Source organism: Triticum dicoccoides, chromosome 3A (genome assembly GCF_002162155.2).
Source record: "Triticum dicoccoides isolate Atlit2015 ecotype Zavitan chromosome 3A, WEW_v2.0, whole genome shotgun sequence".
NCBI lineage: Eukaryota > Viridiplantae > Streptophyta > Magnoliopsida > Poales > Poaceae > Triticum > Triticum dicoccoides.
The window spans coordinates 632,904,508-632,976,596 of NC_041384.1; positions in this window are offsets into that span (position 1 = coordinate 632,904,508).

Below are 72,089 nucleotides of genomic sequence, written 5' to 3' on the forward strand. Positions count from 1 at the left end.
TAATGGATTTTTTAAAGAAGAGTTGTATATGATGCAACCAGAAGGTTTTGTCGACCCTAAAGGTACTAACAAAGTGAGCAAGCTCCAGCGATACATCTATGGACTGGTGCAAGCATCTCGGAGTTGGAATATATGCTTTGATAAGGTGATCAAAGCATATGGTTTTATACAGACTTGCGGTGAAGCTTGTATTTATAAGAAAGTGAATGGGAGCACTGCAGCATTTCTGATAAGTATATGTGAATGACATATTGTTGATCGGAAATAATGTAGAATTTTCTAGAAAGCATAAAGGAGTGTTTGAAAAGAGTTTTTCAAAGAAAGACCTCGATGAAGTTGCTTACACATTGAGCACCAAGATCTATAGAGATAGATCAAGACGCTTGATAAGTTTTTTCAATGAATACATACCTTGACAAGATTTTGAAGTAGTTCAAAATGGAACAGTCAAAGAAGGAGTTCTTGCCTGTGTTGCAAGGTGTGAAGTTGAGTAAAGACTCAAAACCCGACCACAACAGAAAATAGAAAGAGAATGAAAAGTCATTCCCTATGCCTTAGTCATAGGTTCTACAAAGTATGCTATGCTGTGTACCAGACCTATTGTGTACCTCAACACAAGTTTGGCAAAAAGGGTACAATAGTGATCCAGGAGTGGATCACTGGACAACGGTCAAAAATATCCTTAGTGGAATAAGGAAATGTTTCTCGGTTATGGAGGTGACAAAGGGTTCGTCATAAAGAGTTACATCGATGCAAACTTTGACACCGATCTGGATGACTCTAAGTCTCGATCTAGATACATATTGAAAGTGGGAGCAATTAGCAAGAGTAGCTCAATGCAAAGCATTGTAGACATAGAAAAATTGCAAAATACATGCGGCTCTGAATGTGGCAGACCCATTGACTAATTTTCTCTCACAAGCAAAACATGACCACTCTTTGGGTGTTAATCACATGGCGATATGAACTAGATTATTGACTCTAGTAAACCCTTTGGGTGTTAGTCAAATGTAGATTTGAATTAATCACATAAAGATGTGAACTATTGGTGTTAAATCACATGACGATGTGAACTAGATTATTGACTCTAGTGCAAGTGGAAGACTGAAGGAAATATGCCCTAGAGGCAATAATAAAGTTCTTATTTATATTTACCCATATCATGATAAATGTTTATTATTCATGCTAGAATTGTATTAGCCAGAAACTTAGTACATGTCTGAATACATAGACAAACAGAGTGTCACTAGTTTGCCTCTACTTGACTAGCTCGTTGAATCAATGATGGTTATATTTCCTAACCATAGACATGAGTTGTCATTTGATTCACGGGATCACATCATTAGAGAATGATGTGATTGACTTAACCCATCCGTTAGCTTAGCACGATGGTCATTTAGTTTGTTGCTATTGCTTTCTTCATGACTTATACATGTTCCTATGACTATGAGATTATGCAACTCCCGAGTGCCGGAGGAACACTTTGTGTGCTACCAAATGTCACAATGTAATTGGGTGATTATAAAGGTGCTCTACAGGTGTCTCTGATGGTGCTTGTTGAGTTAGCATAGATCGAGATTAGGATTTGTCACTCCGATTGTCGGAGAGGTATCTCTGGGCCCTCTCGGTAATGCACATCACTATAAGCCTTGCAAGCATTGTGACTAATAAGTTAGTTGCGGGATGATGTATTACGGAATGAGTAAAGAGACTTGCTGGTAATGAAATCGAACTAGGTATGAGGATACCGACGATCGAATCTCGGGTAAGTAACATATTGATGACAAAGGGAACAACGTATGTTGTTATGCGATTTGACCGATAAATATCTTCGTAGAATATGTAGGAACCAATATGAGCATCCAGGTTCCGCTATTGGTTATTGACCAGAGACGAGTCTTGGTCATGTCTACATAGTTCTCGAACCCGTAGGGTCCGCACGCTTAAAGTTCGGTGATGATCGGTATTATGAGTTTATGTGTTTTGATGTACCGAAGGTAGTTCAAAGTCCCAGATGTGATCACGGACATGACGAGGAGTCTCGAAATGGTCGAGACATACAGATTGATATATTGGACGGCTATGTTCGGACACCAAAAGTGTTCCGGATGGTTTCGGAGAAAACCGAAATGCCGGAGGGGTTACCGGAACCCCCCGGGGAAGTATTGGGCCTTAGTGGGCCTGAGGGGAGAGAGAGGGCAGCAGCCCAGGAGGTGGTGCGCCCCCTCCCATGAGGAGTCCGAATTGGACTAGGGGAGGGGCGCGCCCCTCTTTCCCTCTCCCTCTCCCTCTCTTTCCTTCCCCCTTTCCCCTTCCTAGTAGGACTAGGAAACGATGAATCCTACTCCTACTAGGAGGAGGATTCCTCCTCTCCTTGGGGCGCACAAAGGCCGGCCGGCCTCTCCCCTTACTCCTTTATATACAGGGGCGGGGGGCACCTAAAGACACATAAGTTGATTGTTCCAAGCCATGTGCGGTGCCCCCTCCACCATAATCCACCTCGATCATATCGTAGCAATGCTTAGGCAAAGCCCTACGTCGGTAGCAACATCATCACCATCATCACGCCGTCGTGCTGATAGAACTCTCCCATAAATCTCTACTGGATCGGAGTTCGTGGGACGTCATCGGGCTGAACGTGTGCTGAACTCAGAAGTGCCGTACGTTCGGTACTTGGATCGTTCGGATCGTGAAGACGTACGACTACATCAACCGCATACTCATAACGCTTCTGCTTACGGTCTATGAGGGTACATGGACGATACTCTCCCCTATCGTTGCTATGCATCACCATGATCTTGCGTGTGCGTAGTAATTTTTTTGAAATTACTACGTTCCCCAACACTCACTGATACGTCTCCAACGTATCTACTTTTTCTCACGTTTTTCCTCTTGTTTTGGACTCTAATTTGCATGATTTGAATGAAACTAACCCCGAACTGACACTATTTTCAGCAGAACTACCATGGTGTTGTTTTTGTGCAGAAATAAAACTTCTCAGAATGGAATGAAACTTTTTGAGGAATTTTTATATAATATATAAGAATTTCTGGAGCCAAGACCTACCGTAGAGGGGGCCCTGGGTGGGCATAACCCATCAAGGCGCGCCCCCCTTTACTAGCGCGCCCAGGTGGGTTGTACCCACCTGGTGGCCCCGCAGACGAACCCCTTGATACTATAAAGTCACATATTTCCAGGAAAAAATCAGGGAGAAATAATTATCGTGATCCACGAGACGGAGCCGCCGCCAAGCCCTGTTCTTCCTCAGGAGGGAAGATCTGGAGTCTGTTTGGGGCTCCGGAGAGGGGGGGGGGGTCTTCATTCTACGACATCACCAACCCTTCTCCATCAGCAATTCCATGATGCACCCCACCAGGAGTGAGTAATTCCTTCGTAGGCTCGCTGGTCGGTGAGGAGTTGGATGAGATTCATCATGTAATCAAGTTAGTTTTGTTAGGGCCTGATCCCTAGTATCCACTATGTTCTTTGATTGATGTTGCTATGACTTTGCCATGCTTAATGCTTGTCACTTTGGGCCCGGGTGCCATGATTTCAGATCTGAACCGTTTATGTTCTCATCATTATATCCATGTTCTAGATCCGATCTTGCAAGTTATACTCACCTACTACGGTTATGATCCGACAACCCTAAAGTGACAACAACCGGGCCCACTCTCGGTGATGATCGTAGTTTGAGGAGTTCATGTATTCACTATGTGTTAATGCTTTGTTTTGGTTCTCTATTAAAAGGAGGCCTTAATATCCCTTTGTAACATCCCAAAATTCTAAATTTTGGAATGTTATATAAATAGATAGATTTGATTGATTGTCTGAAAGTGAGTGAATTCGAAACTTTTTGAAAGTTAAATGAGAGGGAATGAAATGACTTTCCAGAACTTTCATTTTTGCTTTGATGATCTCCATGAATTCAAATTCTTTTCATCACAAAACCCTGGAGAGAAGATGACATGACTTCTTCCATTTATTTAAATGAAAAGGGTTTATGGAAATATTTGAATATCATTTGAAATAATTTTCCAATTCAGAAACTTCAAGCAACTCAATGATTTTCATGAGAGAAGATAAAATGACTTCTTCAAAACATATGAAATATGAGTTGGGAGTTTCAAAGAATTAAATTCAAAGTCCTTTTGAAATTATTTTCAATTTGGAGTTATTTGGGTTTTATTCAAATTATTTTTCTCCAAAAATAAAATACATGGAAAATAGGGTAACATGATTCCCTACATCAGAAAATTGGAGATAAATAAATTTGAAATCATTTTGGTATTATTAAAAATGATTTTTACTGGATTTTACTAGAGCAGTAGCACTGTTTGAATTATTTGAATTTTTGTGTATTTTATTTAGTGCTAGGAAAATGTCCACGTTGTAGGAAATCTTTTTCTGAAAATTTCGATATATTATATGCCTATATAATATATTTTTTAATTTTTGTTTTTATTTGTCTGAGAAAATGTTTTACAAAAAAAACTCTCTCGCGTCGCCGACTAGGGCTGGCCCAGCAACCGAGCTAGGCCGCGGCCCAACGGCCCACCCCCGCTCGTCCCCGAGCTCCGCTCGGTCTCCCGAGCCAGCACGGGAACACCGCCGCCGCCGTACGCCGCCCGGACTCTCCCCGCCGCCTCTCCTGCCCCCTCCTCCACGCCACCTCCTCCCCTCCCCTATAAAACCCGAGGCCTCGGGCCCCGTTCCTTTCCTCCTCGCTTCTTGCAGCCGCGCCTCGCGCCGCATCTCGCGCCGCCGCTGCACTTCGCCGCTGCCGCAACCGCCGCCTTGCCCGCCGCCGCTGCCGCGCCTCACCTCTGCCCGAAGCCCTCCACCAGCGCCGCCGCCTTGCCCGTACCGCCACCGCCCGCTGCTGCCTGCTGCCGCACCACTGCTCGCTGCCAATGGAGAACGCCGCTGCCGCCTGATCTGCCGTCGCCGCCGACGAACATCCGAGAACCGCGAATAAAACCGTTGGTAACCGCCGACCCGCCGGTTCATCTCGGTTTATTTTTTTAGTCCGGTTTTCATTTAAAACTGAACGGTTTTCTTTTAGATGGATCTATTTAGAGAACGTTCGCTGGTTAGGTTTAGAAAACGAACGTTCGCTTTTTAGTCTTTTCCTTTTTCTGTTAGTTTTAGACAGGGACTTCTTTGTAGATGTTTTATTTACAGTTTAGCCCCTGATCTCAAAACAATCACTACTTTTTACTCGTTCGTCCAAATTCAACGAAACCAGCACCCACTTCTTTGTTATGATCCCCTCTATCCAGTAATCCAACTCAAACATGTTTTTGGAAGTTTAAAATTTGAATTAGACCAGATTTGAATTCAAACTTCATTTGATCGTAACTTGAGTTTTGTAGCTCCGATTTAGTTGATTCTTTTTGCAAACCGAAGCTCTTGACCTAAACTTTCTGATAAGGCCAAATACACATAATTTTGGTACTGTTAGAAATTGTTTTATGTTGCAAGAGTTATTTGTTGGTTTTGATGTTTTTTGAACTGTCTTCTTCATTCTTCCCGATCTTTTGAGTGATTGCTTATGTGTGGTTACTATTGCTTGCCTACGATAGATTGAACGGAGTGTGACGAGTAGAACTATCAAGAGTTATGAGTGCGAATCATCTTCATCAACATTGTAGGCAAGTTCACACTTTGATCATATCCCTTTCATACCCAATTTTTATGCATTGGTTTCACCCTCAAACATTGCATGGTTAGGAATTGATAACATGTGGGTTGGGCGAAGTAGTTGATGAGGTAGAACCTATTGCCCTGTTACATTCAAACACTTGGGAGTTACTTCTACGCGTTGCTTATATTGCTATGCTATGCTTGTAGACGTGGTTTGGGTGAATGAAATCCATGATAGATGTGAGATTGTTAATCAATGGTTCAACTTAAGGTGGAAACTTAAATACACATCTAGGTGGATTGAGGCACCTGGAGTACCCAGTGTTGCCTGTATTTTTGGAAATCTCGCAGTACCCGTGTGATCATCCTATGGATCGCCACCCAGGCTCAAAGGGAACTGAGATGATTCATGCTAGAAACTTCTGTGTGCAGCCACAAGCTATTATGGGCTCTAGCATAGTTGAGTAAGTTACGTGAAGCTCTTGAAGAGGTGGATCAGCAGGTAGTGGGTTGTAGGTTTGGTATGGTCTTCCTGGAGTAGAGAGTTAATGTTTCTGAAAGACTGTGTCTCAGTCATCCATTTCTCAAACACCATGTAGTGCGAGAAATTCAACGGAGGCGATCGAGTCTTGTGGGGAAAAGTGTGCAAACCTCTGCAGAGTGTACAAACTAATCATGGTTAGCCGTGTCCCTGGTTATGGACAACTTGAGAATCTAGTACTTGGAGTATCTTAAGTATCTCATCACGTTACTTAAATAATTTGTTGGGTTATTGATGTTAATTTGGGATTGAGTTGGAGGAACCTTCTCAATATTTTCAACCAACTTTGTAGTTAAATAAATTATATTCCTTCGTAGTAGGGAAAAATTGGCTTTTCGCAAAAACATTATAACCATAGAGCTTTTCCACCAGCCATATATGCATGTAGTGATAGCTATTATTCATCATTATCCTTTGGTGTGAATTTGCCAGTACATTCAATGTACTGACCCTTTGTGGCTGCAACGTCTCATGTTGCAGGAAATCTTACGACAAGTAAGTGATACGTTAGGGTTACGATTTCTACACTCAACTTTGCCGTTGGTGTTGATGGGAATCCACAACCTTGTTGTTACTTCCTCTATTTGGATTGAGGTAATAGTATTTACGTTACTTTTTACATGTGATTTACCTCTGTTATAAATCCTCGAGTACTGTGTGTGTTAGCATACCGATCTAGGGATGACACTTAAGAACAGAGACTTGACCGTCTGAGGTTGGGTCGCTACATTCTTAGTTTCCAATATGGACCCCGCTACCACAGGAGGGGAGGACAAAAGATGTCATGCAAGTTCTTTTAATAAAGCATGTATGACTATTTACGGAATACATGCCTACATTATATTGATGAACTGGAGCTAGTGTCGTATCGCCCTAGGTTATAACTGTCTCATGATGAATATCATCCAACAAGTCACCAATCCAATGCCTATGAATTTATCCCTTATTGATCTTGCTGCGTTACTATTGCTATCATCACTGTTACCCTTGCTACAAATTACTGCTATCCCTATTATGGTTACTATTGCTATTGTCACCATTATCAAAACTATCAAACTACTTTGCTACGGATCACTTTGCTACAGATAATTAATCTCTAGGTGTGGTTGAATTGACAACTCAGCTGCTAATACCTTCAAATATTCTTTGGCTCCCCTTGTGTTGAATCTATAAATTTGGGTTGAATACTCTACCCTCGAAAACTGTTGCGATCCCCTATACTTGTGGGTTATCAAGACCTTTTGCTGGCGCCGTTGCTGGGGAGCATAGCTATATTTGTTAAGTCACTCGGGATTATTATCATATTATCACTATGAAGAATCTGAAGGATCCTAAGACTAAGATATTTCTCTCGAGGACGAGGGAGGTAAGGAACCGCCATCCAGTTCTGCTTTAGATTCACCTTCTATTATGAGTAAACTAGCAACAACACCACATGCTATTAATTCTGATATGTCGCAAGTTATTGATGATGCTACTTCTGCTATGGATAATGCTTATGATGATGCTAGTACCTTGCTTCATAATGATGATGTGCCACTTGGTGAATTGCTTGATAAACAAATTGCTAGAGTTATACAACATGATGTTGTTGAATATGATGATGAGCTTGAAACTGAATCTCCTAAAACACCTGCTAGAACTATCCCTCATAGATATGAATTGCCTAAGGTACCGGAAGGTTATGTTATGAGTGAAGAAACAACTAGAGATATTCTTGCTTGCAATGATAGAGATGATCTAGAGAAATTACTACACAAGTATAAAGAAAAATCTTCAAATGCTAGAATGAAATGTGATCCTAAGTTTGCTACTTCACCTATCTTTATTGATGATAAGGATTATGAATTCTCTGTCGACCCTGAGTTAATTACTCTGGTTGAATCTAATCCTTTCCATGGTTATGAAACTGAAACTGTTGTGGCACATCTTACTAAGTTGAATGATATAGCCACCCTTTTTACTCATGATGAGAAAACTCGCTATTACACTATTCTCAAATTATTTCCTTTCTCATCAAAGGGTGATGCTAAAGCTTGGTACAATACTCTTGCTCCTGGTTGTGTGCGCAGTCCCCAGGATATGATTTATTACTTCTCTGAAAAATATTTTCCTGCTCATATGAAACAAGCTGCCTTACAGGAAATATTTAACTTTGCTCAAACAAAAGAAGAGAGTCTCCCACAAGCTTGGGGGGGGGGGCTTTGCCAGTTACTTAATGCTTTGCCTGATCATCCTCTTAAGAAAAATGAAATACTTGATATCTTCTATAAAGGACTAACCGATGCTTCTAGGGACTTCCTAGATAGTTGTGCTGGTTGTGTTTTCAGGGAATGAACTGTTGGACAAGCTGAAGAATTATTGAATAACATATTGAAAAATTATGATGATTGGACTACTCCTGAACTACCGCCTAAACCCACTCCAAAGAAGAGGGGTATATTATATCTCAGTCCCGAAGATATGCAAGAGGCAAAGAAATCTATGAAGGAAAAAGTTATTAAAGCTGAGGATGTTAAAAATTTACCTCCTATTGAAGAAATACATGGGCTTAATACACCACCACCACTACCTAAGATGGTAGAGGTAAATTCTCTTATGAAGTTTAATGATAATGATAATCCTCACAATATGCATCCTAGTCAATGCCTTTATGAGTTTGAAAATTATATTAGAAAACAAGATCACTTCAATGCAAATGTTATGAAATAATTGAAATATAATTCAGATATGATTTCTCGCTTGAGTGACTTGTTATTTATAATCTCAAATGATGTTAGAGGTGTTGGAAAACATGCTTCTATGGTTCAAACTCAATTAGAACAAGTTGCTAAATCTCAAAGATAATTTATTGATGAAATGAATCATAATATGCATGACTTTGCTGTTAGAGTTGCAACTAGAGGAGGTAAAATGACTCAGGAACCACTTTATCTTGAGGGACACCCAAAAAGAATTGAACAAGATTCACAAAGAGCTAACACTAGTGCACCTAGTCCTTCTAGAAAGAAAAAGAAAAATGATAGGACTTTGTACACTTCTAGTGAACCTGAAATAGAAAAACCTCCTGATAATGAAAATGAAATTTCTATCTCTGATACTGAAACTCAGTCTGGTAATGAACACTCACCTACTGATAATGAAAAAGAAAATGATGAGGTTCATGAATACTCTCATCCAAATAATAATAAAGAACCAGATAATGATGTTGAGATAGAACCACCTGTTGATCTTGATAACCCACAACCTAAGAATAAAAGGTACGACAATAGAGACTTTGTTGCTAGAAAACACGGTAAAGAAAGAGAACAGTGGGTTCAAAAACCTATGCCTTTTCCACCCAAGTCAACTAAAAAGAATGATGATGAAGAATTTAAACGCTTTGCTGAAATGATGAGGCTAGTCTTTTTGCGTACTCGCTTGACTGATATCTTGAAAATGCCTCCTTATGCAAAATATATGAAAGACATCATCACAAATAAGAAAAAATACCAGAAATGGAAATCTCCACTATGCTTGCTAATTATACTTTTAAAGAGGGAGTACCTAAAAAACTTGGAGATCCGGGAATACCAACTATACGTCGGGGAAACGACACCTATGGGATCATAGGAATCGCTACTACGGTTGACAGGGAGCGGGGCTGTGGAAAGAGTGGGTTTAGAAGATCAACATGGGGGGGGGGTATTTTACCCAGGTTCGGGCTGCAAACGATGCGTAATACCCTAGTCCCGCTTTGGTGTATATTTGGTGTTCTTGAGATCTTGAACTAGCTGCGGTGCATGCCTAGTCCAAAGAGTCTGAATCCTTCCTCAGTACACCTCAGGCCTCCTTTTATATTTCAAAGAGGCTGCCACAGCAGCACACAGGAGGTGGAGAGTATGTATAGTGTACACATTTATCTCCTGACATCCTAGGGCAAACACATTTAATGCGCCGCCTATGTGTCATCTTGTTTTATCGAGGACGGTAAAGAGGCATGTCTCGTCCATAACCGCCTCGCCTTGCTTCGATGCGCGTCCCAGGTGACGAGGCATGCAGCACCACGCTGTCTTGCTGACTGCTGAGCTGGTGCGGTGGCAGAGTCTTCACGAACATCTGCATGCCACCATACACGTGCTTGCCTGGTTGGCCTTGAAGCTGCAAGCTGCCACGTAGGTGCGTGCCTAGTTGGCAGGTTGGCTGCTGCATCGGAACGGCCATGGGGTAGCGAAACCTTGGTAAGTGCGGGCCTGGTTGTGGCCCCCCAAATGTCCCCGGCAAGGATCTTGCCAGGGTCTTGTGGGCATCCCCGGCAAGGGTCTTGCCGGGGGGCCTTTGTCTTTCGGTTCTCATCTAGTCTTGCAGGCCTTCAGTCTCCACAAAGATCCGCATGCCACCATGCAGGTGCTCCCGAGCCTCGGTATTGACGCTTGTCGATGGCGTCATAACTCTCAGGCTCGAGCGTGGGAGTCTTGCTGGTGTTGGGCAGGTTCCCCCGGCAAGGCTCTTGCCGGGGCCATGTAGGCCGCCCCGGCAAGGCTCTTTCCAGGGGAAGCCCATCTTGTCCCCTTGCTATTTATGCTTCTGGCTTGGGTGCTGCCTCAACAGCTTTGTATCTTTGCTTCCTCTGCCCCGTCGAGCCCGGCGGCAAGTGTGGCTATGACTGCCCATGCACAAGTAAAGGGGTACAGAAGGGCCCCTACTTTTGTACACCGACAGGAGCCCCCGGGCCCGGGCCATACATAATCGCGGAGCGTTGTTGGGCCTGGCCCAGAACGGTGTGCGGGCATGCGTGGCAAAGTATTTACCGCGGTAACTCCTTCGCCAGTTGTGCTTCCCCACGACCCTCATTGAGTGTGTGACGTGGGGGTCGTGCGTGGGGTGGTTGTAGCGCGCTTGCGTCACCTCGCGGTGAATAGTAAAGAAGCAGCCCGCATCTTCCCCATAAAAAAGAGGAAACTGTAGGGCCGTGGCTCATTTACTAAGTGGACTCGGGTTGTGGCCATCATGGCGCCCGCGCCCCACGATCATGGGGCGCGAAATGGCTGTTCCACTTGCCATCCGAATCCTGGCTCGCCCGCCACGTGTCCCCCATGCCTCGAGGAGGGCACGCAATGGACACGGAGGGTATGGGCTTTAATGCCGAGGCGGGGGGCCAAGCGTCGCTGATTGGAGCAGCGGGTCGGTCCTGATTCCTCGCACCCTGGTGGCTGGATTGGTTGATTGGGGCGGCCGCCCTCACCGCCCAAGGTGAAAGCCATGCTGGAGTCAGAGGCGCCAGACGGGGCTGTGGCCAGCGAGGCGGTCGAGGCAGAGGTGGGACCGGAAGGGGGACACCTGCATCGTCACCATCTCCTCCACCATCTCCTCCCTCTATGTCGAGCGGCCATATCGGGACATAGTATGGAGTTCATCCTGCAGTTGCGTGATCCACCACGCAGCCGCCTTCGCCTTCCCGAGGCGTTTGCGAGGGTGCTGGAGATCGACCAACCACAAAGGCTGAGGCTCCACATGAAGGGGTGTTGCAACGGCGACATGTGGGTGAACATAAGGTTCCCCGCCCCTCATGTCATGCTTCTTCGTCGCGGTTGGAAAACCTTCGCACACGCCCATTGCTTGATGAAATGGCGCGTCCTCTACTTCAAGTTAGTGGAGAGCGACCTGCTCTCCGTCAAGGTCTTTGGGCGCTTGGGACACAGGTTAGGATGCTGCGTGGAGAGCTCGACCCACGATGAGAGCTCCTCCCCGAGCGACGGCGACAAGGAGGGGACCGGTGGGGAGGACGATGAGGACGGGTATGACTAGATGTCAGACGCCCCGTCCCTAGGGGACGCCGGAAGCAGCACCATCTGCACCTGGCCTTCTCCCCGGTAGAGTGGTCTGCCGGGTAGGGGTAGTTCTTGGCGGCGACTCCTTGGGCCAGCTCCTTGAACTTCTCGGGGCCATTGCTTCTGGCGGCTGGTGCCAGAGGGCCGGAGCAGACGAAGAAGGCGGGTGGCGGACCGTCAAGTCGTAGTATGATGGCATTGATGCCTTCGTCGCGTATTGGCGGCTCACAGCCTCATCTTCCAGCTTCTTCCTCGGCACCATCATCACCAGCCTTCTTCTGGGCAGCCGCCGAGACGTTCTCTTGGTGTCGTCTGCTTCTCGTACCTCGCCTAGGCACTCCTTTTGCCCTCCTGCTGTCATGATCCGCTTCCTGAGAGGGACAAGAAAGGGATTACAGGCATCTTATCTTCTTTTTTTAGATCTTAAGCCCGCGGGCACTTGTCGAATTTAGACTTTGTAACCCCTTGCTCACTCTGTATGAATTGTACTTGTTTGATCAACGTATTAATGAAAAGGGTGTTTGCTGGGTTCTTTTGTGCGTGAGCGAGGCCCACACCGAGGAGCGAGTCCTTGTTTTTTAAGCAAACAACATCGCCCGACAACAAACCTTGCCGTCCTCCCGCTTTATAGCCCGACCACACTCACGCCCTTGGCGGAGATGGGGGCAAAGCGGGATTAGGCCCCTCGCTCATCCCCTTTCTACCGCGAGTAAAACCAAGTTCCAACCCAAAGGAGAGTCTTTGGGAATAGGAAGGAGGGAGCATGGTGGCCTAGGAGTGAACGAAGTCCCGTACATTTAAGCTTCATACGTAAGTGCACGGCGGGGAGAAAAGACTTATCTGAATATGCAGCCCCTGGCAACCTTGGCTTGTCGGGGTCGGGGTGTCGGTCCATCTTATTTTTTCCAAATGGTTCTGCAGAAACGCCTGTGTGGCCTGCGAGCCAAAAGAGGACTAGAAGAGACAGAAAGACATGCACTCGGCCTCTATTCTAGGGGTTAGCTGCCGCCAAGCACTATCAACCCTAACAGAGAGAGAGAGACTCAAGCTAGCATGCATGCTAAATTCTAGGGCGCCAGCGCATCATTTATTTATCTGTTGCTCAGGATCTGTGCCTGGCTTTGTATAAAGGATTACATGCCTTGCCGGCAAGGCTTGTACAAAAAGTGGTCTGCTGGGAGGCCCGGCGACCGCGCCTTATGGGTAAAACTTGCGAAGATATTCGATATTCCTGGAGTTGCTCACTGGAATTCCATCTTCGGTCTCCAGGCGGACTGCGCCAGGCCTGGTGACTTGTATCACCCGATAAGGGCCTTTCCACTTCGACGTCAACTTGTTGGAATTCTTGGCGGATTGAACTTGCTGAAGAACAAGGTCGCCTTCCTCAAGTCTTCGGGCATGAACCTTGCGGCTATGGTAGTGGCGCAAGGCTTGCTCGTAGCGAGCAGCTCGCACATCAACCTGAAGATGATCTTCCTCAAGGAGCGTCACATCATCTTGGCGCAACAGCTCCTGCTCAAGCTCGTCATAAGCGAGCACTCGAGGTGACCCGTATATGAGTTTCGTTGGGAGAACTTCTTTTGCCCCGTATACCAGGGCAAAGGGTGTCTGGCTGGTGGCTCGATTTGGCGTTGTTCTAATCGACCAGAGAACCGCCGGCAACTCGTCAATCCAGCTCCTTCCGCACTTGTGGAGCGTGTCAAAAGTCCTGGTCTTGAGGCCTCGCAACACTTCTGCATTTGCCCTCTTGGCTTAGCCGTTACTCCTGGGATGAGCAACAGAAGCAAAACAAACCTTACCGCTGAGGTCTTGGATGTATTGCATGAAGGTATGGCTCGTGAACTACGTGCCATTATCGGTGATGACCCTATTGGGCACACCAAAATGGCAGACTAGCCCCTTGAAGAACTTGACGGCTGACTATGCTTTCACCTTTCTTATCGGCTCCACTTCTGGCCACTTTGTGAACTTGTCGATCGTGACGTACAAGTACTCAAAGCCCCCGACAGCACGGGGAAAGGGGCCCAGTATGTCGAGCCCCCAGACCGAAAATGGCCTGGAAAGAGGGATCGTCTGAAGAGCTTGAGCTGGTTGATGAAGCTTCTTCGAATGGAACTGGCACGCTTCACACTTGGTTACTACTGCAGTTGCATCCTGGAGAGCGGTGGGCCAGAAGAAACCTTGCCAAAACGCTTTACCAGCAAGGTCTCTTGATCCTATGTGGGAGCCACACATGCCTCCATGTATCTCTGCCAACAGCTCCAGTCCATCCTCCCAAGGAATGCACTTCAATTTCACGCCGTTCAGTCTCCTTCTGTATAGGGCATCATCCACAAACTGGTACATGCTGGACCGATGGGTGATGACCCACAAGTATAGGGGATCTATCGTAGTCCTTTCGATAAGTAAGAGTGTCGAACCCAACGAGGAGCAGAAGGAAATGATAAGCAGTTTTCAGTAAGGTATTCTATGCAAACATTGAAATTATGGTAACAGTTAGTTTTGTGATAAGATAATTTGTAACGGTAACAAGCAATAAAAGTAAACAAGGTGCAGCAAGATGGCCCAATCCTTTTTGTAGCAAAGCACAAGCCTAGACAAACTCTTATATAAAGGAAAGCGCTCCCGAGGACACATGGGAATTATCGTCAAGCTAGTTTTCATCACGCTCATATGATTCGTGTTCAGTACTTTGATAATTTGATATGTTGGTGGACCAGTTCTTGGGTACTTCCCTTCCTTGGACAAGCATCCCACTAATGGTTAACCCCTCTTGCAAGCATCCACAACTACAAAACAAGTATTAAGGTAAACCTAAACCATAGCATGAAACATATGGATCCAAAGCAGCCCCTTACGAAGCAACGCATAAACTAGGGTTTAAGCTTCTGTCACTATAGCAACCCATCATCTACTTATTACTTCCCAATGCCTTCCCCTAGGCCCAAACAATGGTGAAGTTTCATGTAGTCGACGTTCACATGACACCACTAGAGGAAAGACAGCATACATCTCATCAAAATATCAAACGAATACCAAATTCACATGACTACTTATAGCAAGACTTCTCCCATGTCCTCGGGAACAAACATAACTACTCAGAAATCATATTCATGTGCATAATCAGAGGGGTATTAATATGCCTAAAGGATCTGAACATATGATCTTCCACAAAGTAAACCAACTAGCATCAACTACAAGGAGTAATCAACACTACTAGCAACCCACGGGTACCAATCTGAGGTTTTGAGACAAAGATTGGATACAAGAGATGAACTAGGGTTTGAGATGAGATGGTGCTGGTGAAGATGTTGATGGAGATTGACCCCCTCCCGATAGAGGATCGATGGTGATGACGATAGTGATGATTTCCCCCTCCCGGGGGGATGCTTCTCCGGCAGAACAACTCTCCGGAGCCCTAGATTGGTTCCGCCAAGGTTCCGCCTCGTGGCGGCGGTGTTTCATCCCGAGAGCTTGCTTCTGATTTTTTTCCAGGGTGAAAGACTTCATATAGGCAAAGATGGGCACCAGAGGCCTGTCAGGGGGCCCACGAGGCAGGGGGTGCGCCCCCCACCCTCGTGGATGGTGAGTGGCCCCCCTGAGGGAGTCCTGGATTAGGGGGTCTCTGGACAACCGGACTATATCCTTTGGCCGGACTGTTAGACTATGAAGATACAAGATTGAAGACTTTGTCTCGTGTCCGGATGGGACTATACTTGGCGTGGAAGGCAAGCTAGGCAATACGGATATGTATATCTCCTCCTTTGTAACCGACCTTGTGTAACCCTAGCCCCCTCTGGTGTCTATATAAACCGGAGGGTTTTAGTCCGTAGGATAACATACAATCATACCATAGGCTAGCTTCTAGGGTTTAGCCTCTCCGATCTCGTGGTAGATCAACTCTTGTAACACTTATATTACCAAGAATAAATCAAGTAGGACGTAGGGTTTTACCTCCATCAAGAGGGCCCGAACCTGGGTAAAACATCGTGTCCCCTGCCTCCTGTTACCATCCGCCTTAGATGCACTGTTCGGGACCCCCTACCCGAGATCCACCGGTTTTGACACCGACATTGGTGCTTTAATTGAGAGTTCCTCTGTGTCGTTGCCGTTAGGCTTGATGGCTCCTACGATCATCGATAGCGATGCAGTCCAGGGTGAGACTTTTCTCCCTGGACAGATCTTTGTGTTCGGCCGCTTCGCACTACGAGACAACTCGCTTGGCCATCTGGAGCAGATCGAAAGTTATGCCCCTGGCCACCAGGTCAGGTTTGGAAGCTTAAACTACACGACCGATATCCGCGGAGACTTGATCTTCGACGGATTCGAGCCCCTGCCTTGTGCGCCACGCGGTCACGATGAGTACGATTTAGCTCTACCATCGGACCGTATTTAGGAGATCGCACCGGCAGCCGCTCCGACCCTCAATTCGGAGCCAGTTTCGCCATCCGTGGACGGTTGGATAGACCCCGTCACGGAGGTTGTACCCTCTCCGGCGATCGAGCCGAATATCGACCTTACCTGTCACGAGAGCCATGTTACCAAACTACCGGATCCTTCTCCGGCCACAGACTCCGAACCGCCTGCGCCCGTTCCTATCGAATCCGATTGGGCGCCGATCATGGAGTTTACCTTTGCGGATCTTTTCAGCACTCGCCCTTCGGCGACATATTGAACTCATTAAGGTCTCTTTCCTTGTCAGAAGGATCCTGGCCGAACTACGTCCGGCAGGATGGGGATGCGGATGGCGAAGAAATTCACCGCCCACCCACCACCCACTTAGTAGCCACTGTCGATGACTTAACTGACATGCTCGACTTTGACTCCGAAGACATCGATGGTATGGACGACGATGCGGGAGTCGAAGAGGAACCACTGCCCACAGGGCACTGGACAGCCAGCTCATCATACGATATATACATGGTGGACACACCCAAAGAAGGCAATGGCGATGAGGCAATGGAGGATCACCCCTCCAAGAAGCAACCCAAGCGCCGGCGTCAGCAGCGCTGCTCTAAGTCCCGCCAAGGAAAAAGTGGTGATACCGGCACCGGAGATAATAGCACTCCGGACAGTGCAGAAGACAACAACAATCCCCTCCAGCAAGATTTAGAGTAGGAGGATGGAGGAGCCAGCCCTCCTGAGAGAGCGGCAGATGGAGAGGCGGAGGATGATAATTACATGCCCCTCTCTGAAGACGAGGCAAGCCTCGGCGATGACGAATTCGCCATGCCAGAGGATCCCGTCGAACAAGAGCGCTTCAAGCGCAGGCTTATAGCCACGACAAATAGCCTTAAGAAAAAGCAGCAGCTTCAAGCTGATCAAGATCTGCTAGCTGACAGATGGACTGAAGTCCTGGCGGCCGAAGAGTATAAACTCGAATGCCCCTCCAAGAGTTACCCAAAATGCAGGTTGCTACCCCGACTGGAGGAGGAAGCAGCAAAACCTACATCCCCGGCATATGAAGCGGCTGATCGGCCACCTTGTGGCCGCGAGAGAGAGACATTCCAGCCAAAAGCTCAGCCCGCACCCCGACGTCATTCAAATAAAAAGGCATGGGGAAATATGCCAGACCTGCGAGACCTATTGGAGGACAAAACAAAACATGCAAGATCGACCTACGAATCACGAGGGCGTGCCACTATGCGAGACGATAATCGTCACGCCGGATACAGTAAAAGTAAGTTCAGCCGGGCCGAACACAGCAGGCAAGACTCATTCAAGCTGCGTCGCGATATAGCCCAGTACAGAGGCGCCGCACATCCCTTATGCTTTACAGACCAAGTAATGGATCATCAAATCCCAGAGGGTTTCAAACCCGTAAATATATAATCATAAGATGGCACAACAGATCCTGCTGTATGGATCGAGGATTTCCTCCTGCAGATCCACATGGCCCGCGGTGATGACCTACACGCCATCAAATACCTCCCACTCAAACTCAAAGGAACAACTCGGCATTGTCTCAACAGCTTGCCAGCAGAGTCCATTAGCTGTTGGGAAGATCTGGAAGCCGCATTCCTCGACAACTTTCAGGGCACTTACGTGCGACCACCAGATGCCGATGACTTGAGCCACATAATTCAGCAGCCATAGGAATCGGCTAGGCAATTCTAGACATAGTTCCTAACAAAGAAAAATCAAATCGTCGACTGTCCGGATGCAAAGGCCCTAGCAGCTTTCAAGCACAACATCCGCGACGAGTGACTAGCCCGGCACCTTGGTCAGGAAAAGCCGAAATCTATGGCAGCCCTCACGACACTCATGACCCGCTTTTGCGCGGGAGAAGATAGCTGGCTGGCTCGCAGTAATAACATATCAAAGAACCATGGTACTTCGGATACCAAGGACGGCAATGGCAGGTCATGTCGCAACAAGCATAAGTGCCGCATTAACAGCGACAATACCGAGGATACAGCAGTCAATGCTAGATTCAAAGGCTCTAAGCCCGGTCAGCAGAAAAAGCCATTCAAAAGAAGCACTCCGGGCCCGTCCAGTTTGGACCGTATACTCGATCGCTCGTGTCAAATACATGGCACCCCCGACAAGCCAGCCAACCACACCAACAGGGACTGTTGGGTGTTCAAGCAGGCCGGCAAATTAAATGCCGAAAACAAAGATAAGGGGTCACATAGAGATGACGAGGAGGAGCCCCGGCAGCCAAGCACCGAAGGACATAAGAGGTTCCCCCAACAAGTGCGGACGGTGAACATGATATACGCAACCCACATCCCCAAGAGGGAGCGGAAGCATGCGCTCAGGGACGTATATTCGTTGGAGCCAGTCAGCCCCAAGTTCAACCCATGGTCCTCCTGTTCGATCACCTTCGATCGCAGGGACCACCCCACTAGTATCCGTCATGGCGGATTCTCCGCACTAGTCCTAGACCCAATCATTGACAGATTTCACCTCACCCGAGTCCTAATGGATGGGGGCAGCAACCTGAACCTGCTCTATCAGGACATAGTGCGCAAAATGGGTATAGACCCCTCAAGGATTAAACCCACTAAAACAACCTTTAAAGGCGTCATACCAGGTGTAGAGGCCCATTGCACAGGCTCAGTCACACTAGAAGTGGTCTTCGGATCTCCGGATAACTTCCGAAGCGAAGAGTTAATCTTCGACATAGTCCCGTTCTGTAGTGGCTACCATGCACTGCTCGGGCGAACCGCATTTGCAAGATTCAATGCGGTACCGCATTATGCATATCTCAAGCTCAAGATGCCAGGACCTCGGGGGGTCATCACAGTCAATGGAAACACAGATCGCTCTCTCCGCACGAAGGAGCACACTGCGGCCCTCGCAGCAGAAGCGCAAAGCAGCCTCTTAAGGCAATCCACTAGTTCGACGATTAAGGACCCGGACAACTTCAAGCGCGCCTGGAGTAATCGGCAACTGTACTGCCAGGCACGTCCCGAGCTCGCATAGCAATGCGGCCCCCACCCTGGCCCCAGCCAAACGGTGAAATCTATGCCACGCATACATAATTACGCATTAAAAATACCATGGGCACATGCGGGGAGGGGGCACGACGGCGGCACACCCCAAGTCGCGGCTTAAACCGCACTAGGGGCTTCCCGCTTTGTTATTTTTCTCTTTCAGGACTTTAATCTCTGGAAACCCTGTCCGGCAGCGTGATTGCCGAACACATGAGGCAGCAACCAAGGAGGCAGAAAGCTACGTCACACCACGGAACTCCCAGGTGGATTACGATAACGAGTGAAATATTTGCTTTAATACTATTCCTCAGCTTGCCCTTGGAATGGACATGTCAAACAGTCCTACTTTTTGCTTCTCGCACTACTTGTATCATTCTTCTTTAACGCACCTTTTTGAATAAAAAATGCATAGCATTAAGACTATTATTGCATTCTTCCTTTTTATATATATGTTCAGTCATGACATCCATCACCCGTACACTCTGGTACGGCCAATACGCTAGGGGCTTAAGCATGCCCCATAATACGGCGTGAGAAGTCCGAACACTTTCGATAGTGCGGCACCCCGAACTTATAGCATTATATGCATCAGCAAATCACGTCTTGGGTCAATAGTTGGGTTTGCCCGGCTCCCATGTTTTGGTACCTTACATTCCGCTATATCGGCTAAGGTAGCACTGGGAGAACTACTGCGATTGGGCCTCGGTTCTGCTGGGCTAAGCACCTCAGTAGAGAAAGCTAAAACTGACTGTCATGATAAGGCGAGAGACTGGTCGATGTTCAAGAGGTTTTGAGTCCCTAAAAGCTTAGGCCGCTTAGAGCGAGGAGTCGGCCCTATCCGGCTTAAGGCGTGTATCGCGTCCCAAATTCGGCCTTCCGAATACTAGGGGCTTCGCCAAAATTTAAAATTATAGAATTCTATGGCTAAGTGAGAGTGATAACGCATTATAGTCCGATTGCCTTGTTCGTTGTGCTGAGCACCTCCCTTGAAGACCCAACAATGGGAACAAGAGTGCTCAGGTTTATCCCGAACACCCCAGCACTCATGGCATGGGGGGCGGAAGCCGACGCCTAGCCATCTCTCAGATTTGATAAACAGCTGAACAGAAGGTATATTTTAAATTCAAACAAGCGTTGCATAGCGCATATGAACAAGTTTTCATAAATACAGGATTACACGAGCGAGTTTACTCGAATATAATATCTTTCGTACACTCGTCCGCTACGAGACGAGCACCCTTCAGGACACCCTCATAGTACATCTCGGGGTGGCGATGCTCCTTGCCCTCCGGCGGCCCTTCCTTAATCAGCTTCACGGCATCTAGCTTGGCCCATTGGACCTTCACACGGGCGAAAGCCCGGCGTGCACCTTCGATGCAGACGGACCATTTGATGACTTCCAGCCGTGGGCAGGCATCCACAAGCCGCCTCACCAGGCTGAAGTAGCTGTTGGGAAGGGCGTCGCAGGCCACATCCGGACTATAAAGCCCTTCATGGCCTGTTCGGCCGCCTGGTGCAACTCGACCAGTTGCTTCAGCTGGTCGCTCAGAGGCATCGGGTGTTCGGTCCCAGTATACTGAGACCAGAACAACTTCTCCATTGAGCTTCCCTCCTCGGCCTGGTAAAACTATGCGGCATCCGACACGCTGCGGGGCAAATCTGCGAATGCTCCTGGAGAGCTCCGGATTCGGGTAAGTAACAGGTAATTTACTTTCACATGCTTGCTTTGCATATAGAATGCCTTACCCGCCGCTATCTTCTTCATCGCATCAATATTCTGGAGGGCCTTTTGGGCTTCGGCCTTGGCATTCTTTGCGCTCTCGAGGGCCGCGGCAAGCTCAGACTCTCGCATCTTCAAGTCAAGCTCCAACGCCTCGTGCTTCGTCACGAGAGCGTGGAGCTCTTGCTGCACCTCGCCCACCCGTGCCTCATGCCTTTCCCACTCGGTGTGCTCCTTGGCCGCTTTGTTTTCGGCCTCGGATAGCGCTTGCTTCAGGGTCGCCACCTCGGTCGTGGCCCCTAGCAAATTTACGATGATCCTATCATTTTGCAATTGCATTCTTTTTATACATATCCATAGACTAGGTACTACTTACCTTTGTTCTCCTCGAGCTGCCTCTTGGCAAGGCCGAGCTCGTCTTTGGACCCTTTAAGGTCCTGCTTCAGTGAGACGACCTCCGCAGCTAGTGCGGCAGAGGCCAGCAGCGAAGCCTGCATACGCATATTGACATACTTATATTAGACTCCTGCGATATTGTTTGATCCTCCGTTCGGCTTTTCTTTGTGAACATCGAACAGAGCATCATGGGCTACTGTCTATGCGGTAATATTTTTCCCCATATTTCAAAACCTTACCTCAAACCCTGTTAGAAGGCTGGCACAGGCTTCAGTCAGTCCTCTCTTGGCAGACTGAACCTTCTGGACCACCGCACTCATAATAGTGTGGTGCTCTTCGTCGATGGAAGCGCTGCGAAGCGCTCCCAGCAGACTGTCTGGTGCCTCTGGATGGATAGAGGTCACTGGCACAGGCGTCTTGCCCCTTTTGGAAGGAGGCCGCCTGCCTGAGTCCGGAACCACTGGAGGTTCCGGCTCGGTGTTCGGCTGAGGGCCGAACTCCGAGCCCTCGGGAGCCTTGCTCCCTCTGCTCCCGGAATCTGGAAGGTCGCCTTGAGGTGCCTCCGAGACTGTCTCCCCTCGATCCGGTGCCTCTTGAGACAATACCTCGGCATTGTCTATAGGGCAAGGGGAGGTGGCGGTCGGAAGTGGATCACTATCCATATCCGACGAGCCTAGGGAGCCATCCGAAGATACGTCGATACAGGCTCATGGCGGTCTGCATAATCATAATTTGGCGTTAGGAGAAGCAGTGTGACAAAGGTATGCTATGAGTTATTCCGACATCCAAATACTTACGACTTCGCCAGGGGCTTGGACCTGAGCAGCCACTCGTCTTCGCCTTCGGCGGCGGTGGTGGAGTAGTCCGGAAGGAGAGTCCTTCCCTTCTTGGACACTTCGTCCCCCCCCCCCCGGTTGGGGCGGCCTTCCCTTTCTTGTTTCCCCCGACTGGAGGGGGAGCATCTTCATCTTCCTCCTCGTCTTCAGGGGAGGAGTGCGTTGTGGAGTTATCGGACGATGAGTCCGATAACACCTGGCGTCGGGAACTCTTTCGGGTTCCCTTGGCCTTCTTGGTCTTCTCCGGCACCTTGTAAGGAGCCGGAGTCAGCATCTCCGTCAGGAGAGCATCCGCATTGTCTTCGGGCAGAGGGGCCGGATAGTTAATCTGCCCCGACGTCTCCACCCAGTCCTGTCAAAGGCATGGAGCTTAGACCCCGCACATGGTTAATCTAGGGGAAATAAATATCCTACCGAATGTATAGAACTCATCGAATGCGCTCGGAGGTTCGCGCTTAGCCCGCGGTCCTCGGTGAGAGAGGGAGGGACCTCGGCGCCCTTGAACAGCACCTTCCAGACGTCCTTGTGCGTCGTGTCGAAGAGCTCGCTCAGAGTCTGGTGCTGGGCCGGGTCAAACTCCCACAAGTTGAAGTCCCGTTGTTGGCACAGGAGGATCCGGCGGATGAGCATGACCTGGACTATGTTGACAAGCTTGAGCTTCTCGCCTGCCATATTCCGGATACATTTCTGGAGTCCGTCCAACTCTACCGATGAACCCCAGGACAGGCCCTTCTCTTTCTAGGAGGTGAGCCGCGTGGGGATTCCGGATCGAAACTTGGGGGCAGCCACCCATTTGGCGTCGCGCAGCTCGGTGATGTAGAACCACGCTGGTTGCCACCCCTTTATGGTCTCCACGAAGGAGCCTTCAAGCCATATAACGTTGGGCATCTTGCCCACCATGGCTCTGCCGCATTCTGCTTGTTGGCCGCCCACCACCTTCGGCTTGATATTGAGGTCTTTAACCACAGGCCGAAGTGGGGCTGGATGCGGAGGAAAGCCTCACACACTACGATGAACGCCGAAATGTTGAGGACGGAGTTCGGGGCCAGATCATGGAAGTCCAGCCCGTAGTAGAACATGAGACCACGGACGAATGGATGAAGGGGAAACCCCAGTCCGCGGAGGAAGTGGTGGAGGAAGACTACCCTCTCGTGAGGTTCAGGGGTAGGAACAATCTGCCCCGCAACAGGCAGCCGAGCGCGATATTCACGGCCAAGTATCCGGCTCCGCGCAGCTTCTTGATGTGTCCCTTCGTAACGGAGGAAGCCATCCATTTGCCTCCCGCTCCGGACATGATTGGAGAAGGTTGAGAGGAAGGATGTGGGCTTGGGCGTTGGAGCTCGAGTGTGCGAGAGGGATGAGCAAGGAGGAAGAAGGAGTGGGTAGAAAAAGGTTAAGCCTTGTCCCTTTATAAGGGCGGCTGAAACTATGCGCCCCCACTAGCCTGGTAAAACTCGCTTATCCCCCAAGCGTCGTAATCGATGGCGCGGTTGGGTTACCCACGCCCGTATTTATGAGAATCCCGTAATAAGGGGGACACGATCTCTGCTTTGACAAGACGTGTCAAAAAACTGCCTCGCGTTATGTGCGGGGCTAGTTAAAGGAAACGGTTTGAATAATCACTGGGCCATGGCATAATGTCATGTTACCAACACGTGTCAGCATATTAGATTTGTGGAAATATTATTCTCTCTATGGTGGTATGTGGAACTTATTTTACAGGGTCGGACACTATCCTTGTATTCAAATTCTTCCGTGGTGTATTCGAAGGAGGAACCCGCCTTGCAATGCCGAAGACAATACTGCGTGTCGGACTCGTCGTCATTGAAGCCTGGTTTAGGGGCTACTGAGGGAGTCCTGGATTAGGGGGTCTCCGGACAGCCGGACTATATCCTTTGTCCGGACTGTTAGACTATGAAGATACAAGATTGAAGACTTCATCTCGTGTCCGGATGGGACTCTACTTGGCATGGAAGGCAAGCTAGGCAATACGGATATGTATATCTCCTCCTTTGTAACCGACCTTGTGTAACCCTAGCCCCCTCTGGTGTCTATATGAACCGGAGAGTTTTAGTCCGTAGGACAACATACAATCATACCATAGGCTAGCTTCTAGGGTTTAGCCTCTCCGATCTCGTGGTAGATCAACTCTTGTAACACTTATATCATCAAGAATAAATCAAGCAGGACGTAGGGTTTTACCTCCATCAAGAGGGCTCGAACCTGGGTAAAACATCGTGTCCCCTGCCTCTTGTTACCATCTGCCTTAGACGCACAGTTCGGGACCCACTACCCGAGATCCGCCGGTTTTGACACTGACACCCCCTCTGGTACTTTCTTCGTCCAATATTTTTTATATATTCTAAAACTGACTTATGTGGAGTTTCCGGACTTTTGGAGTTGTGCAGAATAGGTCTCTAAATATTTGCTCCTTTTCTAGCCTAGAATTCCAGCTGCTGACATTCTCCCTCTTCATGTAAACCTTGTAAAATAGGAGAGAATATACATAAGTATTGTGACATAATGTGTAATAATAGCCCATAATGCAATAAATATTTATATAAAAGCATGATGCAAAATGGACGTATCAATTCCCCCAAGCTTAGACCTCGCTTGTACTTAAGCGAAAGCCAATATCGAAAAATATGTCGACATGCTTAGAGACAGAGGTGTCGATAAAATAAAATACGGACATGAGGGCATCATGATCATTCTTAGAACAGCAACATATGATTTCTTATGCTAAAGTAACAATTCATTCACAATTTCAAGTATGAATCAGAAACTTCATTGAAAACTAACAAACTATAATCTCAGTCATTGAAGCAATTGCAATTTATCATAACATCGGAAAGAGTCAATATAAGAGATTCAGCAAGTACACATACTCAACTATCATTTAGTCTTTCACAACTGCTAACACTCACGCAATACTTATGGGTATGAAGTTTTAATCGAACATAGAGAAAGATAGGGGCTTATAGTTTTGCCTCCCAACCTTTTACCTGAAGGGTTATGTCAACAATAATAGTTCATGAAAACTCACATCCAATTAGCTATATATATCAGGATCTTTCCAACACACAATGCTTGCCAAAGGATAAAATGTAAAAATAAAAGGTGAAGATCACCATGACTCTTGTATAAAGTATAAGACAAGAATGAAAGATAGGCCCTTCGCAGAGGGAAGCAGAGGTTGTCATGTGCTTTTATGGTTGGATGCACGAAATCTTAATGCAAAAGAACGTCACTTTATATTGCCACTTGTGATATGGACCTTTATTATGCATTATGTCGCTTTTATTTCTTCCACATCACAAGATCGTATAAAGCTTATTTTCTCCACACTAATAAATCATACATATTTAGAGAGCAATTTCTATTGCTTGCAACAATGACGACTTACTTGAAGGATCTTACTCAATCCATAGGTAGATATGGTGTACTCTCATGGCAAAACTAGGTTTAAGGATATTTGGAAGCACAAGTAGTATCTCTACTTGGTGAAAAGAATTTGGCTAGCATGAGGGGGAAAGGCAAGATCAACATGTTGGATGATCCATGACAATATAATTTATTTCGGATGTAAGAAAACATAACCCATTGTGTTGTCTTCCTTGTCCAACATCAACTTTTTAGCATGTCATATTTTAATGAGTGCTCACAATCATAAAATATGTCCAAGATAGTATATTTATATGTGGAAGTTCCTATTAATTGCAATGATGACCAAAACTATGTTTGTCAAATCTCAACAACTTTTATTCATCATACTATTTATATGTGAAGTCATTACTCCCCATAAGATCCATATGATCTCCTTATTTCTTTTCTGTTCTTTCTCTTATTCCCTCAAGATCATAGCAAGATAGCAACGCCCTTGACTCAACACTAATCTTTATTATATATAGCTCACGGACTCGATTACATAGAAGGAATATCATAAAGCAAAACTCAAAACTAGATCATACTAAAACTTTACTCTACTAGATCAAGATATTATCAAAAGGATCAAACTAAGAAAAATGGTAAAGATAAAAGTGTGATGGTGATACGATACCGGGGCACCTCCCCCAAGCTTGGAAGTTGCCAAGGGGAGTGCCCATACCCATGTGTTTATGACTCTTTCTTCGGAGGTGGTGATGATGGAGTTGTTGATGATGTAGGCTTGACGTCCATCTTCCAAGGCATGGGCTCACCATCATAGAAGGATGACCGATTCTCCAGGATCCTCGAATCTGCAGCCAAACTCATCCTCTTGAATCTATATTCATACTCATAGTTTTGGTTTTGCAGGTCATAGATCTGGGCTTGGAGGTGCTCGATTTTCTCGTGAAGCTTGAAGATGGTCTCCCCAATGTCCTTGGCATCCAACTTGTGATTGTTGGCGAACTCCGCGATCATCATGTGGTTGGCGTCGAGTCCGCATTCCACCATCCCCTGGCACTTGAAAACTTGTTGCTCCATTGCTTCGAGTCTTGTCTTCACGCTTCCGGTCCTCCTTGGTCCCTCAAGATCGCGGATGTGTAGCACCCCCTCACGTAACTCAATGGTTTGAGGGTGTTGCAGCACCTCCGCGAGGTAGGGGTTGATGACCCTCTTGAAAAACTTGTCCTTGGGGGCGCTTGAAGACGTCATGGTGATCTAGATCTGTCAGAAAAATAGCTCGAAACAAAGACAGTAGATATTTGCGTGTTACGGTGGTCAAAACCTTCGGGAGATTATATAATGAATTTTTACCGACTAAAAGAAGTATCATGCAAGAAAACAGAGTCCGGAGGGCACACGAGGTGCTCACAAGGCAGGGGGCGCGCCCTCCACCCTCGTGGATGCCTCGTGTCCTTTCCAGACTGCTTCTTATTTTCTTATTTTCTTAAATATTCCAAAACGGAGAAAAATTGCTATTATAACTGTTTTGGAGTCGGTTTACTTACCGTACCACATACCTCTTCCTTTTTGGAGGTTGAAACATTCTGGAAGGTGTCCCTTATATACTCCTTCAGGGTTACAGTTTCAATAACATTAGTTTCAACATTTATAGGATTACCTAAGATATAATGTTTGATTCTTTGACCGTTCACCACCCTCGGATTTGTGCCTTCGAAGTTGTTGATTTTTATGGCACCGGAGCGATAGACCTCCTCGATAACGTAAGGACCTTCCCATTTAGAGAGGAGTTTTCCTGCAAAAAATCTTAAATGAGAGTTGTATAACAATACATAATCACCTACATTAAACTCACGTTTTTGTATCCTTTTGTCATCCCATCTTTTAACTTTTTCTTTAAACAGTTTGGCATTCTCATAAGCCTGGGTTCTCCACTCATCAAGTGAGCTAATGTCAAATAGTCTCTTCTCACCAACAAGTTTGAAGTCATAGTTGAGCTCTTTAATGGCCCAATATGCCTTATGTTCTAGTTCGAGAGGTAAGTGACATGCTTTTCCATAAACCATTTTATATGGAGACATACCCATAGGATTTTTATATGTAGTTCTATAGGCCCATGATGCATCATCAAGTTTCTTGGACCAATTCTTTCTAGATCTATTAACAGTCTTTTGCAAAATTAATTTAAGCTCTCTGTTACTTAGTTCTACTTGACCACTAGACTGTGGGTGATATGAAGATGCAATTCTATGATTAACATCATACTTAGCAAACATTTTATGAAAAGCACCATGAATAAAATGTGAACCACGTCGGTCATTAAGTATCTAGGGACTCCAAACCTCGGAAAACTAACTTCTTTAAGAATCTTAATAGAGGTGTTATGATCAGCACTACTAGTTGGAATAGCTTCTACCCACTTAGTAACGTAATCAACAACAACTAAAATATGTGTATACCTATTAGAGGAAGGAAACAGTCCAATATAATCAAAGCCCCAAACATCAAATGGTTCAATAACAAGTGAATAATTCATAAGCATTTCTTGACATCTTCTAATATTACCAATTCTTTGACATTCATCACAAGACAAGACAAACTTACGGGCATCCTTGAAGAGAGTAGGCCAATAAAAACCGGATTGCAATACCTTATGTGCAGTTCTATCTCCAGCATGGTGTCCTCCATAAGCCTCGGAGTGACACTTGCGTAGGATCTGTTCCTGTTCATGCTAAGGTACACAACGTCTAATAACACCATCTACTCCTTCTTTATAAAGTGTGGGTCATCCCAGTAGTAATGTCTTAAATCATAGAAAAACTTTTTCTTTTGTTGGTACGTGAAACTAGGTGGTATAAATTTAGCAACAATGTAATTAGCATAATCAGCATACCATGGAGCAGTATGAGAAGCATTTATGATAGCTAATTGTTCATCAGGAAAGCTATCATCAATAGGTAGCGGGTCATCAAGAACATTCTCTAACCTAGACAAGTTGTCCGCAACGGGGTTCTCAACTCCTTTTCTATCAACAATATGCAAATCAAATTCTTGTAGTAGGAGAACCCATCTAATAAGTCTAGGTTTAGCATCTTTCTTTTCCAGAAGATATTTAATAGCAGCATGATCAGTGTGAACAGTTACTTTAGAATCAACAAAATAAGGTCTGAACTTATCACAAGCAAATACAACTGCTAAAAATTGTTTTTTACTAGTAGCATAATTTCTCTAGGCACTGTCTAGAGTTTTACTAGCATATTGGATAAGATTTAGTTTCTTATCAACTCTTTGTCCTAGAACAACACCTACAGAACAATCACTAGCATCGCACATAATTTCAAAAGGTAAATTCCAATCAGGAGGCTGAACAATAGGTGCAGAAATGAAAGCTTTCTTAAGTATTTCAAATGCTTCTACACAATCATCATCAAAGACAAAAGGAACATCTTTTTGTAAAAGATTAGTCAGATGCCTAGAAATTTTTGAGAAGTCTTTAATGAACCTCCTATAAAAACCGGCATGACCAAGGAAAATTCTTATACCTTTAATGTCCTATGGGCACGACATCTTTTCAATAGCATCAACTTTAGCTTTATCAACTTCAACACCTCTTTTAGAAATTTTATGCCCCAAGGCAATGCCTTCATTAACCATAAAGTTTTACATGCATGCCTTTATCAAATTCAAGACAAGATTAGTTTCTTGACATCTCTGCAAAACTCGACCAAGGTTGCTTAAGCAATCATCAAAAGAAGTTCCATATACAGAAAAATCATCCATGAAAACCTCAACAATCTTTTCACAAAAGTCAGAGAATATAGCAGTCATGCATCTTTGAAAGGTAGCAGGTGCATTACATAAACCAAAAGGCATACGTCTATAAGCAAAGGTACCAAAAGGGCAAGTAAATGTGGTCTTTTTTTGATCCTCTTTTGACACGGGTATTTGAGAGAAACCAGAATAACCGTCTAGAAAGCAAAAATGTGTATTTTTCAATAATCTTTCTAGCATTTGATCAATAAAAGGTAAAGGGTAATGATACTTTTTAGTAGCTTTATTTAGTTTGCGGAAATCAATTACCATTCTATAACCTGCAACAATTCTTTGTGGGAACAATTCATCTTTATCATTAGGAACAATAGTAATACCTCCCTTCTTAGGGACACAATGGACAGGACTTACCCACTGACTATCAGCAACGGGATAAATTATACCTGCCTCCAGAAGCTTTAGTATTTCTTTTCTGACCACTTCTTTCATTCTAGGATTTAACCGTCGTTGGTGATCAACAACTGGTTTAGCGTCATTCTCCAATTTTATTTTGTGTTGGCATAGAGTGGGACTAATGCCCTTAAGATCATCAAGAGTATATCCAATAGCAGCATAGTGCTTCTTCAGAGTTTTCAATAATTTCTCTTCTTCTTGCTCTGAAAGGTTAGCACTAATAATAATATGATATATCTTCTTTTCATCAAGATAAGCATATTTAAGAGTATCAGGCAATGGTTTAAGCTCAAACACAGGATCACCCTTGGGTGGAGGAGGATCCCCTAGAATTTCAACAGGCAAGTTATGTTTCAAAATAGGTCCCTGTTTAAAGAATACTTCATCTATTTCCCTTCTTTCATTCATAAACATATCATTTTCATGGTCTAGCAAATATTGTTCTAAAGGATCACTAGGAGGTACTGCAATAGAAGCAAGACCAATAATTTCATCTTTACTAGGCAATTCTTTATCATGGGGTTGTCTACGAAATTTAGCAAAGTTAAAATCATGAGACATATCCCCTAATCCAATATTAACAACATCCCTTTTGCAATCTATCTTAGCATTAACAGTATTTAAGAAGGGTCTACCAAATATAATGGGACAGAAGTTATCTTGTGGGGAAGCAAGAACAACAAAATCAGTAGGATATTTAATTTTCCCACACAGGACTTCAACATCTCTACAATCCCAACCGGTGAGATAGTATCTCTATTGGCAAGCTTAATAGTAACATCAATATCTTCTAACTCAGCAGGTGCAATATCATGCATAATTTCTTCGTATAAAGAATAAGGTATTGCAGTGACACTAGCACCCATATCACATAAACCATGATAGCAATGGTCTCCTATTTTAATAGAAATAATAGGCATGCCTACAATAGGTCTATGTTCATTTTTAGTATCGGGTCTAGCAATTCTAGCAGCTTCATCACAAAAGTAAATAACATGCCCATCAATATTATCGGCCAAGAGATCTTTAACCATAGCAATACTAGGTTCAACCTTAATTTGCTCAGAGGGTCTGGATGTTCTAATGTTACTTTTGTTAACCATAGTTGAAGCTTTAGCATGATCCTTCATTCTAATAGGGAAGGGTGGTTTCTCAATATAAGCGGCAGGAACAATAGGATCAACATTATAAATGATAGTATTTTCTTCAACTTTAATAGGTTCAACTATTTTTACTTCAATGGGAGCATGATATTTAAGCCACTTCTCCTTAGGGAGATCAACATGAGTAGCAAATGATTCACAGAAAGAAGCTACTATCTCAGAGTCAAGTCAATATTTAGTGCTAAATTCACGAAAAGCATCGGTATCCATAAAAGATTTAACACAATCAAACTTAGGTGTTATACCTGACACCTTACCTTCGTCGAGTTCCCAATCTTCAGAGTTGCATTTAATTCTTTCCAATAAATCCCATTTGAATTCAATAGTCTTCATCATAAAAGAACCAGTACAAGAAGTATCGAGCATGGAGCGATTATTGAGAGAGAGCCGAGCATAAATTTTTTGAATAATAATTTCTTTTGAGATCTCGTGATTGGGGCATGAATATAACATTGACTTAAGCCTCCCCCAAGCTTGAGTGATTCTTTCTCTTTCGCGAGGCCAAAAATTATATATATAATTACGATCACGATGAACCAGATGCATAGGATAAAACTTCCGATGAAATTCTAATTTCAATCGGTTGTAGTTCCATGATCCAATATCATCACATAGCCTAAACCATGTCAATGCCTTTCCCCTCAAAGATAAAGGGAAGACCTTCTTCTTGATAACATCCTCGGGCATACCTGCAAGCTTGAATAATCCACAAACTTCATCCACATAGATTAAGTGCAAATCGGGATGCAATGTTCCATCTCCTGTAAAAGGATCAGCTAGCAGTTTCTCTATCATACCCGAAGGAATTTCAAAGTAAACATTTTCAGTAGGTTCAGTAGGTTGAGGAGCAACTCTTTCCTCTACTGGTTGGGGTGAAGATACCTTGAACAAGCCCCTCAAAGGATTATGTTCCATAGTAACAAGTGACAGTAAATTTCAGCACACTATATAAAATTTTCCTTACCAAATTCCACCTACCAAAGGCGCTTCATTCCCCGGCAACGGCGCCAGAAAAGAATCTTGATAACCCACAAGTATAGGGGATCTATCGTAGTCCTTTCGATAAGTAAGAGTGTCGAACCCAATGAGGAGCAGAAGGAAATGATAAGCAGTTTTCAGTAAGGTTGTCGGAGGAAATAACCATGGGTAGCCAAGCCGGCTCCCACCGGCCCTTTTGAAAAATTATTACGAGCCCATCCGACCCTCAAGAAATCCAAGACATGGGGCCGCCTTCCCCTCGCCGGCTGTTTCCCAGGCTGACTATCGGAAGGCGGCCCGACTTCAGCCTTCATGAAGAAAGCCGCGAGAGGGCCAGCTCCGAGGAGCCAGCCGCGAGAAGGACGACTCGAAGGAGCCGGCTCCCATAAAGCGGTCGAGATCGTACCCTCGAAGTCTGCACCCACATAACGGCAATGTGACAGGGCGTGGCTACAGTGAAGCTTGCCACCCCCGAATCCCAGAGCATGCCTGGCACAGTGCGCCGTATGGGTGGCCATGACCCGTCCGGCGCGGCACTGTTGCCACGTTGACCCTGATGTCATCCACGTCTTGCTGCCAGAGTGGCCCACGGGCGGTGGGCCCCTTCAGGCAGAGAGACACCCGAAGGCGGCCCAGCCTCCCCCAGTCGGCCCAAGATAGAGCCGGCTCTCCACAGCTGGCTTGCCACCCCCTCGAAGGAGACGCCCCATTAAGGAGACAAGACGCGGTGAGGCTACATCGATCACCCGCCGGACAGCGGCACTGTAGCCACGCCCACCTCGGCGAAGCCCTCGTCACCAGGATTGAGCAACAGTAACCAGCCACCGACAAGGCCCTGGACAGTGGGGCCTGCCTGTCGACCAAGGAGCCGGCAACCGGTGGGACCCACCAGCCGGCGGGCCCCAGCAGTCGGCGCGGAAGCCGGCGAGAGCAGACACAGATGGCTGGGCCCCGCGCCCAGCCGAATTACCATAATATCCCCGGGGGGTAGGCCTATATAAACCCCTCAGGACACCCATGCAAAGGGTTGATCCCTGCTAGTTTTAAACACCACATAGGGAGGAGAAGAAAGCGGGCAGAGCCCTTCTTCCTCCTCTCGCAAAACAGCTCAAGGAGCATCATGTAGCTACTTGTTCATCTAGTGATCATGCGGAGACCCCGCAGAGCAGCAGTAGGGGTGTTATCTCCACGGAGAGCCCCAAAGCTGGGTAAGATTCGCCGGCGTGCATGTCTTTGCCTTATCCCGCTTCCAGGCACCGGCGACGTCTTACTGGCTCCCACAATGATAAGCCACCCGTTGGCATATGTCGCACCTACCACCCGACATTTGGCGCCCACCATGGGGCCAGGTGCACCGTCGTCCGGAGACCTGTTCTGGACGGGAACCTTCTTCCTCCCCCGCGAGCGTAGCCAGCCCGGCACGCCCGATGGCGCTTGCCACGACGCGCTGCAAGGCGTCACCAACGTCTGCGCAGCAAGCGGCCTCGCCGATCTCCTCGACAAGACCCTCATCTCCGACGAGCTCGCCTCCGACGCGGGCACTGACCACCTCGTCAACCTCCTCGGCCAGCTCCATGTCTCCGGCGAGCCTGCTGTGGACTTGGAGTCGGTTGGCTCCACCGATCCGATGCCTGTCGACTCCGACACGGCCTCACTCGACACCTTCCCCACCGACGTCACGATCTACAACGACCCGCTTCCCCGGGCCGATGGCTGCAACGCTGTCACCACCGAGGTGATGGTCATCGGCCATGGCAGCGCTGCTGACGGGAGCGCCCACAACGCCCAGCACGCGGCGGTCCACGACTTGTCCATCCCACTCCCGGCCGATGCGGACGCTGAAGCACTGGAGGCCGGAAGTTGGTTTCCATGAGACGCCTCGCTGAGGCCCACCGACGCGAAGCCGACCGCGCCGCCTTTGGCACGCCGCCCCCAGGCGGGCCCAGCCGGGTCAGCGTTGTCAGACAGCGCGGCGCTGTCGTCGCCGACACGTTAGGAGTCGACCGCCCAGTCTACGCCACTCCACTCGAGAACCTGCACGCTGCCCAGGCGGCCGTAGACGAGCTAGACGGACTGGGGGCCGAAGAACTCCCCCACATGACTCGATGCATCCAGCAGCTAATTGATGCAGCCGCGCAGCGGCACGAAGCCGACGCCCGCGCGGAAAGCCCTCCCTCGCGCCGAGATCACGGCGCGACGTCCCGGACGCCGACTACGGGTAAAACCCGCGCGCGGCGCGAGAAAGAGCCGGCTGCCAGCCGAAGCCAAACCCGAATCTCCATTGAGCGAGACGCAGAAGACCACCCCCGGGCCGTGGAGTGGCGGGGCAACCCGCCTCCGCCTCGGCCCTGTGGAGAGAGATATCCCACCCCGCCGCCTGTTGCACATCCGACTCTCAGCGGCCGGCTAGGTCACCGCGAAGGAGTCGGCGAGAACGACGCCCACCATCGGATCGACCGCCTGGCGTGATCCCTGGCGCTGGAAGAAGAAGACGATGTCGGCCTGCCTTGCTTCGGCCCCCGCATCCGCGACGATCCCTTCCCCAAAGGGTTCTCGCTCCCAAGAGACACACCCAAGTACAACGGCTCCGTGAAGCCGGAAGATTGGTTGATCGACTACTCCACGGCGGTTAGCATAGCCAATGGCAACAGGTGCGTTGCCGTGAAGTACGTGCCCCTCATGCTGCAAGGCACGGCGCGGACCTGGCTCAACAGCCTCAAGCCATGCAGCATCAACAGCTGGCTAGATTTCACAGAAGCTTTCATCCGCAACTTCACCAGCACCTACAAGCGGGCTCCCAAGCCCAGACAGCTCTCCTTGTGCGTACAAGGCCCCGCCGAGTCTACTCGCGACTACCTCACGTGTTGGGCCGAGCTCCGCAACTCTTGTGAAGGGGTGCACGAGGTGCAAGCCATAGAATACTTCACTGCCGGGTGCCGAGAAGGCACCCTCCTCAAGCACAAGCTTCTCTGCGATGAGCCGACTACCCTCGACGAGCTTCTGGACATAGCGGACAAGTACGCCACCGCAGACTCCTCAATGAAGACCGAGCTCCGGGTAGACACCTCCGGGAAAGTACTCAACCCAGCGCCCAAGACGCCGGCTGGGGATTCCGGCCGACGCCCACACCCGAACAACCACAAGCGCAAGGGCCCTGCGCCGCCTCCCGCCAGTCGGCAGGTGGCCACAGTCGAAGACGAGCAGCACGAAGGGCGGCCCGCGCCCAAGAAACCCAAGGGCGGCAGGGCGGCTTAGCAGCCAGCCTTCTCCTACGAGCAAACTCTCGACGCCCCGTGCAAGTTCCACAGCGGCGCGAAGCCGTCCAACCACACAACCCGGAAGTGCCATTGGCTCACCCGAATCTCCAAGGGCAAAGGGCTCGCGCCGCCTCCACCTGCCAGTCCGCCACCTCCGGCTCCGCAGCCGCCAACCGTTCGGCCCGCAGGCGGAGCCGTGCATGATGAGTTCCCCGACGAGCATGCCGCCTATGTCATCTTTACAAGCCAGCCCGAAGACCGGCGCAGCAAACGCCGAGAGCACCAGGAAGTCAGCATGGTCGCTGCCAACCCCGCCGAGCACATGCACTGGTCAGAAAAACCTATCAGCTGGAGCCAGGCCGACCACCCAGAGGTGATGCCATCTCCCGGCTCTTATGCGTTGGTTCTGGATGCCACCCTTGCAACGGACAGACGCGCCGCCCATTTCTCCCGCGTGTTGATAGACGGCGGGAGCAGCATCAACATCTTATACCGTGACACCCTGGAGAAGCTGAACGTCAAGACGAAGCAACTCATGCCTACTCGGACAGTGTTCCATGGCATCATACCCCGCCTGTCTTGCGCCCCCATTGGCAAGATCAAGATTGATGTACTCTTTGGGGACAAGGAGCATTTCCGCCAGGAAGCGATCTGGTTTGAAGTGGTGGACCTGGAGAGCCCCTACCATGCATTTCTTGGCCGACCTGCCTTGGCCAGGTTCATGGCAGTTCCCCACTATGCATACCTCAAGATGAAGATGCCGAGCACCAAGGGCGTCATCACCATAGCCGGTGATTACAAGAAGTCTGCGCAGCGGCCAGCAGCCGGCTGGCCGAGTCCCTTGTGATTGCCAAAGAGAAGAAGATGTTGGATCGAGTCGTGGCCATGGCCGGCAAACAGTCGGCCCTGTCCCCCGATCCCAAGGAGTATGATGCCCAGGGATCTTTCCAGCCGGCCAAGGAGACGAAGAAGGTAACTCTTGACCCCGAGCACCCAGAGAGGTTTGCTATCATCGGGGCAAACCTAAACAGCAAATAGGAAGGCGAGCTCGCCGATTTCCTCCATGAGAATCAGGACATCTTTGCATGGTCCCCCAAGGACATGTCGGGTGTTCCGAAGGAATTCGCCGAGCACAAACTACATGTCCGAGAAGACACAAAACCAGTCAAACAACCCCTCCGCCGACTGTCCGAGGAGAAAAGAAGGATTGTGGGAGAGGAGATAGCCCGGCTTCTGGCAGCCGGCTTCATTATGGAAGTTTTCTTTCCAGAGTAGCTCGCCAACCCGGTCCTCGTATTAAAGAAGAACAATAAGTGGCGCATGTGCATAGACTACACGAGCCTCAACAAGGCCTGCCCCAAAGATCCCTTTGCCCTGCCGAGGATTGACCAAGTGATAGACTCCACGGCCAGATGCGAGCTGTTGAGTTTCTTGGATGCTTACTCAGGATACCACCAGATAAAGTTAGATCCGGCTGACCGCCTGAAGACCGCCTTCATCACGCCATTCGGAGCCTTCTGCTACCTGACTATGACATTCGGCTTGAGAAATGTCGGTGCCACTTTTCAGCGTTGCATGCAGAAGTGCCTCATCAAGCAACTCGGCAGAAATGCCCACGTCTACGTAGACGACATTGTGGTGAAGACGGAGAAGCACGGCACTTTGCTGGAAGACCTCAAAGAAACATTTGAGAACCTACGACGGTTCCAAATCAAGCTCAACCCTGAGAAATGCGTGTTCGGAGTGCCAGCCGGCCAGCTCCTAGGCTTCCTGGTCTCTGAACGCGGCATCGAATGCAATTCGGTGAAGATCAAGGCCATTGAGAGAATGGCGATTCCCACCAAACTTTGAGACATCCAGAAGTTTACCGGATGCTTGGCCTCCCTGAACCGCTTCATCAGCCGGCTCGGAGAGAAAGCTCTCCCCCTCTACCGCCTCATGAAGAAGACCACTCACTTCGAGTGGAATGACCAAGCCGACCAAGCTTTTCACGAGTTGAAGAAGATGCTGGCCACACCGCTGGTCCTGGCGGCGCCGACTGAGAAAGAGCCCATGCTCCTCTACATCGCCGCAACCAGCCGGGTGGTCAGCGCCGTCATCGTAGTCCAACGCCCAGAAGAGGGTCGAGCCCAGCCGGTCCAGAGGCCGGTGTACTATTTGAGCGAGGTATTGTCTGCCTCGAAGCAGAACTACCCGCACTACCAGAAGATATGCTATGGCATGTACTTCGCCGCCAAGAAGCTAAAGCCCTACTTCCAAGAGCATCCCATCACGGTCGTATGCACCGCCCCGCTGGCCGAGATCATAGGCAGCCGGGATGCATCCGGCCGGGTGGCGAAATGGGCCATCGAGATGGCCCCTTACACTATCTTCTACCAGCCTCGCACCGCCATCAAGTCCCAGGCATTGGCCGACTTCCTCGTCGACTGGGCCGAGACCCAGTACCTACCGCCGGTTCCCGACTCCACTCATTGGCGCATGCACTTCGATGGGTACAAGATGCGCACCGGCTTGGGAGCCAGCATCGTCCTCACCTCTCCCAAAGGCGACAAGCTCAGATACACGCTGCAAATTCACTTTGCCGCCTCCAACAACATGGCCGAGTACGAGGCACTCATACACGGGCTCCGGCTTGCCAAAGAGCTCGGTATTCGCCGGATCCTATGTTATGGCGACTCGAACTTGGTGGTCCAGCAATCATCCGGCGACTGGGATGCCAAGGACGCAAATATGGCAAGCTACCGCTTCCTCGTTCAGCAGATCAGTGGGTATTTTGAAGGATGCGAGTTCCTCCACGTACCGCGAGCCGACAACGAGCCAGCTGATGCCCTGGCTCGAATAGGCTCCACTCAACAAGCAATACCAACCGGTGTCTCTCTACAAGGCCTCCTCAAGCCATCTATCAAGCCGTCTCCAGAGTCCGATTCCATCTTCGTACCACCTGACCCCGATACAGTCGGGTCCGGCTCGAAGAACCAAGCAGGTGACCTGGGGACTTCGACAGTCGGCCCAGGGACATCAGTAAGCGGCTCGGGGACTTCCGTAGTTATGCCTGACCCGAGAACCGCCACACCCGGCTTGGGGACTGCGGTAGTCGGCCCAGAGACTACACCAACACAACAGGCGGCGGCTGACTCCAGCATTTCACCACCCAGCCCACCCGCCCTGGTCGCAGTAGCCACATTGGCAATAGAAGAAGTCGCAGCTCCATCATGGGCTCAGTCCATCCTCAACTTCCTAATAAACCCAGACCTGTCGGCTGACGAAACAGAGGCAAGACAAGTCCAACGCCGAGCCGGAGCATACACAATCGTCAACAGAGAGCTCGTCAAGCGCAGTGTCACTGGAGTCCTCCAGCGATGCGTCGAGCAAGAGAAGGGCATCGCAATCCACAGAGATATCCACCAAAGAGAATGCGGCCACCATGCAGCCTCAAGATCACTCGTCGCCAAAGCATTCCGCCATGGTTTCTTTTGGCCGACTGCTTTGGATGACGCCAAGGAGTTAGTTAAACATTGCAAAGGGTGCCAACTCTTCAGCTCCAAGCAACACATGCCGGCTTCAGCACTCAAGACCATTCCCCTCACTTGGCCCTTCGCCGTTTGGGGACTGGACATGGTGGGCCCATTCAAGATGGCGCGCAGCGGCATGACACATTTGCTTGTCGCCGTGGACAAATTCACCAAATGGATTGAGGCAAAGCCGATCAAGAAGCTGAATGGGCCGACTGTCGTGACATTCATCGCAGATATAACAACTCGGTACGGCGTGCCACACAGCATCATCACCGACAATGGCACGAATTTCGCCAAGGGAGCCTTGGCACGTTTCTGCGCGACGCAAGGCATCCGATTGGACTTAGCGTCCATTGCCCACCAGCAGTCAAACGGCCAGGTCGAGCAAGCCAACGGCCTCATCCTTTCCGGCATCAAGCCCCGACTGGTCGTACCACTGGAGCGTTCAGCCGGCTGTTGGCTCGATGAGCTGCCGGCCGTCCTCTGGAGTCTGCGCACTACCCCAAACAAGTCAACCGGCTTCACTCCTTTCTTCCTCGTGTATGGTGCCGAGGCGGTCATCCCAACCGACATCGAGTTTGAATCACCTCGGGTAACCATGTACACCGAGGCGGAGGCCAAGGAAGCACGAGAAGACGGCGTTGACCTGCTGGAAGACGGCTGGCTGTTAGCCCTCAGCCGGTCCGCCATCTATCAGCAGGGCCTGCGCCGCTACCACAATCGGAAGGTCAAGCCAAGATCCTTCCAAGAGGGCGGTCTTGTGCTCCGGCTGATCCAGCGAACAGCCGGCCAGCACAAGCTCTCGGCCCCTTGGGAGGGCCCCTTCGTCATCAGCAGAGCTTTAGGCAACAACTCCTACTACCTAATCGACGCGCAGAAGCCGAAGGCACGAAAGAGAGACGACTCCGGCAAGGAGTCGGAACGACCATGGAACGCCAACCTCCTCCGAAGATTTTACAGTTGAAATACAGTATGTATCACGCTAACTTTTGTACTAAGTATGAGACAATAGGCCCCCCGAGGAGAGATCGGGGACTGCCATCTTTTATCTATGAATGAAGAGTATCACACTTATGACCTTGTCATTACATTTACTTTTTCCGTCCGGCACCGGGTTCGACTAGTCGGCCCGGGGACTGGCCGCCTGGAGTTATATTAGAAGTCCTACCCGCGGTCAGACAAGTAGTGTGCCGGCACCCAAGCCTTCTCTTGCCAAAAGTCGCTGTTCGAAGAACCGGCTGTCCGGCTGGCAAGAGTTAAAGGCAGGAAAGGAAGCCCACACGAAAAATGGCTAGGGACTAACGGGCTAATAAAACAAAAGCCGGTTTTTCTCCCACCACCGACCGACTACCAGAGTAGCCGGCCGGCCGGCTTCCATTCACCTCACTTCAATCTAAAAAAGCTCGAGTACTTACCTCCCCAAAAGGGGAAGGCGGCAAAGGAAACAGCCTAAGGACAAAAGGCATGCGTAAATGGAAGCCAAACACACACACAATAATATTTATATAAAAGACCTTCAAAAGGCCAGCATTCAACATAGTTTGAATACACCCCCAGTGGGTGGAACCGCGCAAGTTTAATAAAATTGTTCAAAAGGCAACAAGCAGGAAAAAACAAGGACGGCAGATTAAGCCAAGGGAGCGACTGGCGAGTCGGGCAGGTTGGTGGAGACGGTAGTGCCGGCTGGAGGAGTGGCCGGCTGGCGAACCTCGGCATGATCACCGCCTCCCGCAAAGGGCGCGCTAGCACGCGCCTCGTTGCTGGAGGCAGGGTCAAGCTGAGGCTGGCTGGCCGCTTCACCGGCCGGCTCAACGTCTTCGCTCTCCTCTGCTTCGTCGTCTTCGCCTTCATCGCTGGAGGCGATCTCCTCTGCCGAGTCCTCACTCGCTGCCGGGTCCAGCCCGAACCACTCCTCCGGCTGGGCAACGCCATCGTCATTAATTTCAGGGGCGAAGACGCTGATGTCAGTACACTCGGCGATCATGGAGGCGCGCTAAGCGATAGCCGGCCGCACCTCCTCCAGCTCTTCGTCGGCCTCCAGCTGCCAGGTGCGCAGTTGGTCCAGGTTCAGCCCCGGATACCAGGCTCGGACGAACTCCAGCGCCCTCCCAGCTCCAAGTCGGGCTGCCGATGCCTTCCAGGCCTCGAAGCGGCCAACCACAACCTCCATCCAGTCGGTAGTCCGACTCGGGGTGCGGGGAATCGTCTCGCTTGGCCAGAGGGCGGCCACCCCTGCGCCCCGGCGCGCTGGAGGTGGCGGAGCATACGGTGAGCCGGCTGCAGCCGGGCTTGGACCGCCAAGAGTTGCTCCTCGAGCGTCCGGCTCGCGCCCGGTGCTATTTCAGCCCCCGCCTGCCGGCGCGCCTCACGATGGGCCTCGATGGTTTGGGCGGCAAAGACGGAGTAGTCGGGAAAGTAGTCTGCGCGGAGAACAAAAAGCAGCACAAGTCAGAGCACAAATCAGGATCAAGGGGCAAGCAAGGAGTGAAGAAGGCAGCTTACCATCGATCAGATCCTCGATACTCGCTCAGTGCCTGCTTCGCCTCAGCCCAGCCCGCCGCTTCGGTCTCGAACTCGGCCCTCAGGGCGTCCTCGCTGTCCTGCGCTTTCTTCAGGGCCGCCTTGTGGCTCTCCTCCTGGTCGGCCAACTTCTTGGCCAAGCGGTCACGCTCCAGGACCAAGGCGCTGTACTCGGCTTCCTTGGCGCGAAGGGCGGCCTGGGCCCCGCTGAGCTGCTCCCTCAAGTCGGCATTGGCTCCTGCAAGCATGAAGACAGGAAAAATTAATAAGGAAGAAGTCGTCAAGGAAGATCCGACCCGGCTGCTCAGCAGTCGGCCCGAATCTCGGGGACTACACCCAGTGGGTGCGCTGACGCGCCCCCACAGGAGATGAACGAAACAAAGCACGCACTCCGGCTGCTGGTCAGATCCTCGGTTCTCCGACCCAGCTCCTGAGCCTGGGAGTTGAAGGCGGCAGTGCGGAGGTTATGATACTCCTGGAAGATCAGACAGGAGGCGGGAATAAGATAGTCGTCAAGGAAGATCCGACCCGACTGCTCAGCAGTCGGCCCGAATCTCGGGGACTACACCCAATGGGTGAGCTGACGCGCCCCCACGGAAGAAATCAAAGAACAAAACAACCCATGTCAGAAGACTCACCCAGATGACGGCCCGCGTCGCAAGGAACTCTTGGGTGTATCGCTGCAGCGAGGCGGCTTGAGCTTGAAGCCGGCTCCGGACCTCCTGGGCCGCCGCGTTCAGCTCGCCCGTCCCCCCGCTGGGGGTCCACTTGGACGCGCTGGTGCTGGCTGCCTCCAGGGCCTCCGCCGTCTGGCCGGCGCCCGCAGCTTGGTGCGGTTCCGGCGCGGAGGCGCCACCCCCTGCGTGCCGGTGCAACGCCGGCTGCACCACGAGGCCGGCCCCTGCCTCCGGCTCGCCCCCGACCGGTTGCTTTGGCGCCGCAGCCGATTGGCCGCTTTGGCCCGCTCCGGTCGGCACTGCCGGCGGCGCCCTCTCCATGAAGAGCACGGAGTCCTCCCTCCTCTCCCTCACCGGCGGGTCTTGGTCGACCTCCTCCGACGGGGGCACTGGGATGTCGGGGGCCACGGCACGGAGGGGAACGACGAGCAGCGGAGGCCGGTTGTGCGAGGCCTCCGCCTCCGTCTTCGCGGCTGCCGCCTCCGCTCGAGCCTTGGCTGCCGCGTCGGCCTGCTCCTTGGTCGCCTGGGCGGTCCTTCGCTCCGCCGCCTCCCGCTCCTCCCGCGCCTCTCATGCGTTCCGCTCCGTGGCCTCCCTAAGGTCGGCACAGGGATCCATGCGGTGGGAGCCTGAAGACCCTCCAGTCGGCCCGACTACGGAGCCGCCAGGACCCCGCTCAAGGGAAAGCGGTGCCCTGTCCGGCGAGCAAGGAAAGGTTTAGAAGAGTTTCGATCGAAAGGGACAACAAAAAATATATATACAAGGCATTCGACGAATTACGCCGAGATCGCCTGCGGCTGTTTCACCGCCTTGCGGAAGAGGACCGCCTTCACGGCCGCCTCATCCCGCTTGGTCACCGCCGTGGAAGCCTCGGATTTCTTCGGCCGGCTGCCGAAGAGGATCGACGCGGCCCGGCGCTTCTGCGCGCCGCCGCAGGCAGCCAGCGCGGCGGACGAGCCCGCGCCTTGATGATCAAGCGCCGGCTGGCGGCGCGGGGCGACTTCGACCTCAACATTGTCCGGCCAGTCCTTGAAGCCGGCCCCGAGCCCCGCGCCTCCGGCCTCGTCGCCTTCCCCCACGATGGCTTCTTCCATGGCGGCCGCTCCCAAGTCCGGATCATCAGCATCGTCCACCGTGCGGTCGGGGAGGAGCTGGCGCTCTACCCCTGCGGCCCCGGTCATCGGCGGAAGAAGAGGGTTCTGCTAAGGGCAAACCAACTGATCAGAGGCCGGCTATCATGAGGCCGGCTACCAAAGGAAGAAAGGAAGGAAAAACTTACGGCAGGCGGAGGGTTGGCGCGGGAATACGGCTCCTTGCCATATCGCCAATCCTCGGCGAGCTTGTAGTTGGAGATGTAGTTCACTATGTAAGACACCTCTGCATGAGGCATCTCCCTGGTGCTCAGCCGGCACGGGTCGAAGCGGCCGCTCATCTGACAAATCATGTGAGGCCGGCCTTGGAGGGGAAGTACCCGGTGCTCCACGAAGGCGGCCACCAAGTCGGCTCCGGTCAGGCCCTCCGACTGGATCATGACCCGAAGCCGGGAGACGGCTGTGTTCCCGGCCTGAGACAACGACCTGGCCCGGTAGCTCCACGAAGGTCGCCTCCCAGCCGGCGGGCCGGCTACATAAGTCGGCAGGTTGACGTAGTCGCCTTGCTGGGCGACGTTCTTCACGTAAAAGTAAGACTTCTGCCAGAGCTTCACCGACTGGATCAGCGGGATGGGCGGGAATGGGTTGTTCTTGCCCGTCCGCCTCATGGCAATATAGGCTCCGCAGGGGGCGGGCACGCCCGCGACGACGGTGCCGAGCTTGATCTAGAAGAATTCCCCCCAGAGCTCGAGCGTGGGAGGACCCCAAGGAAGCCCTCGCATAGGGTGACGAAAGCCGACAGCAGCATCACCGCGTTGGGCGTGAGGTGATGCGGCTGGAGGTGGTAAAATTCGAGGAAGGCTCGAAGGAATCCGCTCGCCGGAAGGCTGAAGCTGCGCAGGTAGTGCGAGTGGAAGATCACCCGCTCGCCCTCCTCCGGTGCCGGCGAAATCTCCCTCGCCGGTGCTTAACGAACCCGCACGAAGTCCTCGCCCGGTAGGCGCCACGTCCGGTGGAGGAACTCAACGTGGTCCTCATGGACGTTAGAGCCATCCCATGAGCTTGACAGCGCCATGGGAGCAACGCGGCAAGGAGCAAGACGATGCGACGGTGGAGCGGCGCAGCAATGGGTGGCTGCGGCGGCGGAAAGAAGAAGAAGGAAGGCGAGGAGGGGCGGAGCGAGGGAGAGCGTGCGAGCCTCTGCCGCTCCCCCTCCTCCCCCTATTTATAGACCCGCGCGGCAGAGCCGAGGAGGCGTGGCATGGGGGAACGTGGGGATCAACTGCGCCCACTCCCCCACGTCCCGCGATTATTGCGCCCTGATGGCGTAATAAAATCGCCGCGGGAAGGCGAGCGGTCCGCGTGGGCCGCAGAAGATCCGCGCTCGGGCCGAGGCCTAGGAGTGGCGGGCCTGGGCCTGCGGCGGCGTCCCGTCGCGCGCGTGCACTGGCAGGATTTCCTTGCCACGTGGCCCGTGGGATGGCCTGCAGTCAGCTCGCAGGTCGACCGCGCTCCCGCCTACGAGAAACGGGGCTTTCCAAAGACGGCGCACACAAGCACAACTGGCCCCTCAGGGTAGGAAGTTGACCAAGCTTCTCGTCCCTTTGTCAGCCACAAAGCTCGACCAGCTTCGGGGACTACTGTCGGAGGAAATAACCATGGGTAGCCAAGCCGGCTCCCCCTGGCCCTTCTGAAAAATTATTACGAGCCCATCCGCCCCTCAAGAAATCCAAGACATGGGGCTGCCTTCCCCTCGCCGACTGTTTCCCAGGCCGACTATCGGAAGGCGGCCCGACTTCAGCCTTCATGAAGAAAGCCGCTGAAGGGCCGGCTCCGAGGAGCCAGCCGTGAGAAGGCCGACTCCAAGGAGCCGGCTCCCATAAAGCGGTCGAGATCGTACCCTCGAAGTCTGCACCCACATAACGGCGATGTGACGGGGCGTGGCTACAGTGAAGCTTGCCACCCCCAAATCCCGGAGCATGCCTGGCACAGTGCGCCGTACGGGTGGCCATGACCCGTCCGGCGCGGCACTGTTGCCACGTTGACCCTGATGTCATCCACGTCGGGCTTCCAGAGTGGCCCACGGGCGGTGGGCCCCTTCAGGCAGAGAGACACCCGAAGGTGGCCCGACCTCCCCCAGTCGGCCCAAGACAGAGCCGGCTCTCCACAGCCGGCTTGCGACCCCCTCGAAGGAGACGCCCCATTAAGGAGACAAGACGCGGTGAGGCTGCATCGATCACCCGCCGGACGGCGGCACTGTAGCCACGTCCACCTCGGCGAAGCCCTCGTCACCAGGATTGAGCAACAGTAACCAACCACCGACAAGGCCCTGGACAGGGGGCCTGCCTGTCGACCAAGGAGCCGGCAACTGGCGGGACCCACCAGCCGGCGGGCCCCAGCAGTCAGCGAGGAAGCCGGCGAGAGCCGACAGAGACGGCTGGGCCCCGCGCCCAACCGGATTACCATAATATCCCCGGGGGGGTAGGCCTATGTAAACCCCCCGGGACACCCATGCAAAGGGTTAATCCCTGCTAGTTTTAAACACCACATAGGGAGGAGAAGAAAGCGGGCAGAGCCCTTCTTCCTCCTCTCGCAAAACAGCTCAAGGAGCATCGTGTAGCTACTTGTTCATGTAGTGATCATGCGGAGACCCCGCAGAGCAGCAGTAGGGGTGTTATCTCCATGGAGAGCCCCGAAGCTGGGTAAGATTCGCTGGCGTGCATGTCTTCGCCTCATCCTGCTTCCAGGCACTGACGACGTCTTACTAGCTCCCACAATGATAAGCCACCCGTTGTCATATGTCGCACCTACCACCCGACAAAGGTATTCTCTGCAAGCACTGAAATTATCGGTAACAAATAGTTTTGTGATAAGATAATTTGTAACGGGTAACAAGTAATAAAAGTAAATAAGGTGCAGCAAGATGGCCCAATCCTTTTCGTAGCAAAGGACAAGCCTGGACAAACTCTTATATAAAGGAAAGCGCTCCCGAGGACACATGGGAATTATCGTCAAGCTAGTTTTCATCACGCTCATATGATTCGTGTTCGGTACTTTGATAATTTGATATGTGGGTGGACTAGTGCTTGGGTACTTCCCTTCCTTCGACAAGCACCCCACTTATGATTAACCCCTCTTACAAGCATCCGCAACTACAAAAGAAGTATTAAGGTAAACCTAACCATAGCATGAAACATATGGATCCAAATCAGCCCCTTACGAAGCAATGCATAAACTAGAATTTAAGCTTCTGTCACTCTAGCAACCCATCATCTACTTATTACTTGCCAATGCCTTCCCCTAGGCCCAAACAATGGTGAAGTGTCATGTAGTCGATGTTCACATGACACCACTAGAGGAAAGACAACATACATCTCATCAAAATATCGAACGAATACCAAGTTCACATGACTACTTATAGCAAAACTTCTCCCATGTCCTCAGGAATAAACGTAACTACTCACAAATAATATTCATGTTCATAATCATAAGGGTATTAATATGCATAAAGGATCTGAACATATGATCTTCCACCAAGTAAACCAACTAGCATCAACTACAAGGAGTAATCAACACTACTAGCAACCCACAGGTACCAATCTGAGGTTTTGAGACAAAGATTGGATGCAAGAGATGAACTAGGGTTTGAGATGAGATGGTGCTGGTAAAGATGTTGATGGAGATTGACCCCCTCCTGATGAGAGGATTTATGGTGATGACGATGGTGATGATTTCCCCTTCCCGGAGGGATGCTTCCCCGACAGAACAGCTCCATTGGAGCCCTAGATTGGTTCCGCCAAGGTTCCGCTTCGTGGCGGCGGTGTTTCGTCCCGAGAGCTTGCTCCTGATTTTTTTTTCCAGGGCAAAAGACTTCATATAGCCAAAGATGGGCACCGGAGGCCTGCCAGGGGTCCATGAGGCAGGGGGCGCGCCCAGGGGGTAAGGCGCGCCCCGACCCTCGTGGATGGCGAGTGGGCCCCCTCTGGTACTTTCTTCGCCCAATATTTTTTATATATATTCTAAAACTGACTTCCATGGAGTCTCGGGACTTTTGGAGTTGTGCAGAATAGGTGTCTAATATTTGCTCCTTTTCCAGCCCAGAATTCTAGCTGTCGGCATTCTCTCTCTTCATGTAAACCTTGTAAAATAAGAGAGAATAGACATAAGTATTATGACATAATGTGTAATAACATCCCATAATGAAATAAATATTGATATAAAAGCATGATACAAAATGGACGTATCAACGGGCTACTTTCTCTGCCTTTTCCTGTTCCTCGGGGAGTTCCCCTGTTTGGAGAAAACAAACAGTGTGCTGAGCCCATGCCGGAGCCCGGGGCTCGACGGCAAGGACTAAAGGCGCATCTTCGGCCATGGGGACAGTTGCCTCTACGACCAGGGCTTGGGGTCCTGCCGGAGGTTGCTGCCCCTCGGCAAGCTTGGGGCACCCGACAACGTCCTTGCCGGCGGCTCCTAGGAGCTCAACGGGGAAGTACTTGTCGGGGCCTGTCTTTCTTTGCTTGTTTTGCCCTGCTAACGGCTCAACGGATGGCTGAGTTAATTGAAGCACAAAGGTACCTGGTTCCACATGCAACTTGAGGGCGGCGTGTTTTGACAGGTCGTCGGCAATGCTGTTCTCCGCCCAGGGAACATGCTCTACTTGTAGTCCGTCAAAATGTTCTTCCAATTTCCTCACTTCATCCATGTAGGCCTCCATCAATGGGCTTTGGTAATCCTTGTTAACTTGCTTAACGACGAGCTGCGAATCACCTCTGATGATGAGCTTCCTGATTCCGAGGTCTGCCTTGATCCTGAGACTGACAAGAAATCCCTCGTACTCTGCCGTGTTGTTCGTCGACTTTTCCTGAGGAAAGTGCATCTAGATCACGTACTTGAGGCGCTCTCCGGTGGCCGCGACGAGCAGCACGCCGGCACTAGCACCTTGCAGTGAGAAAGCCCCATCAAAGTACATAATCCAATCGCGGCACGTCTCCTTGCCGGGAAGGGTGGTCTCTTGAATCTCCTCGGCGGGCATCGAGGTCCATTCTGCTATGAACTCTGCCAAGGCTTGGCCCTTAATTGTTGAAGTACTTTCAAACTTGAGGCCAAACCTCGACAATTCCAATGCGCATTCCACAATCCTCCCAGTCGCATCCGGGTTGTGCAAGATTCGTTGCAACGGGAGGCGGGTGACGATGGTGATCTCATGTGCTTGGAAATAGTGACACGGCTTTCTCGAGGCCATAAGGAGGCCGAAAAGTAGCTTCTGCATCCCGGAATATCTTAATATAGCCCCCTGCAAGAGGGAACCGATGAAATAAACTGGGTGCTGCACCACCTTCCTCTTCTGTTCAACTTCGCACACCTGCGCAGCCTCTGTCTTGCCGGGATCGGGCCTTGCTGGGGGTTCCGTCTTGCCGGCGCTGGGCGCTGATACGTCTCCAACGTATCTATAATTTTTGATTGCTCCATGCTATATTATCTACTGTTCTGGACTATATTGGGCTTTATTTTCCACTTTTATATTATTTTTGGGACTAACCTATTAACCGGAGGCCCAGCCCAGAATTGATGTTTTTTGCCTATTTCAGTGTTTCGAAGAAACGGAATATTAAACGGAGTCCAAACGGAATAAAATGTTCGGGAACATGATTTTCTCACCGAACATGATCCAGGAGACTTGGACCCTACTGCAAGGAAGCAAAGAGCTGCTCACGAGGGTAGGGGGCGCCCCCCTAGGGCGCGCCCCCTGCCTCGTGGGACCCTCGGTGCTCCACCAACGTACTCCTTTGTAACGCCGCGAGACCGATGTGCCAGGTGTCATCCAGTTATTCGCTGTTGTTGCCTTGTCATTGCTTGCGTGTCATGCATCTCATATCTGTGTCATCATGTGCATTTCATTTGCATACACATTCGTCTCATGCATCTGAGCATTTTCCCCGTTGTCCGTTTTGCAATCCGGCGCTCCTATCTCATCCGGTGTTCCTATCTACCTCTTTTCGTGTGCGGGTGTTAAACGTTTTCGGCTTGGACAGAGACTTGTCATGCGGCCTTGGTTTACTACCGGTAGACTGCCTGTCAAGTTTCGTGCCATTTGGACTTCGTTTGATACTCCAACGGTTAACTGAGGGACCGAAAAGGCCTTGTGTGTGTTGCAGCCCAACACCCTTCCAAAGTGGCCCAAAAACCCACCTAAACCCCTCTATCATCTCGGTCGTTCGATCACGATCGCATGACCGCAAACCGCACCTCATTTGGACTCTCCTAGCTCCCTCTACCTATATATATGTGGCTCTCCCCGGATTTTCGCGCAGTCCAAACCCTAGCAAACTCCTCCCCGCGCCGCCGGACACTTCCTCCCACGTCGGCCGGACATGTCCACCCTGCTACCACCTCACTCCGGCCAACCAGAGGCTGCCACATCACCCCGCCTCCGCCGCTAGCCTACCAGCGCGCGCCACCTGGCCGCCCTGTACCCCCACTTCACCGCGCCGCCCGCCGGCCCAGATCCGGCCCGTGCGGGGGCGAACCGGGCCAGATCCCACGCCGCCGCCGCTGGGGATCGCCGCCACCCGCGCGCCAGGCGCCCCGCTCGCTGGCCATCTCCTCCGCCGCCTCTCTCTCGTCACCGACGCCGCCACCTTCGCCGTGAACCTCGCCGGCGACCTTCAACCATCGCGCAGCCGTCGTGCTTCGTCGAGCATGCTCGTCCCTCCCCGTCCCCGCGCCTCGGATCCGCCCTCCTCGCCTGGCTCCCTCACCATCCCTGAGCCCCGGTCGCCGGAGCCGGCAGCCGCCGCCTCGCCATGGTTCTGCTCGTGCAGGAGCACGAGGAGAGGGTCTGTCCTCTCGGGTGACCTTGTGGGCCGCAACCTCCCAACGCCCATGTCCACGCCAAACACCGGCCCGCCTGCCTCCTCCTCCGTCTGGGCTGAGCCCAGTGGTGAGCCCCCCTCTATCCTTCGCCCAGGGCACTTTTTAGATATTCGACGCCCGCCTATTTTTTTCCCAAATTGATTAAGTCCTGAAATTTTCAGATTCATATGCCTCTGTTCATCAGCTCATAATTCATCATTCGTTTCTCTGTTTCTGGCGTGTACCATATCAAAATGTTCGTCTCGATAAGTAGATCATTTCATCTCATTGCATCATTTTCATTTGAGCTCATCTTGATGCCCGAAATGCTGTTGGAAGAGGGCTATGTGATGAATTTGTCAGATCTATTTTAGCAAATATCATTTTGTCATTTTTGCCATGATTAATGTGTGCATGCTATGATGTTGAGCTCTACATGTGTTTTGTTATATGCCATGCCATCTTCACAGGGGTGTATGTTATGTATTTTTGTGATCTTTGTGGTGACTAGCACAAGCTTGCAAAGTAGCGTAATCGGTAATGCTGATTTCAGGGGCTTAGAATTTCACTAAGTCCTTGTCCTAATTTTGTTGTTATGCCATATGTTCTTGTTGTTTCCTTGTGATCTGTGCCTCTTTTGAGGATGATCAGTAAGGATGTTTTGTTAAAATTGTGGTGCTCTATCCATCCATGTCTTTATTTGAAATTATGGAGCACCCTAGCTTGAGTCAATCGAGCTCTACTTTTGCTATAAAATGATCCTGGCAGATTGTTGACATGTTTAGCGATTTTGCCGAGGATGTTCCTATTGATCTGTGCATGCTATGTTGTTGTTCTTGCGATTTCTAGCTTCTATGCCATGTCTTCTTCATGGGTGTATGCTTAGTTTGTCATTCCATGCTCTGTAGTGAGTGCATCGAGCTCGTAAACATGCCTCCTTGTTAACTGATTTGCATGCTCCAGTTTTTCACTAAGTCTGAATCTGTTTATGTTTTTGCCATGTTCACATGCTTGCAATTGTATTTTCTGATCTCTTTTGGCTCAAGGTCACTAAGGGACTTTTGTTAAGTGCTTTGAGTAGCTTCATGCCATGACTTGCTTTGCCATGTTAACGTCCTGTAGTTTGTAGTTTTCATGCTCTAAAGTGTTCTTCCTGATGATAAATTCCAGACTTGTGTTAATTTCACAAAGTCTGAATCCTGTTATCATTTGCACTTTTGCCATGCTTGTTTGAACCTATTAATGGATGAATTAGCCGTAGCTCAGTGTTCATCTTTTGTCAAGCATCATGAATGGATCCCTTCCATGTATTTTATTGGCATGTTTGAGTGTTATAGCATATATATCTCGATGCATTTAGATGGCTACTTGCTGTTTATCGCAGACCGGTGTCATATTTGTTTTGCTTGCCATTTCCAAACCGTGCATCCGATTCCGGTGATCTTTATATCGATTTCAACCGAAATCACCTCACCTTTCTAGTGGCAATCTTGTATTTCCAAGTTGAGGCCAGATTCAATCATTCCTTTTCCAAATCATGAATATGCACCGCATACCGCATCCTGCATATCATACCATGTTCGTGTGTGGTTTGTTTACTACGTTGTGTGCTTCTTTCCGGTGTTGCTTCTTCGGGTTGGTTCCGATTACGTCGCGTTTGTGAGGACCCGTTCGGCTACGTCTGTTTGTCTTCTTCATGGACTCGTTCTTCTTCCTTGCGGGATTTCAGGCAAGAAACCATACCCTCAAAATCACTTCTATCTTTGCTTGCTAGTTGCTCACTCTTTTGTTATGCCTATGCTACGATACCTACCACTTGCTTATCATGCCTCCCATATTGTTAAACCAAGCCTCTAACCCACCTTGTCCTAGCAAACCGTTGTTTGGCTATGTTACCGCTTTGCTCAGCCCCTCTTATAGCGTTGTTAGTTGCAGGTGAAGATTGGAGCTTGTTCGATGTTGGAACATGGATATTTTGTTGGGATATCACAATATCTCTTATTTAATTAATGCATCTATATACTTGGTAAAGGGTGGAAGGCTCGGCCTTATGCCTGGTGTTTTGTTCCACTCTTGCCACCCTAGTTTCCGTCATATTGGTGTTATGTTCCCGAGTTTTGCGTTCCTTACGCGGTTGGGTTATAATGGGAACCCCTTGACAGTTCGCCTTGAATAAAACTCTTCCAGCAAGGCCCAACATGTCAGGACCCTGATTCCAAGTCACATCGATCTAGCCGGTAACACCTCATATCACATTGTGGCCTCACACACGGTATCCCCACGGGTGTCGCCTTACCATGGCCTGGGACCGTTTGCGCCTTTTGGCTCACGGATATGATAGTGTCGCTAGCATCAATATGATAGAGAACCCGGGCCGACATGGCTAGTCGTGAACCAAAGCGGCGCAGACCTATGGAGACAAGCATACATGAATCACATCGAGCATGTTGGTCATCAACGAGTGAATCCGGGCTGTAGCACTAGGCTAACAGGACTCCAGGGAACCCGGGCTGTAGCAGGCTAGGCAGGACTCCAGATGTCACCGCGTGACATTTCCCCGAAGGGACAGACATAGGAACGAAGTTAAACACATGCCGGCCAGTCAAGTGTCCTGAGCAGTAGTGCTGGGCTAGCAGGACTCCGATGAACCGGGCTGTAGCGGACTACTATGGCTCGAGGAACACTAGACTACATTTCCCCATAAGAAAGGCTGCCAAGGATAAACAACTAGATTGTCGGATCCCACTCATACCAAGCATTTCAATCATACACACAATATGCTCGATATGAGTACATACAACATGGCATCACAACAAAACTCTACAACTCAAGTACTTTATTTAAAGGCTCCAGAGAGCCATACATAACATGTTCATGCAGGTAGGGGTCACATGACCCGACACTCAAGTCATACAAGCATACAAGCACATGCGGAAGCAAATAGTCTGAGTATAGACACTAGAAAGAAAGAAGGCTTTTCGAAGCCTGTCTATCTACATAGGGCCCTCCTTGGCCAGGATCACCACCTGGGTGACGAGTTACTCATCGACGTCGAGGTCTACATAAAACCCATCGGAGGGGGCGGTGTTGTCGTCTGAAAATAGTAATTAAGCAAACATGAGTACAAGGTACTCAACAAGTCTTACATCAGAACCTACTATACATGCTCATTCTCAAGAAGGTGGTGGGGTTATTGCAGCAAGCCAGCTTTGACTCTTGGCTAAGCTATCCTACGAGACTCCACTAGTAAAACAGTTTTTCGCACACGAGTCCTCTAATCACCAACACAATACTCCACCGGGGATCCTCCCTCGTCATCCTACAAGAGGGCCATCCTCGGTACTCACACTTATCTTGAGTCTTTTAGTAGTATCCATTAACTTGTCTATGAACTGTATAGGCAACCAAGTAGTCCTTTACCGCGGACGCGGCTATTCGAATAGATTTATACCCTGCAGGGGTGTACTTCTTCATACATGCTTTCACCACTTACCGTCGTTTACATGACATGTACTCGGCAACCTTCAAGCGGAAGCCCAACGAGGGTGTCGACCACGGCCTACCTAAACACTCAAGCCTCTAGTCCAGGTTTATCGCCTATCCAGGTTCCATCCGCAGGGAGTCCGACCGAGGTTTCCACATACGGCCCCGAACAATGTGAACATGGTTCCCAAGACACCAAACGGGTGGCTCGGTACACCGTGCCATGGTGTATTTACCGCAACATAGCCCACACCTAGGGTCAGCGCTACGCACGGCCGCCAACACATAACCTACAAACACCAGAAACTAATTGCAACTCCTGGACAGAGTACTAGGGTGATTAAGAAGCCGAGAGGGTCAATTAAGGATCCCAATGCATGGTAGTAGCTGATTCTTAAAATCACACATACAGATCTCAGTTCTTAGGGACGGCATCAATGAAACAACCCACCATGTACTCCTACATGGCCTCTCATCGATTCCTTTACCAAGTCATGTTCAACACATCCCTCACATTACTGACATAATCATTTCACTCTAGCCCATCACCCATATGAACCAGACTTGACACAACTCTAAGCATAGCAGGCATAGCAAGGTAGGAAACACATACATGGCTCAACCAACTCCTATACATGCTAGTGGGTTTCATCTAGTTACTGTGGCAATGACAGGTCATGCAGAGGATAAGGGTTCAACTACCGTAGCACACAGCAGTTTGAATCGCCTTGTCTTAATGCAGTAAACAAGAGCAGAAGCAATAACACGGGTTTGTATCAGAATGATCAATGGGTTGCTTGCGTGATGTAGTGGTAGTAGGGTACTGCCCTTCAGACGGATACTCGGGGTTATCCTCGGAGGCAGAACCTACCACGAAAGACACACCGAACATAATCAACACATGACAATATGCAACAATATGATGCATGCTATGACATGGCAAAATGAATGTGTCTTGGCCTAATGCAAGCTAAAACAGAAGGGAATGAACTCATTTGAATCAAAGATTCAAATGTTAGTTCACTTAACATAGCCTTATTAGTGCATTATCTTATGTTGCCTAAACAGCAAGGTTAACTTGTTTCGTCATGCATGAAAACATTACAGATGGATAGATTGAATTTTTCTGATCATTTTTCATATATAATTTGTTTGATTTGGAGCTATGGTTGATTTTCTATGATTTTTAGAACTTTTGGCTATTTTCTAGAATTTCCTATATAAAAATAAATCCAGAAAAAAGAATAAATGCGTCAGCACTACGTCACTATGACGTCAGCGAGTCAAAGGCGCCAGGGCCAGTCAAACCTGACTGGTGGGCCCTGTCTCTCAGTGTCTCAGCTAATTAACAGGATTAAGTTGGTACTAATTAACAATCAGTGGGGCCTGGGCCCACATGTCAATGACTAAACTAATTAAAATTAGTTAACACTAATCCTAAACTAATTAGCAGGCCACCCCCACCTGTCATAGGCTCAGGGGGGATTCAACCTGGGCCCACGCGTTAGTCCATGGTCAAAAAATGGTCAAACTCGCCGGCGTTTAGCCGCCAGCGAGGCCAGACGCGGCGGAGGGGCTCGGGTTTTGCACTCCGGCGACCAAAAGGACGGCAGAGACCATCTACGTGATGCGGGGAGTGAGCCGCGTGGAGTGGTGGCAGTAGGTGGAGCTGGGGTGGCTGGAGACGACGGCGGCGAGCACGTCCGTGGCGGCCGGAGTTCGGGCGAGGTTGAACTAGTCGCTAGCAGGCACGACGAGGGGCGTGCGGGGGTGCTACGGGCTCCTGCGAGTGCGTTGAAGACGATGGCGTGCTCGGTTGCGACCCAACGTGGTTGTGGCCACGACGACGTTGTGCGGTGGCGACGGCAAGCTTCAGCTCCGATGGCCATGATGGTTAGAGGACGTGGACGAGCGTGGGGAGAGGGGGAAACGGTGGCGGAGCTCACAGCGATCACGAAGAGGGGCTCGGCTTGCTCGGAGACGGCTTGGCGACGGCGAATCCGTCGATGGAGTCCGGTGGCCGCGCTCGGGGAAGACGACTCGTGGCGGCAATGTGGGGCTCCCGCGGTGGCGTGGCTCGGGGTGGAAGGAAGAGGGGGTCGAGGCAGAGCCTCTGGGCCGGTCAGAGAGGTGAGGGAGAGGCGGTGGCCGCTTTGGTGCTTGTCGGCGACGACGGCTGCGCTCGGCAGGGGATGGGAAGAGAACTAGAGCAGGGAGAGGGGCACGGGGAGAGTGGGGAGAATGAGAGGGGGATGTGGGGGAGTGTGTGGCACTCGTAGGCGCGTCCGGGGCGTCGGCGGAAGCAGGAGGTGGCCGCCGTGTGGCTGCGGGCGCCGGCCACGCGCCTCTCGTCCTCCTGGCGAGAGGAGGAGGATGACTGGCAGGAGCCAGTGGGCTGGGCTGAGCTGGGCCAGGCCGGGCGACAGGTAAGTCTCTGTTCTCTCTCTCTCTCTCTTTTTCTGTTTTCTTTTATTCTATTATTTCTGTAACTTCAGGGCTTTATTAAAAATGCCAGGGCATTTCCAAAAATCATAAAATTAATCATGGCTACTGCTTAGAATAGATCCAACAGCAAACATTTTAGTTTATGATTATTTGAGCATTTAAAATATTTTATAGCATTTAAATGCCCAAATGCAAATACTATAATAATTAATCCAATGACCTTAAGATGTCCTAGAAAAATGTGCACCATTTTGTCAAAGGTTTTAACCCAAAACAAAAAAGGTGGGCTTTTTAGAAGGGCATTTCAGGTTCATTGAAAAAGTTTTTTAGTAAACCCTAGTTGTTCCAGGGGGGTGCTGGGGGTTCTGTCATCCCCATTTCAAATTTAAAATAAATTTAAACATGATGCACATGTTCAACCAAACTGTCGTGGAATTGTCACGACAGATGTCCTTAGTGTCAGGACTTAGTCGCGAGGCCAACGCATCTATGTGGTAGCTTGAGAGGGGTTGAGCGGGATGAGAGACGCGATGTTTTACCCAGGTTCGGCCCCACACGGTGGAGGTAAAAGCCTACATCCTGCTTCATTGATATTGATGATGATGATCACGGTTACAAGAGTGCTCTATCTTGAGAGCTATTGTCTAAACCTAACTTGTCCAACTTGTGGAACTTGTGAATCTTGTCCAACTCAGACTTTAACTTAAACTATTTCGACTTCCCTTCCTGGGCTTCTTAACGTTTGCCGGTTTAACATTGTCTGCCGGTTTAACATTGTCTACCGGTTTAACATTGTCTGCCAGTTTAACACCAGCCGGTTTACCATCTGTCTTAGCCATCTGTCTTGACTCTGTCTTAACTCTCCACCAGTTTACCATCCGCTGGTTTACCAAGTCCCAGCCGGTTTAACATTCCAGCCGGGTCATACCGCGAGGTATATCCCCGACATTAGCCCCCAGTTTAATTTGGATTTATCCATGTTAAACTGATCTTGATTATCCTTAAGTCCTTGTCACTTCCTTCTTCTATAAAATCTGAGTCAATAGAACAGCTTCATAATCAATTTGGTGACATCGGTTTGTCATAGTGAAATATTGTGAAGAATAACTCCTTTGACTTCAGCTCCCAATGCTCAAAAATATTGGCCTTTGAAATACTCATTTGATCTTCAGCCGGTTTAAGAATGTAGAATTTGCCGGTTTGAGAATGTAGAACTGTGCCGGTTTAAGACTTGAACTTGCCGGTTTATCATTGCCGGTTTACAAATATTGATGGCACCAGGGTATAATTGTAGTTAACATGAAGCTTGAAAATATACCTCTTATATGCCTATCACTTGTAGCCCCCAAGTCTTAAGAAGGTAGCATAGCAACAACTTAAGACTTGCTTCAATATGAATATCACAATCTTGAAGAAATCCAGGTTGTTCATCTCAATCACCAGTCAGAACTGAGTATTCCACATATGTAGCCCCCAAGTGTCGGGTTGTCATGCTTGCAGCAACCTGGGACTTGAAATTGCCTTATGCTCATAAAAACTTCAATCAGTGTAGCCCCCAAGGGCCGGGTTATTATGCAATAATGAGCAGAGACTTTGTAAATATGATCATGTAAGCTTGAGCAGCAATGTGTAGCCCCCAAGGGCCGTCTCAATAAGATAATATTGAGCTGGGACTTGATATATTCTTCAATCAAAATAACATCATATGATGTAACCCCCCTCATGGGGCTTGAACCCACGTCCACAAGGTTAAGAGCCTTGTGCTTTACCAACTGAGCAGTGGATCCTTTAATAATAGATGAAAATTTATGTACCTTGAATTGTTAACAAGAGCAATTGGTAGCCCCCAAGGGCCGGCTCATTACGATGTGATGAGTCGGGTCTTCCAATAAGTGAGCAAACAATGACTTCGCATTAGCCCCCAAGTGTCATGGTGCATGCTTGCAGTGACATGAGACTTGTGTATTTAATGTAATGTTAACTGAAATAATGTAGCCCCCAAGTGCCGGGTCGTAAGCCTGCAGCAACTCAGGACTATTCCTTCAATTGTAGAATAAATCATATCTATTGATAATATGATAGCCATTGCGCTAAAACGACTTTGAAAACCTTAATCATAATACTGGTTATTGATAACCATAATAAAAATCCAGCCATGTTGGCTATTTGAATAATATACCCAATGATTTATAAGTGCATAATTCCAATGGCGCAATCCAAATATATACTGGCGACTTATAGTCCAAAGCCAGGCCGGGTCAATAAACACTGGTGATTTGTAATTATGCTTTATTCAACCTATTTCTGCATACAACAAGTTTAAAGTGTCCTGGCGGTTTACCGCCGGACGGGTCATAATGCCCAACATATAACCCGGGTTTATAACCAAGGCTGCACTTAAGAATAATCAAATATGAAATAATCATACCTGTGACATTGAATCACATCACTGGTTTACCAACTTTTTTTAGTAAGGGTGATAACCCAAATCTTGAGTATGATAACTCCCGTCATATTTTGCCGGTTTGTAATAAAACCATGTCGGGTTGTAATAAACACCAGATAGTCATCCTGGCAACTTATAGTCAACGCCAGACCGGGCTAAGAAAACTCCGGTTTATTATTGAGTTTGTACTAACACTGATAGTTCAAAGCTTGTGCCGGGTTAAGAAACTCCGGGCTGATTTGATGACTGATAGTCATGCCGGGTCAATAGACACCGGTTCAACATAAAATTATCAAAAGATAAAAATCTTGACAAAGGTAAATAAAACCGTGTAGTCGAGGCTTTTCAAGGGCTGCCAGGCCCAAATTCGAGGCTTTTCATGGGCTGCCAGGCCGCTGAGTTAAACCATTTGACAAAGCCTTTTAAGATGGCCCTCCAACTAACCAATCATCGTTTTAACTTTGACAAGTTCAGGGTCTCAATGAGAGTAACTGTCAAATGTTCGACGGGTCGTGCCAGGATTACCTGGATAGGAGTGGCTTACTTGATGAAGGCAGGTTAACCCGGGGTTTTAGGTGAATACACCAGGCTTCCAAGCCGTGGGTCGATACCCGGCTACAAGGGTCCTCTCAAACTCTTTGGTATTTGACACAAAGAGCCCTCAAGTAACTTTGTGAGCCGTGCTCAATGGGTGCCTATGTTTGAGTTGTGCGTAGCAACAAGACTCTCTTTGGCCCCTTGGGTGTGAAGCTCCCAAGCTTTGTTGTGGCGTGATAGCCGGATTAATGGACAGGACTCCGCTTTGCAAGCAGAAGCTCCCATGTGATATATTTCTGAGCTATGCTCGCCGGGTGCCTATGTTTGAGTCGTGGTGTGCAACAAACTCTCTTTGGCCCCTGATGATAATATTGTCTTGATAGCCGCATCAAGAGGGTAGTAACACCATGTTCTCTTTGGTGAATACACCTATGTTTGAACAGGAAGCCCCCAAGTAATCATATGAAGATGAGCCCATAAGGCAGGACACCCATGTGTGAACCGCGCGTCAGGGCAGGAGGTCCTCTTCGGCAACCTTTAACTTTTCGCAAGAGATAAATTCTTCTTGAACCGGGATTTTAAACCAGACATTGAGAGCTTCGAAGCTTTATGGGAGACATCTTTCCCTTGAACCGGATTTTAAACCGAAATCCTCATTTTCAGCCGGAAATTTTCTGACGGCCTTTAAACTCGAACTTGCCAGAAGTTAATTCCTTTTTTGAACCGGAAATTCTTAAACCAGATTTGAGAGCTTCGGAGCTTCATGGGAGAACAGATTTCCCTTGAACCGGATTTTAAACCGGCATTCTTTATTTTGAACCGGAAATTTTCTGACGGCCTTCAAATTGCCATCAATATGGTAGTAGCCTCTCGGATCGGGTTATCTTTCCCTCCAATGTCCTGGGGTTCTTGACTTCACTGAAAACCGGCAACATTTGCTGAGTCATATTACTGTAGCCCCCGAGTCTCAAGGTGACTCGAGGAGTTGACTTGAGATTCTCCATTTTTGACCGTGATATAAACCGGTATGAGTCCTTCAACAGCTCAGTGATATAACTTTTCCTACATTGAAGAACTTGCAAGACAAAGTAATTGCTCTTTTTTTAAAGAAAGCAATATATAATATAAAAAATATACTAGATGGATTTCACCTGAGATGTTGAGCCAGAAATTATCCATCGCGGAGTTGATGATCACCATGGTGAAGCTGAAATCAATCAAGGATGAACCGGCCACGACATTGTAAGCCGGTGCGGACGGGGAGAGTCGACCACGGGGTCGGACGGGTAAGTCGCCCATAGTGTTGTAAACCGTCGCTGTCGATGTCAAAACCGGCGGATCTCGGGTAGGGGGTCCCGAACTATGCGTCTAGGCCGGATGGTAACAGGAGACAAGGGACACAATGTTTTTTACCCAGGTTCGGGCCCTCTCGATGGAGGTAATACCCTACTCCTGCTTGATTAATATTGATGATATGGGTAGTACAAGAGTAGATCTACCACGAGATCAAGGAGGCTAAACCCTAGAAGCTAGCCTATGGTATGATTGTTGTATATGGAGTTGATTGCCTACGGACTACAACCCTCTGGTTTATATAGACACCGGATAGGGTTAGGGTTACATAAAGTCGGTTACAATGGTAGGAGATCTTGAATATCCGCATCGCCAAGCTTGCCTTCCACGCCAAGGAAAGTCCCATCCGGACACGGGACGAAGTCTTCAATCTTGTATCTTCATAGTCCAGGAGTCCGGCTGAAGGTATAGTCCGGCTACCCGAACACCCCCTAATCCAGGACTCCCTCAGTAGCCCCCGAACCAGGCTTCAATGACGATGAGTCCGGCGCGCAGATTCTTCGGCATTGCAAGGCGGGTTCTTCTCCAAATCTTGTGTACCTATAGGAATAATATCCGATTTTTGTAATGTAGTGCTCCTCGACTTCTACGCCCAATAATGGCCGTCTTCCACGTGTTCAAACGAATGCGAAAATCCGGGGTGTTTTTGCATCCACACCCCTAGCCGTATAAACGAGCCGCCTATTTAACGGGATGGGGATTTAGGTCCAAACCACATCTTCTCCTTTCCGCGAGTTATCATCAGAGCGCTTCCAGCAAAGGTCCATTCCAACATGACCAGCCGTTGCCGCTCCTCCCCTCGCCCCTCCGGTCCCAAACCCGGGGACTGGGAGAATTGCACCATCCCGCATAGCGAGTTAGCGTCACTTCAGGCCAAGGGATTTCTCCCTCAGGCATACATGGTCCCGGTCCGAGCCGGTCTCGCCACCTATAATGGCGGAAAACAAGCGGAGAGCGCCCCCAATCCTTCTAAAGGAGAGCGGGTGTGCCTCGTCCCCTATCTAATAAGGGAACTGGGATTTCCAATTCATCCATTTCTCCGCGGGCTTCTGGAGTTCTACGGCCTCCAGCTGCACAATCTCACGCCCGCCTCCGTATTGCATATTGCGGGTTTCGTCGCCCTTTGCGAGCTATTTTTAGGCGTTGAGGCTCATTTCGCTCTGTGGAAGAGGTTATTCTGCCTGGTGCCCCGTTCTCAAAAGGGGTCTATATACCAAGTGGGCGGAGCCGAAGTATGGCGCATCGCCGGGATCGGATACCTATCCGGAACCCCAAAGAAGGCGTCCGAGGACTGGCCTTCGGAATGGTTTTATATAGATGACATCCTGCTACCGGACCCTATCCGGGTCGGTCTCCCTGAGTTCAACAGTGCTCTATTGAAGAAACGCTTGAGCTGGCGTCCGCGGAGCTCTCAGAGAGAAAGCGATAGAGACGTCCTTTACCTGATGGGCCGGATAAGACTGTTGGCTCATTCCGAACTAACCATGATTGGAGTCATGGCCGCATGCATTATGCGGGGGGTGCAGCCGCTTCAATATAGAGGCCACCCCATGTGGGATTTCAACGGGGAGGATGACGCCACATGTTACGGTCGTAAGGGGCCGGCCTCAGCTGCCGCCCTAGTAAAGATCTTATCCTCTTTGTACAAGGGAGAAAAGGAGGAATTCCTCCGCGTCAATCCACAGGCCGGATTTACTATGTACGATCCTCCAAGTTGGGTAAGTGAATAATTGCGCTTGCCCATTTGTTTTATACTCCCACGATAGATATGTAGTCTAACGACTTCAATGCAGGAACTGCGACAGGTGGTAAAGGATATAAACAGCCGCCCTCCACAGCCCGAGGACCCAGAATGGTCCCTCGATCCGGACTCCGAAGAGGATCTGGACATATCGGTGGAGCTTATCGACGGGGTGTTCCATCAGCTAAGCAAGGACAATACCTTGGTAGCCATCACGGCTGATTACCCAGGGTTAATCCCGGCCTCCCAGGTGACAGAAACCGGAGTCTCATTCCCTTGAGAGAGATTCCACTCTCACGTATTCCGGTGTTTCTGACGACAACCGTGTTTTGCAGGGGAGATTTCCGAGGCAGGAGGCCGAACCTGCGGCGGCTAGCCAACGAGGGGCCGCAGGGCCCCATGGGGCAAAAAGGAATGTAGTCCGGACTGAGATGCCGGCGCAAAGGTATAGCGCACCCTCTGTTTCCCTGGTGTTATTCTGTCAGGGCATATTAACATTCGTGCTATCTTCAGAACGAAGAGACCTCGCCGGACTACATCCGGAGAGGTTGCCAATCGCGCCTCCACCAGCCAGGCTCCAACGTCTGGCCAGGAAGCGAAGGCGAGCACAAGGCGCGCACCGGACGCTCCTCCGACAGAGGATGCGGACAGGCTGTCTGCCACAAATTCTGAAGTGGAGAGTGCCATGAACCACAGGTGTCGCCGGACAGTTCTACGCGACGTTTGTTTCTCCCAAGAGGCTTTAGATGCCTTTAATTCGGGAGATGCGTACCTCCGTGCCGCTCGAAATGGTTTAGCCAGAGCCACGGAGCAGTATGTAAAAGACATACGGGTAAGAAAATTTTGGTCAAATATATATATATATATACCAGTAGCCCCCGAGACTTGAAACAGTTAGAGCAACTGATTTAAGGATCATTTAATATGCAGGTTCTTACAGAGAAGAATACTGTACTGTCCCAGGAGCTGGAGAAGTGCAAGGCCCAACTAGAGGCCGCACTAGCCGCAGCAGGGGAGCCCAAAGAGACCCCCTCAGGTAAGATACACTTCGAAAGATTAGTATTGTGCGGTGTGGGTGCAAATCTGACAAATCATGTTGCAGATGGCGCCGGACTCGATCCGGAAAAGCAACAACTCTTACGCCGGCTAAAGGACGGTGAGAGTATGTTGACAAAGGTGAGGCGAGAGAAGAATAATCTTCAGGATGCCAACACCAGGCTGGACATCAAACTTAAAGATGTTCGTGGCCAGTTGTCGGACTCCATGAAGGAGAATCAGCGGCTTCGACGCGGCATATTTAGTAAGTGCTTGAATGAACTTTGAAAAAAAGAGTTCGGCGAGGAAGTCGACTAACAGAGTAATGTCTGTAGATATGCTCACAGGTCGTCCTGCAGAGGAGATGCCCGGTTCTACGGGTGACCTTCTTCCCGAACTCATGCAACTACACGAGCGAACTCAGCAGGCGATGCGATGCGAGGCGTTGCCCAAGCCTTATGGCCTGCCCACTCCATGCCCGAGGGCCTTGGAGAGCTTGCGGAGAAGCTGAAGGGAGCTCGGCGGTGCTTCCGGTTGTGGAAGATATCGGCCTGCCGACAAGGCGCTAGGGAGGCCTGGGCCATGGTGAAGACCCGTTTTACGAAGTCTGACCCAAACCACATGGCCGAGGTCGGACCAGTGGGGCCTGACGGGAAGGAGATCCCTGTAAGCTTAGTATACGGCCAAGTAGAGTTAGCCGCGAAGTATTCCCAGCAGGACTGTAAATTAGACAGCCTGTTAGATGGTATAGAAGAGGAATACAATCAGTCAGAATGACTATGTAATTTTGATTTGACATGTGTAATGCCTTCTAGCCGGATTATAGATCGTTTGTCATTGCCGACCTTTTCGCTTCAACCTCGGGACCTGACGGTCCGGAGTGTGTCCGAATACCATAGCGGTTATATAAGAACCGGGGTATGCGTGGAGACCAGGCGTAGGGGTCATTAGTGCTTTATCAGACAAGTGCCCAACTAGTTATGTTATATTACATGGTTAGTAAGAAACATCTTCCAGAGAGAATAGTTCCGTTAAGGGTTCCTTTCGCTGGGAGGCATGCCCTAAAGTGCATGTCCGGACTGCGTGAAAAGACGCAGAAAAAGCATCTGGGGCGCATAAAATGAGTAAAAAGATCATCTTTTATTTCACCGACCGAATATTCTCTTAAGAACGCTAGCTTTCGGCCTCACCCAGTCTGAGGTACACATCCGGCTGACCCGGCAGTAACAATTGCAGAGGTGCTCCCTTTACCGCCTAGCTGAACAATCGGGAACGTAGGGGTAAGCACAGGAGCCAGGCAACCCAGCTTGGCCAAAACTTAAGTCATATCGACGCATATAATGGTGAAGAAAAAGGTACATGCGGAAGTTTGACGCATGTGTTGGGCGTGAAGCCCGTATAAATAAGCTTCTATTAAAGAAGCCCCCAGGTTTAATGAGCATGAGTGGCGCGTCACTAGATGAGCCTTTAAGGGCTATAAAAGAAAAGAGGGGAAGGAGAGAAATGTAAGACAGAAAAATGCAAAAAATGGACAGAGGAAGGAGACGAATACAGAGTCCGGCGCTAGGCATAGAATCTTCGGAGACGGGTGGCGTTCCACGGGTTCGGCTCGAGTCGGTTGTCCGACGCATCTCACAGGCGGTACGCCCCGCCAGTCAGGACTTGGTCGATTATGAATGGACCTTCCCACTTGGGCTTGAGTTTGTCCTTTTTCTTATCCGGCAGGCGTAGAACTAGTTCGCCAACATTGTAATTTTTGGCCCGTACTTCTCTGCTTTGATATCTTCGGGCCTGTTGTTGATAAAATGTGGAACAAGCTTTTGCCACGTCACGCTCCTCCTCCAGGGCGTCCAAGTTGTCCTGCCGATCGAGGTCGGCTTCTCTTTCTTCGTACATGCGCACTCTAGGTGAGTCATGAATTATGTCGCAGGGCAGAACTGCCTCTGCGTCGTACACCATAAAAATGGTGTGTATCCGGTGGTGCGATTTGGCATGGTCCGCAGCCCCCATACCACGGAGTCGAGCTCCTCTACCCAGTGCGTGTTAGATTCCTTGAGGGACTGCATCAGTCTGGGTTTAATGCCGCTCATGATAAGACCATTTGCACGTTCGACCTGGCCGTTGGTTTGTGGGTGATAGACGGAAGCATAATCGAGCTTGATGCCCATGTTTTTGCACCAGAGTTTTACCTCGTCGGCGGTAAAGTTTGTACCGTTATCGGTTATGATGCTGTGGGGGACGCCATAACGGTGCACAACCCCGGATATGAAGTCTATCACAGGTCCGGATTCGGCCGTTTTAACAGGCTTGGCTTCTATCCATTTGGTGAATACCATGACCAGTAAGTATTTTTTCCTATCGGTCCCACCTTTAAGGGGTCTGACCATGTCAAGCCCCCAGACCGCAAAAGGCCAGGCGATGGGTATAGTTTGGAGTGCGGTGGGTGGCATATGGCTTTGGTTGGCAAAAAGTTGGCAACCAGCGCATCGTTGGACTAGGTCCTGAGCGTCTGCCCGGGCCGTCATCCAATAAAAGCCTGTACTGAAAGCCTTGCTAACAAGGGACCGAGCAGCGGCGTGGTGACCACCGAGTCTGGCATGAATTTCAGCCAGAAGGTTCCGCCCTTCCTCTTCGGAGATGCACCTTTGAAGGACTCCGGTAGTACTTTTCTTATAAAGCTCTCCCTCATGGACTCTATAGGCTTTAGATCGCCGCACTATGCAGCGGGCCTCGTTTTGGTCCTCCGGGAGTTCCTGCCTAGTAAGGTAGGCTAGGAATGGTTCTGTCCATGGGGCGATGATAGCCATTATTACGTGGGCTGAAGGTGTAATTTCATTGGCAGAGCCTCCAATTGTGTCAGATTGTTCGGCGTCGAGTGGTGCGGCTCGGTCCGGGCTGTTATTTGCGGGTTCCCCCTCCCATACTACAGATGGCTTGAACAATCTTTCCAAAAAGATGTTGGGGGGACTGCATCGCGTTTTGCTCCTATGCATGCCAGGACATCCGCTGCTTGATTGTTTTCTCGGGCTATATGGTGAAACTCCAACCCTTCGAACCGAGCTGACATTTTTAGGACGGCGTTGCGATAAGTTGCCATTTTTGGGTCCTTGGTGTCGAAGTCTCCATTTATTTGGGATATCGTGAGGTTTGAATCCCCGCGTACCTCTAGGCGCTGGATACCCATGGATACTGCTATCCGGAGACCGTGTAGGAGGGCCTCATATTTGGCTGCATTGTTGGAATCCATGTACATGATCTGGAGCACATATTGGACTGTGTCTCCTGTGGGGGACGTCAGGACAACGCCAGCCCCTAGTCCGGCCAACATTTTGGAGCCGTCGAAATGCATAATCCAGTTTGAATATGTGCCGTACTCTTTAGGGAGCTCGGCCTCCGTCCATTCTGCGACGAAGTCGGCCAAAACTTGCGATTTAATAGCTCACCGTGGCTTATAGGTTATATCGAACGGGGGAAGCTCGATGGCCCATTTTGCAATCCGTCCCGTTGCGTCGCGGTTGTTGATAATATCGTTGAGTGGTACTTCCGAGGCTACTGTTATGGAACACTCTTGAAAGTAGTGTCGTAGCTTCCGGGATGCCATGAATACCGCGTATGCAATCTTTTGATAATGTGGGTACCGTGATTTGCATGGAGTGAGGACAGTGGATACGTAGTAGACCGGCCTTTGAAGGGGGAATTTGTGTCCATCCGTTTCCCGCTCGACAACGAACACTGCGCTGACAACTTGATGTGTTGCCGCAATGTACAATAACATTGGTTCGCCGGTGTTCGGCGCGGCCAGGACTGGGTTTGTTGCCAATATGGCTTTTATTTCATCAAGTCCGGCCATGGCGGCCTCCGTCCACTTGAAGTGTTCGGTGCGCCGAAGGAGGCGATAGAGGGGTAGTGCCTTTTCTCCCAAGCGGGAGATGAAGCGGCTTAAAGCCGCCACGCATTCGGTTAATTTTTGTATTTGTTTGAGGTCCTTTGGGATATCCAATTGTGACAAAGCTCGGATCTTGGCTGGATTTGCTTCAATTCCTCTACCGGATACAATGAAGCCCAAGAGCTTTCCGGCTGGAACACCGAAGACGCATTTTTCCGGGTTGAGCTTGATGTCATATTTTCGGAGGTTATCGAATGTAAGCCTCAAGTCGTCTACTAGAGATTCGACATGTCTTGATTTGACGACCACATCATCCACATACGCCTCCACTATTTTGCCGATCTGATTTGCCAGACATGTCTAGATCATGTGCTGATATGTTGCACCGGCGTTTTTCAGCCCGAAGGGCATTGTGTTGAAGCAGAATGGGCCGTATGGTGTGATGAATGCTGTTGCAGCTTGGTCTGATTCTGCCATCTTGATTTGATGGTAACCGGAGTATGCGTCGAGGAAACACAACAAATCGTGTCCTGCGGTGGCATCGATAATTTGATCGATGCGGGGGAGGGGGAAGGGATCCTTTGGGCAAGCCTTGTTAAGGTCTTTAAAGTCGACACACAGGCGCCAGGATTTGTCCTTCTTTGGTACCATCACCAGGTTTGCTAGCCAGTCCGGATGTTTTATGTCTCTGATGAATCCGGCCTCCAATAGCTTGGCTAGCTCCTCTCCCATAGCCTGTCTCCTGGGTTCGGAAAAACGCCGAAGGGCTTGTTTGACAGGTTTAAATCCTTTTAGGATATTTAAGTTGTGTTCGGCCAGCCTGCGTGGGATCCCTGGCATGTCTGAAGGGTGCCAGGCGAAGATGTCCCAGTTCTCTCGTAGGAACTCTCGCAGTGTGGCGTCTGCATCAGGGTTCAGTCGTGCCCCGATTGAAGCTATTTTGTTGGGGTCCGTTGGATGGACCTGGAATTTGACTATTTCATCGGCTGGCTTGAAGGATGTGGATTTGGATCTCTTATCAAGTATCACATCATCCCTGTTAACCGTGGAGCGCAGCGCAGTCAGTTCCTCGGCCGCTAAGGCTTCGGATAGTGCCTCAAGGGCTAATGCGGCCGTCTTGTTTTCGGCGCGGAGTGCTATGTCCGGATCACTAGCTAGAGTGATAATTCCATTCGGCCCGGGCATCTTAAGCTTCATGTACCCATAATGGGGTATTGCTTGGAAGATTGTGAATGCTTCCCGCCCTAGTAAAGCGTGATATCCGCTCTTAAACGGGGCCACCTGAAACGTGACTTCTTTGGACCTGTAATTATCCGGCGTGCCGAACACCACATCTAGTGTGATTTTTCCTGTGCAGCGCGCTTCCCGACTGGGGATTATTCCTCTAAAGGATGTGCTGCTTCGCTCGATGCGGTTCCAGTCTATTTCCATTTTTTGAAGGGTTTCCTCATAAATGAGGTTCAGTCCACTGCCTCCATCCATGAGCACCTTGGTGAGGCGAAAGTCGTCCACTATGGGACTGAGGACCAATGCGGCTGGTGCTCGGGCTGTTCGGAATCTAGGTTCATCACTTGCGTTGAAGGTAATGACAGTGTCGCTCCATGGATTTATTGTTGCAACTTAATAGACTTCGGCGAGGCTGCGGAGTGTTCTTTTTCGCACATTGTTTGATGCAAAAGTCTCGAAGACTGTGAGAGCGGTACTGGTGTCCTCGGGCTGGCTTTCTGCGGCCTCCAGAATTAAGAGGTCCTTGCCAATTTTGGCCACCTGCCAGAGTATCCAACATGCTCTAAGGCTGTGAGTTGGTGTGGCATCCTCTGTACTGTGAATTCTATAGGGTCCATCAAGCCACCTTTCCAGTATGGTTCCATGCCCTGTAGAGGGTTTTGGCTTTTTGGTGTTTATCCCGGGTGTCCTATGATGATGCACCCTCTTAGTTCGGACGGGATTACTATTCAAGGCCAGATTATCCCAAAATTTTATTTTGGTTTTCCAGGCGCTTTCCATCGCACAATATTTTTGTACTATGGACACCAAGTCAGCGAAGCGTGTAATATCACGACGACTTACGGTGTTAAGGATTCCCTCGTCCGTGCAATTACTGCAGAAAATTGAGATTGCGTCTCCCTCGCGGCAATCCTTTATCCTGTTCATAACCAGGAGGAATCTGGCCTAGTAATGATGTACTGTTTCCTCGGGCTTCTGCCTGATTTGGGAGAGATCGCTTATGTTCGGGTGGGCGGGTGTCATTGAATCTGAAACCTCACCCAATCCAAGATTCGGAGGCCGAAGAGTTTCCGAACTCTGAAGTTCGGATTCTTGGATGTTGTCCAACGAATCTAGCCCGTTGCCTGATCCTAAGCTCAGGTCTTGAGTTACATCCTCCTCTCCGCGGGTATCCGGCTTGGAGGAGTCGGGAATTCGGACGTAGCTAGTCCTTAAAATAGATAAAGGGTCGCCGCACTGCGCCTCTACCACGGCAACGTGGTGGGTGACTTGGGGAGAGTTATTTTTTCTTAGATCGGGTTTAAGCCCAACCTGGTCGTAATCCGTAGCGACCCCCAGGGCGGCGATGCGATCCAAGAGCTCATTTACGGAAGAGAGCTCCATTGGATCTAGCTGCTCGATGAGCTCCGAGATGATGTGTAGGTTGCTTTTGATGACCCAAGAGGTCACCGTCGGCGCAACAGCCAAACAGGCGGTCATGAGGAAACCACCTAGCCGGAGGGTTTGGCTGACAGCCAAGGCTCCCTTAGAAATGGCGCCGTCTTTAAAGATGGGAGGAGGCATCCTTCCTGATTGTGACGGCACAGAGGAACTCTCAATGAAAGCACCAATGTCGGTGTCAAAACCGGCGGATCTCGGGTAGGGGGTCCCGAACTATGCGTCTAGGCCGGATGGTAACAGGAGACAAGGGACACAATGTTTTTTACCCAGGTTCGGGCCCTCTCGATGGAGGTAATACCCTACTACTGCTTGATTAATATTGATGATATGGGTAGTACAAGAGTAGATCTACCACGAGATCAAGGAGGCTAAACCCTAGAAGCTAGCCTATGGTATGATTGTTGTATATGGAGTTGATTGCCTACAGACTACAACCCTCCGGTTTATATAGACACCGGATAGGGTTAGGGTTACATAAAGTCGGTTACAATGGTAGGAGATCTTGAATATCCGCATCGCCAAGCTTGCCTTACACGCCAAGGGAAGTCCCATCCGGACACGGGACGAAGTCTTCAATCTTGTATCTTCATAGTCCAGGAGTCCGGCTGAAGGTATAGTCCGGCTACCCGAACACCCCCTAATCCAGGACTCCCTCAGTCACGGACGAGCGAGTTGTCCTCCATGTTGCAAGCTGGCGCGGACATGTGAACCGGCCACGAGGGTGGACGGGCGACTCGTCCGTGCCATTGTAAGGCGGTGCGGACGGGCGAGTCAGCTGGCGCGTTTGATGTAAACTGGACCGCGACACGCGTGCCTGCGGAGCCACACGGCATAGCCAAACGTACATCCGTGATATAACACCACTCCTTTTTCTTTCAATAGCCGTCCTGCATAAAAATATTACAGGCCAGAATAATTGTTCTTTTGACAAAAAACAATAAATGTTCAATACATAAACTTGGATGAATACCACCTGATGTTTGGGTAGGCAGTAAAACAACCGCAGCATCAGAAGTGGCTTCAGAGAGATGAGTCGGTCGTGGCCTTGTAAACTAGCGCAGACGAGCCAGCTGTCCTCCGTGTTATAAATCAGTGCGGACGCGTGAACCGCAACGAGAGCGGACGGGCGAGTTAATTACAGGCGTTGTGAGATGTGCGGACGGCGAGTCAATCACGGGCGAAGTCCCGGTGAGTGGATGTAGATCGAGCTGCACGGGCGGCGGTTTACGCACACCCATCCAACGGCACATGATGAATCATTACCCTTCACACGTCATAATAGATGATGGAGTAGTAGTTGATGATAGGATTTTGGTCTTCATGCACAAAGAAGCAACGACAGATTTGATGCTTTGCCTCGGGACTCGATCCCCTTGCGAGTTGCGACCACCTGGACACGAAGCCAAAAACTTGTCCTTTCCTTTCACGGGATCAACTCCTGGCGCTCTTTCCTTTCAACACCTCATCTTCTAACTGATGCCGACAGCTCCTGCTGATGTGTTTGTTTTTTTCACCCTATCCTCGGGAGTAGCAGTAGTCAGAAGACACCAAAATAAGTAAGTGCTCGGTGCAGCCGATTCGCTTCAATCTCGACAGGAAAAAGGAAATCTCCAGATTCGATCTTGATACAGACAACTGTTCGCTTATCGGTCTTGGTGACTCCTGTATGTGGCGGCGGCGACTCGGCGAATAAAACAAAGCCACCATATTTTGATGACTTCGATACGTGCAGATGAAAACCTCCTTTGCACTTGGCTATCTCGTAGCGATGAAGGAAAAAGGTGATCCAGCCACGACGGATCACCTGCTTGCATGCGATGGCGCACACAGATTATAAATTTTGAAGTTGACGCAGATCTTTTCAACCTGACTCTTCTTCATCCGACAAATCACGAACTTCTCGATCCCTGGAAGGGATCCCTCCAAGAACTCAACACCACCGTGCGCGAGCCCCACGGCGGGCGCCAACTGTCGTGGAATTGTCACGGCAGATGTCCTTAGTGTCAGGACTTAGTCGCGAGGCCAACGCATCTATGTGGTAGCTTGAGAGGGGTTGAGCGGGATGAGAGACGCGATGTTTTACCCAGGTTCGGCCCCACACGGTGGAGGTAAAAGCCTACATCCTGCTTCATTGATATTGATGATGATGATCACGGTTACAAGAGTGCTCTATCTCGAGAGCTATTGTCTAAACCTAACTTGTCCAACTTGTGGAACTTGTGAATCTTGTCCAACTTGGACTTTAACTTAAACTATTTTGACTTCCCTTCCTGGGCTTCTTCACGTTTGTCGGTTTAACATTTTCTGCCGGTTTAACATTGTCTGCCGGTTTAACATTGTCTGCCGGTTTAACACCAGCAGGTTTACCGTCTGTCTTAGCCATATGTCTTGACTCTGTCTTAACTCTCCACCAGTTTACCATCCACTGGTTTACCAAGTCC